We start from the raw sequence: 72089 nt of genomic DNA on the forward strand, positions 1-72089 counted from the left end.
CATTATAAGGCCCTTACATACAGATTGCTGCGAACACGCGCCATGTCCATAGCTCGTCTATGGGCATGTTTGGTGATACGCGTTCAGTGCCGCAATATTGCATGCAAGGTTCTCTTCCTGTATGATTCCTTCTACATGTATCAAGCGTTCAAACTGGAGATTAAAATCGCTAACTATTAGAAAGAGGATGCCAGTGGAATATTCTTAGTAAACGAATAGTATCAATACCAGCAAGCTTTTCTGGTCTGTTCTGTATATAATGCAATATCATTGGTTTCATCGAGTCTCTACTCAAATGTAGTTCTTGTAGGTTGGCACAGCCCTTGTCTGCTGTTGTAATATCCAGGTTCAGGCTAGCGTCGACCCATGGCAAGAGAACCTCACTCGGGCATCCCTTTGGACTTGTTATCCCGGAACTGTGGAAAGCAGCAGACCCTTGAAAGGGCACTTCCGCTATGGCCCAAGTTTCCAGGAAGCACAATGGGGGTCATTACGAGGTTGCCTCCTTACCGGGTACCGGGTCCGGGTTCCTCAAATGAGGACTTCCCGGGCCATTCCAACCTTGGAGGACCCGGTAATTCCTCATTCGAGGAACCCGGACCCGGTACATCCCCATTCCCATTCGAGCCACCATAGGGCTCAATGGGAATGGGGAGGGAGCTAACAACGGGCCCGTTAATAATGGGCCCGTTGTTAGCTCCCTGGTCTGCTAGCGGGATCAGCTAAGGGCACCTGGTTTACCAGGCGCCCTTTGCGGGTCCCGCGAGGAGACTCGTAATAGGGAGGTAAGGGGTTAACGGCACCAGCACCCTTACCGGCACCGTTAACCCCTTACCTCCCACCTCAGAATGAGGCCCAATATCTGATGCTTTCTCATGAATTTGCACCAGTCTGGGGCCTGTATATTTCATACCAAGCCCACGATAGTCCATGTTATTTTCACTAACAATTGCATCTCTTCCCTCTCTCACAATAATACCGGGCTTTGGGGTCCCTATTTTTTCTTCCCCTGCAGTGATATCAGGCAAGGGAGTTGTACTATTGCTGGTTGTAGTCCATCTCCCCCCTCTAGTCCTTCCATACTATGCCTTAGACTCCCTTTGGAATTGGGCAATATGTGTACATTTAAGTCTATGCCACTTTGCCTCTTTCGGCCCACAACGTCTTCACCAGCAACGCTTCTCCCATTGTTTGTGCAGACCTAACGCTCATTGCTGATGATTGCATATTACAATCTCCAGGGGGACTGGTCCCAGTGTGACAGTGGAGCCCATAGGAGGATAGGGTCTTCATTCTATTGACAATCTATGAGCCCCTAGTTCTATACCGACCATATCTTCAGTAGCCCCCTGGGGCGCCACCATCCTGGTGCAATAAACAGTATGCTCCCTGATTATCAAGCGGCAACCTCTCATTTTCCTAATACAATATATGCATTTACTAGTTAGGGCTTTGCTTCCTTCTCTTGCCTCATGAATTGATCTGGGCACGTTATGCATCTATGCCTTATTCTCGTCAGTGGGGCTTCTCGAACTGTCAGTATCTGGTGAGATATATATATATATATATATATCAGCATAAGAATTAAAAACCAACCATCATAATATAGACTGGTTTAGACTAATAATGAAAAGATGTCTGACCAAAATGTTTACAACAACAATCAATCATTGTCGTGAATGCACTCATGCACCACCCACATCTGCTCGTCAAAGAGGGAGAACCCCCAGAATCCAATTCTCCCCCCTCTCCCCTCAAGAGACCTTGTCATATGGGGAAGATGGGCAAATACTTTTAGAATCACTATCATCCAACAGAAATGGACAGTCCTGTGATCTAACAAAAACTTTGGATCTTGTGACTTCCTAAAATCTTCTCAACCCGCTAAATCTATATCTTACCTGGATACAAATCTGATTCAGCGCCACTCCTGCTGATGTGCGTGACTTAGAATTGCACGCTGTCCATATGAACTTAAGTCAAAGTAGTTGGTAAATGAGGAATCTGCCGACAGCTCGAGGGGCCGCCAGACAATTACATCAAACACTGTTTGGAAAATGAGCTACAATTAACTTTTAAGCAGAGAAAGCAAACAACGATACCTAATGTGAGCTGACCAACGACCTGCCTGTGAAAGGCCTCTTAAATGTCTGTTATACCATATAGGACTTTAAAAGAATGTCCTTGTACGTCATGGTGTTCACAATATAAAAAGAGCATCACGTGATGCGTGCCCGTTAGAGCACGAGCGGGCACTGATACCGAAACACACCTGTTTCCAGTGTCTTTTTTGACCACTTGTATTATGACAGGTTCTGGGGGCTGTGAGCCACAGACCCCCAAGCTTATGCAACATTTGCGATGAGAGTTGGCGATGACAGTGAAGACTTCTATCACCTGCTGAGGTACTGAGGCTGAAGAACCCTGCTATGCGCACCCAGACAAAGTGGGGTGACACACACACAATGAGCCCGAAGCCCAGCAGTGTCTGATTCAGATCTGGAGGCATGCCATTACAGCCCTGCATCCTAGACGCTTTGTACAATAAGACTCCTTGTACTGCGCTCAGGTAGGGCAGATCTCTGTGAATGCCCTGAGGTTGCGGCTCCTCACGGGAGGGCTTGTGCGCCTTGCAGGGGTTGTATGAAAGGAAAAAGGAAAGAAAAACTCAGGATGGCCAAGAAATTCCTAAAGGAGAGCCTTGCTGGTCACACACCACAAACTCGCTAGTCTAAGGGACATCACCCTTAATTGGTTAACACTCACTGTATGATGTGCAGCATTACAAGAACATAGTGTATGTAGAGATGAATGACGATGAAGGGGGTGCTACTGTCCAAGCTATGTGTAGAGTAAACGACTTCACGGAAGTCCCACAACAGTCTTGCGATATCCTGAGGTGAGACGGGAAGCGCAAGGATCCCTTTCAGGCATTCTGAGCGTGACGAGCCAGCAAACAACACGTCAGCCCAGCGCTCCTTGTAAAGATCATGAACTGTGTAGTGGATTAAACAACCTATAGAATATACAGGTCATTACAGCATGGACTAGACTAATTAATGCTTGTGATGTCAACATAGCATGGACAAGGCTGATCACTGTAGAGAATAAATATCTGTAACCATACCATCACGACTACGTGTGGGGCTTGCTTAGTCCAACACATAATTGATGACGAGGATCCAAGAGTGACCCACATTCTCCACGAAGCAAGGAGCAATGCCACCTCTGCAGTTCCTACAAGTTTCAGGTGAGCCAGCCATTCCTTGGCTCCAATGGGAACCTCGGTTTCAAACGTACTTGGAGGCGATGGGTAGAACGGGCTACCCAGCAGCATGTAAGAAGGCCATGTTGCTTAGTGCGCAGGGGGTAGAGGCACAAAGAACGTTTTCAGGCCTTAATCCTGAAGCCCCGATGGGAGAGGGTGATGATGCCTAACAGGATGCAAAGCAAAGAATTACCAGGAGGTTTTTCCTGCAAAGAAAACCTTGTTCTACACAGGATCAGGTTGTATGGCAGAAAACAAGAACCTGCGGAATCTGTCGACGATTATGTAGTCAAGTTATGAGAGTTGGCAGCATTGTGTGCCTTTGGGGCAGCGTCAGAAGAAAGAATATGTAACATGCTCATTGTGCACACGAATTACCAAAAAGTACAAGATAAGTTCATCCTGGAGAAGGAGCTACAACTGGACAAAGCCATCCAGATGGCGAGTGCAGTAGAGGAGACATCCTGCAGGCCCAAGGAGTGAGTGGCCAGTTCGCAGTCACCGGAAGTTCAGTGGAACCAGTCCAGAAGCAGAAGAGAAAAGGGCCAACGCGATGCCAAAGATGACACAGCAGGGAGACGTGAACCGTTGGAGTGCCACAGGTGGGCCAGCACTAGTCATTTAGCCAACAGCAGAGAATGTCCTGGAAGAAATAAAGAATGCTCGAAATGTACAAGGTATGGACATTTTGCATCAGTGTGCACCTTGAAAGGGAGAAAGGCTGTGGTGACAATTCAGAGTGAAGAGGGCAGAGATTACCCTACTCTGATGAAGCAGCATGCACCACAGTTCTCATGGTTTTCAGCCCCATGACTCAGAGGGAAAAGCCCCATTACACCAGTAACAGTGAAAGTCATGAAACGAGGGTGATGGGGGTCAGACCTTACATTACTACCCTTGAACCTGTACAAAAGCATGGTGGGAAAAGAGAGAATGGAGGCGTACAAGACAAACCTCAATCCCACGTCTGTGGAGGTGCCTGTTTGAATCTCCTAGGGTACCACAGGGTGACAGTGGAGTTCAAGGGAAGAGTCTCAAAAATCAAAGTGTAATTTGCAGAAAAAAGGTCACTCTTTTAGGCTGGGATGACCTGGCCAAATTGCAAATTAGGTTGGACACCAGCGTGGAGGGACAAGTTTTGCCCATTAATAAAAGCGGGACGTCAATCACCAAAGAAGAGTTTCCGGAAATATTTTCAGGCATGCCCGGCAGAATCAAGAATTATGGACACAAAATAAAGTTAAAACAAGGAGCTGTGCCAGTAAAACACAGGGTGCGACCAGTGCCGGTGACAGTGAGTGTCGCATTGCAGGAGAGACTGAACAAGATGCTAGAAGAAGGAACCATAGAGAGAGTGGGGACGTCAGAATGGCTCAGCCCGGTAGGGCTTATAAAGAAACAGAACACTGGGGATCTACGCATCTGCATCGATCTCCGCGGTCTAAATCTTGAGGTGATGGCGGATAGTTATCCCTTGCCGAGTATAAATGAACTGATCTTGCTGATGAATTAGGCAAAAGTCTTTTTGAAGTAAGATATGAGAGACGCCTACCAACAGGTCATCTTGCACCGAGAGTCCAGACCACTCACCACTTTCATAACCCCATTTGGAACGTATCAGTTCACCAGAATGCCTTTCTGGTTTCTTCAGCGGCTTCCACGTTCCAACGCATGATGGACTCCTTGTTGAAAAATATAGGGAATGTCTCATACTTCCAGGACGGCATTTTAATTTAAGCGGAAGACAAGGGATACATGATATAGTTCTTTGCAAGGTGTTAACAAAGCTACAAGAAGCAGGGGTTTGGCTACGCTATAATAAGTGTGTGTTACAGGCTGCCGAATTAGAGTACCTCGTGTATACCATATCCAAGACAGGCATCAGCCCAAAGAAAGAACTACTGCAAGCCATTGTGAAGGCGCCTCCCCCCAATAGTAAAGAAGAGTTTAGATTGTTTCTGGGATTATCAGAACATTACGCAAAATGTGTGCCAAATTTTCCAGAGACTACTGCCCCCATGAGAGAATTACTCAAGAAAGGTGCGGAGTACCATTGGAACGCAGAACAATCTCTTTTGAAGAAGTCAAAGAGGGCATCATGCACGATCCTTGTCTGCAACCATTCAATCCCCATTGGAAAACCATGATCACCACTGATGCCACTGCGTATGGAATAGGAGCGATGCTCACACAAAAGAAAGGTGATGAAGAGCACATTGTTGCATTTGCATCTAAAGCACTGTAGAAAGCAGAGAAAAATTACTCCATCATAGAAAAAGAAATGGTGGCATGTGCGTGGCCAGTAGATTACTTTCGCACATATGTCTGGGGGACAAAATGTGTACTTGTTACAGATCACAAACCCCTAGTACACCTACTGAGCCTGGGGGGCCCCGAACATCGACCCCACGACTCGCTCGCATTGAAGCAAAGCTCCAAGAATACACATACGAAATACAGCACATAGCAGGGTGGAAGAATGTCAAAGCGGATTGTATGTCCAGACTGCCGGTGCGTAAAGACACAGAGAACAGCTTTCTACAAGATGTGTGGTCGCATCACTCTCCGAACTAAAGAGCCGAGAATTCCTCAAAATGATCGAGGGCCACTGGAAAGAAGAAGCAGCTAAAGATGTCACGGCAACAAAAATCATGGAATGGGTCAGGAAGGGGTGGCCGAATGAGAAATCCATCCCAGAAGGGATGCGTCCTTATTGGAAAGTAGCTGATGAGATCTTCAAATGGGGAGGAATGCTTGTGAGAGGCGGTCAGGTCTTCCCACCTGTAGCAATCAGGAGCACCATCATATGTAGGGCTCACACCAGCCATCTTGGAAACAACATGACGAGAAAGAGAGTGAGGGAATGATTTTGGTGGCCAGGAATGGATTTGGAAATACGGACAATAACAGAGAGATGTCATGAATGTGTAAATAGCGACAAGCGACTAAAGATCAGACAAGCGCCACTACACCCAAAAGAAGTGCCAGTGGGGTGTGGCAAAAACTGGGCATAGACTTCATAGACCCACTTGAGCTAATGGAACATGAACACAAGTATGGCATAGTGCTAGTGGATTATTTATCCAAATGGGTAGAAGTCGAGTTTGTATCCAACATAGCCACAGCTACCGTGATTCAGTTTCTCAAGAATAATTTTCAAAGAGAAGGGTTGTCAAGAGAACTGGTCAGCCACAAGGGAGGAATAGAAAAGTTCATGAAAGAGAATAATATTCATCAGATTAAAACAGCATTATATCATCCACAAGCAAATGGGTTCAGCCGAACGCACCAACAGATTTATCAAGGGGCCCTGCAGTTGGCTACTGTGCCTTGGCTCGAACCGCATAGCACAGTCAAGGAAGAAATGGCTACCCATCGTCTTAACCCTAATGGGTCACAAATGTATCGCTGTTCCACCTGCTCAGAGGCCGCAGAGCAGCGTCCATGCTGGTTCCGCCATGGTTGGCAAATATAAGAGAGGACGAAATGGTCGAAATGGGAGAATTAGTGTGGCTGGTGAAGAAAAGCAAAGAGAACATGAAAAGTTATAGTGACGAGAGAAGAAAGCCCTAACAAAGCACAGTGTGAGAAGGTGACTTGATAAAGATTAAAATGCTACATAGAGACCCAGTGACAGGGTCCAAGTTCATTAGACCAGTGAGAGTGGTGCAGCAAGGGACAAATCATGGGCTCACCCAAAATGGTAAGCGATGAAATCTGGAAAGGGTGGCGCTGTACGAAAAGGGGGAAGGCGAAACACTCAGCCCCGCAATCCCAGAGCAGAGAGCCGAAGGGGAGAGCTCAGCCACGGAGAAGTCGACAACGAGCGAGCAACCTGAACATGGAGCGCAGTAGGATGAATGGACACTATCAGACGGGGAAGCCAGTACAAAGAGGAGTGGCATGAGATAAGAAAGATCCACAGAAAGGAGTGCAACACCAAAAGAAGAGAATGCAGGGAGCAGTCAACCGCAAAGATAAACAAGATGACCAGGAAGATACGCTGACTACCCGATGGAATAACTCAAGCTTTCTAACAAAAGGAGGTATTTAGAGTAAAGGACTTCACAGAAGTCGCACGGCAGTCTCACGAGATCCCGATGAGGGACAGGAAGCATGCAGATCCCACTCAGACATTCTGATCGCGGCGAGCCAGCAAACAACACGGCAGCCCAGCACTCCCTGTAAAGATCATAAACTTTGTAGCGGATTAAACAACCTATAAAATATACAGGTGATTGCAGCATGGACTAGACATATTAATGCTTGTGATGTCAACATAGCATGGACAAGGCTGATCACTGAAGCTGTGTATGTGTGAAGAGAATATCTGTAACCATACCACCACGACTACGTGTGGTCCTTGCTTAGTCCACAACAGTATGGCTCCCAAACAACAGGGGTCTTTGGCCCCTTTCATGGAGTTTGACCTTCTGGGTGCACCATCCAGCCGAGGGCCAAGATGGGCTGTCTGTGTGGAGCGCCTAGTGATGTATTTCTATGCCACGGAAGGGATGAATGATAGCGCTATGCGATCCACCCTTCATATTCAGAATCTCCTGCTGTGCACAGGATCTTCAAGACATTGAACCCCGCGACAACTCATATCAAGCTGCGAAAGTGGGGCCGAGTAACTCATTCAGTCGAATGGTTAATGTGGACTATGAATGTTTTCTCTTGCGAGTTGCCAAGCAGGAATAAGAAGAGATGCTGGATGCGTTGCATGCACACTTGAGACAACTTGCCTTCACTTGTGTTACTCTGAACAAAGAGGATGAAATACGTGCACAAATAATTCAAGGCTGATTCTCAATACAATTATGCAAACAAATATTAAGTGAACCAGCCATCACTCTAATGAGAATACTTGGGATGGGCAGATCCCATGAATTGGAGGGCTGGGGGCTAATTCCAGGAGTGTTCCCTGGTGTTCCAGCCCATTAAAGATGGCATTTAAGGAGAGATGGTAGACACTAGACATGTGCCCAGTATGAGCTCACCAATAGCCAGCCTTTCAATGCAGCATTTAACTGATATCTGACCAATGAGATTACTCTCACTGTTTCTCAAATTGGTTCCTGAGGGGCCACAGGGGGTGGGGTGCTCTAGGAGCCAATTAATATGGGTTTGGCAGCACTTCAGTAGTGACAGTCTCTGCGCATGCTCCGGAGAGTAGTGTACCCTGGGCTTGTGATTAGTGTCTCTTGTGCTTGGTGATTAGTGTCTCTTGTTTTGCGCAGCCTCAGTGCAGTCCTGGGACCCTCCACATCACCCAGGACGCTCCTCTCTTCCTTAGTGCGTTTGCTCCGAATCCCTCATGATCTCTAGGGAGAAATCCACCCAAGATCACTGGGGAGAAATCCACCCAAGATCACTGGAGAGGAATCCACCCAAGATCACTGAAGAGAAATCCACCCAAGTTCACAGGAGAGGAATCCACCCGAGATCACTAAAGAGGCTGCTATCCCAGATCACTGGAGAGGAATCCATCCAAGATCACAGGAGAGAAATCCACCCACGATCACTGGAGAGCAATGGCTGGGCAAGAGCCAGATGAGGTGAGGTGCCCCGTGGGTTCTTTATTTGGGAACAGGAGTCATTGCTGCCAAATGGACCCATGTCATGCCCTCATCTTCAGTCATCCCTGGCGTTTTAGCCAAACATGCGTTGGATTCTGGGAGTTGTAGTTTCACGTGTCCCGTTAAATATGGCCTTTTAAGTGTTAGAATTCCCAGCATGCAACATGCTGTTGTCTAGACAAACAGGACTGGCTAAAGGGGCCCTTTATGGCATGGGGGCTTTTTCCATTTGTACAGCACGTATAATTGTATTTATGGGAGAGAAAGCTGAGTGCTTCTATCATAAACACTGTGCATAAATTATAAGGTTGTTGAGTGGACCAATGGCCTAACAGGGGCCTTAACGATGGTAGTGAATAGTGAGCAGGAAATGATGGAGGTGGCAGAAGAGGATAATACAAGTGGCAAACCTGGGCAAGGGGCAGTATAGATTGCCAGCACACCATGTACATTATTTATACCTATAATCCCCAGTAAAGGAAGGCGGCGTTGGGGATTAATAGGGAGGGATGATGGCACTATGGTCTCCTGCAACTCAGGCGAGTCTCCAGGAAAAGAACGCTGTCTCCCTGCCTCTGCTATTGTCTCTGCTAATGGCTTTAATAATGACAATAAATGCACTGTCTGGAAACCACTGCCTCGGCCATTGTTATGGAGAATTCTCATTTCTGTGCTAATTCCCTTCACCCTTAGAGACCCCCAGCTTTTTTGCTGGACTTTAGTACTTTTTTAATTTTAACCCTGGCGTGAGTGGGACGTTTTTCTCACTCTCTCATGTGTTTTGACCTGATTCATACATGCCAACCCTCCCGATTTAGGTGGGAGACTCCCGATTTTTCAGTGAAAAATCAGGCTATTTTTCACTGTCTCCCGCCTGAAATAGGTATAGCCCCAATGCATTCCTGTGGGGAAATGTTCGTCTCCCGATTTCCCTCTGGAAATCTCCCTCCCAGCTGTGTCTGAATGTTGGCATGTATGCTGATTTGGATTATGTGTTTCCTTTGTTTTTGGAGTCTCACAAACTCCATAGGCATCTACTTTTTGTATGGTGACACACAGCACCTTTAGTGCAGTATAACAGAAAAATCCTTTAGATTTCTCATAAGGTTTACCGTTCCCAAGAATAGTGAAATTGACTTTACTTACCCTTTTCTCTTTGTAGGTCCAGCACACACCATCTTATGTGGCGTGCTGGGGGGTTACTTAGTAGCCCTTATCCTACCTACTCCTGTAACATTTCTTATGTTACCATCACTACATTAAATGGCTGGTGGCAGTGGTTTAACTTTCCTACCGTTTGCTTTCCTACCGCAGGCTGAATCCTCAGCTGCAGTATTGCACCCATGGTTGACCATTTTGTCAAAATGGCCCTGGTCTTCTTTTTTTGCCATTTTCTAATTGTGTGGTCTTTCTTGGGTTTTACTATGCGTGCCAAGCCAGGTTGGAGCCCTTTGTTTGTTTTGCCTTTGGCGGGCTTCCGTCCTGAAACCTGCCTCTGGCTCCAGTGTGTCTGGAAGGGCAGGATGTCAGGGAGGTTCCCGAAACTCCCCTGTCCTTTGACTCCAGTCCTGATTGGCTCACCCTGCTGTTTGAGTGACAGCCTAGGCTGTGCCTGAATGGGAGAAACCTGCTTAAAAGGCGAGGGTTTTGGGACTAGAGGCAGTGTACACCACTGGGAAAAACACCCGACGAAGAAACCGTGAACAATGTTTGCTGCATCCTCCCGGACCTTGGAATTGCCGGGTGAAGCCCTGGCTATGCTTTTCTAATCGACAAGAGAAGCTGCGGAAGGGACAACTTCTACCCTTGGGTTAGTGGGACCAACTAACCCCGAGGCAAACTCCACTGGACCATCTTCCCCGACAGGCTGTACTTCTTTGCTGCTGCAGGAACCGAGTGCCAGGGGTTGAGAAATCCGCAGTGAAGGAAGCCCAACCGGTATCCAAGATCCGCAGTGGTGCTGTTTACTGTGAGCTGAAACCGCAAAGTGCTGCTGATCCGAAAGAGCCCATAGCTGCTGACGACCTCCAAATTTCTGCCGCAGGAGTTCTCCAGGCATCCTCCCTCTTGTCCCCACGACTGAGGCTCAGGAACCCAGGATCTGCACCGCTGCTACAGGGCAGCTGGACCACTCTTCTTCCAACCAGAGGTACTGTTTAGACTTGGGGTCTTTAGCTTTGCTCTTCTCAGTTGAGACTTGCAGTGGCTACTTTTGTTAGAGTTGATTTCAACTCTGCTTTCCACAAGTCTAACAGTTGTGACCCTGTAAAGACTGGACGGTGGTGTCTGTACTTCTGCTCTGTATATGGTAGAGGAGAGGCACAGAGGACCCCAGCCAAGATTCTCTATTATGGTAGCAATGGACGAGCAATCAAGGCCTAGCTTCTCAGGAGGTGATGCAGGCTGGTTCTTAAGTACAGTGTAGTCCCCAAGCACCTACAAAGGAATGTCCGCACACTGTATTACTGAAAACACAGTCTTTATATAATTAAGGTTCAAGGTTATATACACAATCACTATTTAGAAAAAAGAGGGGGTGAGGCGCGCACTCTAGTTCCCAGCTTTGTGTACCTTCTGCAGTTCAGTTGCTCTTCTCCTCCAAGCGCTTTCATGCCTCTTGCAATCTTCAGGGAGGCAGTCTGTTCAGGTATTGCTGATTACTGCCAATTTTGGCCTCAGGGATTTCTGGTAGCTGTAGTCAATGCTGGTAGCCAGTAACCAACTCCCCTCCAATTGCATAGTATAAATCCCATGGTGGAGGGAGGGGTGAAAACCAGCATTATGGCTCTCCTAAGTGGGGCATGGATCACCCTGGTGCTGTGCCTCTGGAGCCCGGGACTCCCGAATCAATATTTAGAAAAAAGAGGGGGTGAGGTGCACACTCTAGTTCACAGCTTTGTGTACCTCCTGCAGTTCAGTTGCTCTTGTCCTCCAAGTGCTTTCCTGCCTCTTGCAATCTTCACAGAGGCAGTCTGCTCTGGTGTTGCAGATTAGTGCCAATTTTGAATAGTACTTTAGCTACTAAGTCAAACCTCTGTGTGGAGAGCCCCCCACCTGGGCAACCTGTAAAATCAAGATATATCACAAGCCCAGTCTACATATTGTTAAATTAGTCTTATTCCCTTCTAAAATTATTCTACCACCCCAATGTACCTGGAATAGCAGAGTTCGATGACGGGTCATCGACGGATCCTTCTTGAGTGGCTCCCTTTAAAGCAGGAGCCACGGATCCTCGAGATGCTTCGAAGAAAGTGAACTCGGCGTTGAGGCGGTAGCGTCGGTCCCACCGGTGCTCGTCGACGACAGAGTAAAGACGTCCTGCAAGGAAGAGGCGTGCAGGGCACCTCGATGTCGATAGTTTGGTGAACCCTTCTGGTCTCCAGCACCTGCCTGCACATGCCATTCTAGCCTACCTGTGAATCTTTGCATTTTGGTGAACTCTCTGGTCTCCAGTACCTGCCTGCACATGCCATTCTAGCCCACCTGTGAATTCTGCATTTAGGTGAACCCATTTGGTCCACTGTACCTGCTTGCACATGCCCTCTGCTTCTGCTCAAGTACCCACCTGCTAGCCTAGCTGAACCTCGGCCTTGAGTCATTGATTGCATTTCCTCACCTTCCTTGCCAGACTAGCTGAACCACTGCCTTCTGATTACCATCTGCACATGCATTCACCTAGCAAACTGCACGTGGATTGCCATTGCCTGGTGGATTCCACCCCTGACCAGTGCAGAACCCCTCCACATACCTCCCAGTGTTCCCTTACTCCATTACACAGTCGGCTACGACACTTGGCTCACGATATGCGGCCACTGTCATTTGCCAGCCACCCAATTCTTGTTACCATAGTAGGGTTCACCATTGCCACATTGCTCTGCCCCCCCACCCACAGTACTGCTAAGTCTAACCACTGTTACGCCAAGCCACTCTCTCTCACTATGCCCCTCAGCAACCCATACCTTAATGACCCTGCCCTATGGCTCCATCACTTTGCCACCAAACCCACACCTAATCAACCGTGCACGCTCCAAGTCAGGAATCTTAGACTGGGATTCAGATTGCCCCGTGCCCCCTGTGCCGCGAGCACCCAGCACACTCACAACACTTCCACTACACAGAATATACCACCACCCCCTTGTACCTTCCCTGCCAAAGAACTCAAGGGCGCCCTCATCAATGCTAGATCTCTTACAGCCCACGCGTTGGACATCTCCGACCTTATCACCACTCAAAACCTCGACTTCTTAGCCATTACGGAAACCTGGCTACATGCTGCCTCTGGCCCACTCCTTACCCTCGCCATTCCCATCGGTTACTCTATCACTAGAGCGGACCGTCAAACTACATCTAAAGGAGGTGGAGTCGCATTTATACACAGAAATAACATCACTCTCAGAACCATCCCCAACCCTGAGCTCAGCTCCGCAGAATCCCTCTCTGTGAAACTCACCCTATCTCCTACCAACACTGCCACCATCCACCTTATCTATAGACCTCCAGGACCACTTGGCTCTTTCATTGATGAGATCACGGCCATTCTGACCGTCAATACCAAACCCAACTCGAAGGTATTGCTACTAGGCGACCTCAACTTGGGCCTTCTCGACACTAAGGATCACTTGGCCTCTGAAGTAGCTACCACATTAGCTAATTTAGGCTTCCAACAACGCATTGACGAACCCACCCATATTAAGGGCAGGACGCTCGATTGGATTACTGACCTTAACTGCAACACAACCATAAACTCCAACCATGCCTGCGCCTGGTCCGACCATCACATTATCACCTTCCACTTACCAGCGACCAACCCCCACACTGCTCCTACCATAGCTCCAGCTATTCCCACTAGGAACAAAAAAGACATCACTAAGGATAAACTCCTCCCTCTCATCCTTCCCATCCTGAACAAATGCGTGTCCCAACATAACGACCCCACAGCCCTAGTAGACATCTTCAAACAAACATTGCTCAAAGCTATTGACAATATAGCACCACTCAAACTACGGAAAGCCAAACAACAGGCCCACCTGAACTCTTGGTTCACACCGCAGCTAAGAATTCTACGCAAAGAAAAACGTAAGGCTGAATCACTTTGGAAGAGTCACCCTTGTGACCTTAACAAAGATCGCCTCATCATTACTACCCATAACTACAAAGAGGCGATCCTACAAGCCAAAAAGGAGACCTATAACCAACGCATCGTTCAAGCGGAATCCAACACTAAGGAATTATTTAAAATCCTTAAAGAATTGGAATCACCATCCCCGGCGCCTGACACCTGCACTAAAGACAGCAAATGGTGCAATAACATCCAAAACGCCCTCCTCACCAAAATTACCACTTTGCAATCTAAAATTAACGCCAAACAAAATACCCTACTCTCCAACCCCCTCACCAAACCCTCCCATATTCCAACGGCCCCATTTACTCACACCCCTTTTAGTTTCACCCCACTCACCATCCTTGAGGTCGAAAACATCATTCGCAATCTAAAACCTTCCAACTGCCAAGGCGACTCCTGTCCAGCACCCATCATCAAGGAAGCAGCACACGACCTTGCTCCCTTTATAACTGCCTTCATTAACTCCTCCTTCCTAACAGGTACGGTACCTAATAACTTAAGGACGCGTGGGTTATCCCCCTCCTAAAAAAAACGACACTAGACCCTGAAATACCAACTAACTATAGACCCATTACCACCGTACCGTTCCTACTTAAAATACTCGACAGAGCATCTTACCTGCAGATTCAGAATTACTTAGAAACTAATAACCTCCTTGGCTCAAGACAATCCGGCTTCAGACCTACGCATGGGACTGAAACAGCTTTACTCGATCTCAAAACTCAAATTGATGACCTTAAAGACAACGGTAAACTGGCCCTTTTACTACTACTGGATCTATCAGCTGCCTTTGATTTGGTCAATCACCAAATACTATGCAGGCATCTGAAGTCAGCGGCCCACTTCTCTGACAATGCATCCAATTGGATCAGGTCATTCCTTGACAATAGGCACATGAGAGTTTTCTCTCCTACCGCATCGGCCGATCCCACACCAGTCCCGTGTGGAGTCCCGCAGGGTTCTTGCGTCTCCCCAACTCTTTACAATGTGTTCACCAAACCTTTATATGACGTGCTTGATTATATGGGTGTCACTTACACTAACTACGCTGATGACACTCAGATACTCATATCCATCACTAGTGACTACATTACTGATTCCAAAGCCCTTAATGACATTTACCTTGTCATACAGGCATGGATGGCCCAGCATGAACTGTGCCTCAACGATGACAAGACTGAGCTTCTCATCCTAGGCACTCAACAGAGACTTAACAAACTAAGTCACCTGTTCGACTGATTAAAGTATCCAAAGACACTAAAACTCTGGGCATACACTTGGACGCTTCCTTGACACTCACTAGACAAACCAATGCAGTGGCCTCCGCGTCTGCTTACACCTGCAAATTGATCTCAGCCTGCCGCCCTTTCCTCACGGCCCAGAATTGCATCACCTTGGCCAGGACCTTGGTCATGTCCAAATTGGACTACTGTAATGCATTGTACCAGGGCACCAACCAGGGTAATCTTAATAAACTCCAGACGACCCAAAATAATGCCATTAGAGCAGCCCTTAACATCCCTCGATCTGCCCACATCTCAGAAACCAGAAAGAACCTCAACTGGCTCTCAGTCGCCCAAAGGATCTCCTTGAAAGCACTGGCCCTCACCTACAAATGCATCAACCACCAAGCTCCCTCATATCTAGCCTCACGCTTCACTCATTATACACCAGCACGAGCACTCAGATCTGTACAAAACCAAGGTCTTGCGATCCCCAGATTTAAGCTTCAATCTGCTGGAGGCACCAGCTTCCCTGTCCTGGCAGCCAAGCTCTGGAACACCGTACCACTTCTGATCAGAACCCTACCTTCATTCAACCAATTCAAACACAAAGCCAAGCTCTGGTTAGTCACTTCCTACTAACAATTGCTCCTCTTTATTGAATGGGCCAGCTGGGACCCTACTTGCACTGATGATCTATGTCTGATCTGTAACACCTACTGTTTACTTGTCGCAATCGGTCGGGACTATTGTGATTATCTGTAATGTACTGTTCCCTTACTTGTAAATATTATGTAACTGTTTGACTAAGATATGCACCCGGTTGCCCTTGGGCCTGGCCTGCGCTATATAAATAAAATAAATACAAATAAATACAAATACAAATAGATAGTTCAGGACCGCAAAGAGTTTGTGAAGAACTGTGGCCCAGCAAGGGCGTCGAGTCATCCTGTGTCTCTACGATCTGTGGGTGGTGGGAAACACACCGGCGGATGTTCCACGGTGACACGACAGCCTGGCCTTGTCTGGCGGGATAAGGCGGTCGGCGGTGCAGACAAGCACGTCCGGGAATCAAGTGTCTTAATCAAGGGAGTGTTGCGGCTCCAGCCGTCGATGGCACGTTGTCAAGCGGTCCCCGCTTCTGGGCAAGACAGCTCTGACAGGCCTCCTCTGGAGCCCGGGACTCCCGAATCAATATTTAGAAAAAATAGGGGGTGAGGTGCACACTCTAGTTCACAGCTTTGTGTACCTTCTGCAGTTCAGTTGCTCTTGTCCTCCAAGTGCGTTCATGCCTCTTGCAATCTTCACAGAGGCAGTCTGCTCAGGTGTTGCAGATTAGTGCCAATTTTGAATAGTACTTTAGCTACTAAGTCAAACCTCTGTGTGGAGAGCCCCCCACCTGGGCAACCTGTAAAATCAAGATATATCACAAGCCCAGTCTACATATTGTTAAATTAGTCTTATTCCCTTCTAAAATTATTCTACCACCCCAATGTACCTGGAATAGCAGAGTTCGATGACAGGTCATCGACGGATCCTTCTTGAGCGGCTCCCTTTAAAGGAGGAGCCACGGATCCTCGAGATCCCTCGAAGAAAGTGAACTCGGCGTTGAGGCGGTAGCGTAGGTCCCAGCGGTGCTCGTCGATGACAGTAAAGACGTCCTGCAAGGAAGAGGCGTGCAGGGCACCTCGATGTCGATAGTTCAGGACCGCAAAGAGTTTGTGAAGAACTGTGGCCCAGCAAGGGCGTTGAGTCATCCTGCGTCTCTACGATCTTTGGGTGGCAGGAAACCCACCGGCGGATGTTCCACGGTGCGATGACGGCCTGTCCTTCTCTGGCCGGGATAAGACGGTCAGCGGTGCAGACAAGCACGTCCGGTAATCAAGTGTCTTAATCAAGGGAGTGTTGCGGCTTCAGCCGTCAATGGCACGTTGTCAAGCGGTCCCCGCTTCTGGGCAAGACAGCTCTGACAGGCCGCCAGCAGTTATAGCAAACCTGAGAACCCTGGTCGACGACGGTGGACGGAATATCCGGTGCTTATGTTCGTTCTCCTCAACGGTCCCCGTTTCCGGTCGGCAGCCTGTCGAGAGTCTGACTTCCAGGGAGCTTCGGCGAAGGTTAGCAGTGCTCGATGGTCCCTCGGAGTTCGGGAAGAGGGCACCTAACCAGGTCCTCTCTTGGATCCATCTCAACGTCACGGCGGCTTTCAGATTGCGGTGAAGGTAACAGCAGTCAACCTTCTTCTTCGGGCTTGGCTTTGAGATCAAGCGTCAGTTTCAACTTCAGCTTCTGAATGATGTCTAGCAGTGAGAGGCCCCCAGATATACTAGTTGATCTTCCATTCATTCTGCTGGGTCACACTCAGGCAACCAATCACTCAGAAGGGCATTCAGCAGTCAGTCAGCCAATTAGTCATACAGTGCATTCAGGCCATTCTCCTCCCTCTCAGACACTCACACCAAAGAATGTGTATTGGGACAAGTACCCAGCCATTCAACACTACACACTGCATTCATACCAGTTTCGGGCAGGGCTGTCTCAGTCATTGTGTTTCATACCAGAAAACAGACATCCACAACAAGAAGTGCATATTGGTCACACACTCCATTCACCCAGGTCCCACTCACAGGGTGTACCCACAACAAACAGTCACTGGGAAGTCTCCAGCCAATCTGGCCTGGACTTCACAAGAATACCATGTATGGGACTTCCACCCTACAGCCAGTCAGGGGGAAGGAACAGAGTGAGGGCTTCCCAGGTCTTTGGGAAAACAAGGTAACAGGCAATAGAAAGCAAGAGGCCACAGGGGCCCATCTTGTTTCCTATCAGGAATCAACTGATCCCACTGGCCGGGCCTGGGTATCCCAAAATGGAGGATACTCTGAGCACCTGTCAACTTCAACATGGAGCTGCCACCAGCCCATACCCTGCTCTGTGGGCCACACACAGGTGCCCAAAAACATACACTAGGGGCACAGGGTTGTACCCCCACCCATGTGTGCCATAAGGTTATCCAATAGGTCTGTACACCAAACCAAAAACAGGAAGAGCTGCACTGCTAGGAGTCCCATATGGACTCCTGGGCAGAAAACAATACAGAACACAAATGAAAAGGGACTACAGGACAAGGACAGGGAGGTCCTGTCCCTCCAATGCATTTACAGCATCACAGGCGTCCCCCCACCCCCAGACTGAGGTTAGGGTGCCTAATATCCCACGAGATAGACATCCTCATCCAGACGGTCAACATACCTTCTGGAAAGGCCATCTGCATTATCGTGACTCTTCACTGGTCTATGCTCTATGGTGAAGTCTATCCCTTGCAGGCTAATGGACCACCTGAGCAGTTTTGGGTGTTCACCCTTAGTTTAGTTTAGTTTATTATTTGTAGGGCGCGCCATGCCCTGGAGCATCAGGGCGCACAAGACAAGAATATGCTCAACTTTGTTACAGGTACATCTACATAATCATAGTACATTCTGCAATAAATAAAATATATACAGGTACATGTGCATGGTCATAATGCAGTATACAATAGGCAAGAATGAGCAGGGCTGGAGCTAGGTCCAGACAAGAGGTGATAAGGGTACAGGAATACTTAACAATGTGGAGGTGATATACAGTAATATACAATGGTGTAAAATAGTGGAATAAGTACAGTAATATACAATGGTGTAAAATACAGACCGAGGTATCAGAGCTGGGGCATGCAGGTGGATCGCCAGTAGGGACAGTCAGGTCAAGCAGGTCGGATTAGTTAGATGTCATTGGCTCTCAGCCACTTGGTCAAATTCTGCCTGAATTTCGCAAAGGGCTGGGGTTCTCTTATGTCATGTGGTAGGGAGTTCCAAAGCTGTGCTGCTTTGACTGCGAAGCTATGTCCTCCAATAGTGGCACGTTTAAAGCCAGGGACATAGAGGCAATTCGCATTGACCGTTCTTGTTGGTCTAGGTAAGGTTCTTAAGTGTAGCCTGTCCATGAGGTAGGGTGGTGCCATGTTATTGAGGCACTTGTGAGTAAGGGAGGCAATTTTGAGTTGGATTTTGTCCTGAATGGATAGCCATTTATATTCTCTTCTTATAGAGGAGATATGCTCTTTCCTGTTGATCTTGAGCGCGGCTCTCAGGGCATTATTCTGTAGGACCTAGATTTTTTGGATAGTCTGTTTGTTAGCCCCAATGTAGAGACCATTACAGTAGTCCAGTTTGGACAGTATAAGGGCTCTGGCAAGCGTGATGCAGCTGTCTGTAGAGAGGAATTGCTTGCTGGCTCTAATGAGTTTGCAAGTGTAGGCTGTAGAAGAGGCTAGGGAGTTGACTTGTTTGCCAAAGTTTAAGGTGGCGTCAAGGTAAAAGCCTAGGGTCTTGACTTTCTTGACTTCATCTTCTTAAGCCACTTCAGGGGCTTATGATCTGTTTCGACCTTGAAGGTAGACCCCGTAAGGTAGGGCGTAAAACTCATAATGCTCCAAACTATGCTAAAACATTCCTTTTCAACAGTAGCCCACCTAAATTCTCTACCCTTGAGTTGTCTACTGATGAATATGATCGGATGTTCCTTGCCTTTGTCATCTAACTGGGACAAGACAGCGCCAATTCCGGTGTTGCAGGCATCCGCCTGGACGATAAAGGGTTTGCTGTAGTCAGGCGCACACAACACTGGTGCCCTACACAGACTTACTTTCAAGCCATCAAAGGCCCTCTGACAGTCCAATTAACCTTCCTAGGTTGTTTGGGTGAAGTTAGAGCTGTCAGAGGTGCAGCTATGGTTCCATAGACTGCCATGAAATTGCGATAATGCCCATTGAGGCCCAAAAAGGCTCTCACCTGGGTTTGAGTAGTGGGAGTCTCCCAGTCATGTACATCCTGTACTTTACTGGGGAGAGGTTGGACTTGACCCCCTCCTACCTCATGACCAAGATACGTGACTTTCCCCTGAGCTATCTCGCACTTGGTGGCTTTGATAGTGAGGTTAGCCCTTTTCAAGGCCTGCAACACCTTATCCAGATGTGTCAAATGCTCTTCCCAGGTGGAACTGTAGACAGCAATGTCGTCTAAGTAGGCGACACCAAAGGCCTCCATCCCACTGAGCGCATGATTGACCAATCTTTGGAAGGTTGCAGGGGAATTCCTCAACCCAAAAGGCATGACCCTAAACTGGTAGAGTCCCTCAGGTGTTGAAAACGCTGTCTTTTCCTTGGCATGGTCCGTCAGAGCTCTTTGCCAATAGCCTGAGGTAAGGTCAAAGGTGCTCACAAATTTGGCAGCTCTTATGGTGTCCAGGAGCTCATCAGCCCTGGGCAATGGGTGCGCGTCAGTTTTGATGACGGCATTGACTCGTCGGTAGTCCACACAGAACCTCCAATCCTTGGTACCTGCCTGGGAACTTGCCTTGGGGACAAGGACCACTGGACTGGACCAGGGACTGGTTGAGGGTTCAATAACACCCAGATCCAACATCTTGGCAACCTCAGCCTGGATGTGGTTCTTAACAGTATCTCCCTCCACTGAGCCATCCTGAGGGTTGCTATGAAGCAAATCAGGAAGGAGCTCACTCTCATCCTCTTCTTGCTCTGGGAGCTAGCAAGAGACATGAGACCTCCGCTCGCCTATGGAAAGGTTTGAGCCTGTTGACATGGAATACCTGAGGGTCTACCCCAGAGACTCCCATGTCAACCCGATAATTGACTTCACCCATTTTGCAGATTTTCCTGAAGGGTCCAGTCCATTTGTCTGCCAAAGCTCGTGGATTGGTAGGCTCCATCACAAGGATCTCCTGACCTGGAGTCCAATCCATTTGCGAGGCTTTAAGGTCATGCCAGTACTTATTCAATTCCTGGCTGGCCTTGAGATTCGCTGTCGCCTGACCCATCATCTGTGTCATCCTCCGTCTGAGTCCCCCACTTGCTTGGCAGGACCTGGAGGGGTAGCTTGCAAACCTTCTCTGATCAAGGCAAGGGGCCCCCTCACGGGATGTCCAAAGAGTAACTCAAAGGGGCTGAAACCAATACCCTCTTGAGGTACCTCTCTGTAAGCGAACAGCAGGCATGGCAGGAGGAGATTCCATGTCTCCCTTAGGAGCTCTTCCAAAGGGCCTAGCATGCCCTTCAGAGTTTTATTAAATCTCTCAACCAGACCATTGGTCTGGCGGTGGTAAGAGGTGGAGAACTTGTAGGTTACCCCGCACTCTTTCCACATGGTTTTCATGTAACTAGACATGAAGTTGGATCCTCTGTCAGAGACAACCTCCTTAGGGAATCCAACACGGGTGAAAATGCCCTGTGGAGCCCTGGCAACCACCTTGGCAGTAACAGTCTAAAGGGGTATAGCCTCAAGGTACCTGGTGGCATGATCAACCAAGACCAAGATGAACCGATGTCCACCTGAAGTGGGAGGATCAAGGAGACTGACAATGTCGATGCCCACCCTCTCAAGCGGTGTGCCAACCACTGGCAATGTTTGCTGTGGGCAATGACACTGCCTCCAGTCTTGCTAGACAACTGACAAGTTGGGCAGGTCTTGCAGTGGGACTCCACTTCTACTCACATCCGAGGCCAGTAGAAATGGGCAGGGAGCCTCTGCTTAGTCTTCTTGGTACCAAGATGACCAGCCATGGGCACCTCATGCGCCAGCTGCAGCAGGAAGGGCCTGTAAACCTGGGGTACCACCAACATCTTGAGGGCACCAGGTTCAGGCTTAGTGGGCTCACTAACAAGGAGCTCACCCTCCCAATAGATCCAAAATGTCCTAGGCACTTCTCCTTGTGCTTGGGACAGGGCATGTTTCCTCAGCAGAGGCACAGGCATGCAGGGGTAGCATGAACAGGAGACCTAGGTGGACACTGTCCTGGCACCTTTGGCGCCAGGCTCATGAAAAAAGTAAACAACAACATCCAATTAACACCAAAAAGCTTTTATTATGGACATAGCACTTCAGAAGCATTAACCTCGAACATTCCATCCATTAAGCAGCCCCAAGTGTATTCTTGGGTTTGGCTGCTAATGGATTGCCTTCGACATGCTCACTCTCTAGGAGTGGCAAGGTGTGGCTGGTAAGCAGGCCCTAATGGGCGTGCCCACGATCTCAGCTATATAAGCTGCCCCGATCCTCAAGACAGACACTTTGCTCACCGTCGCGTGAGGTCAGACTTACCTTTGAAGATCCTGCTTCCTGGACATCCTACTTCCTGCCAACATACTTACCAACTGGGGGAAGCTGTTCTTACCTGTACATCTCTTCAGCAAACCAAGTATTCATCTTTACACTTTCCGGAACGCCAAAATCTTCTTCTTGGCACCGCAGCATGACACGCTCCATCGTCAACAGCATCGCCTGCAAGGAAAAACAGAAGACAAGGTTAGACATCGAATAAACAGTCAGTTTAAGGTTGCGCTTCGCCATACTTTGCGCTTTTCCTTAAACCATCACTTACCTGCTATCGAACATTGTGGTAGCATCCATCTTCCATCCGGCCGCGTCTCGCGTCTCACAGCTGAATTGAGGCCACATTTCCATCTAAGGGAAGAAAACAGAAGAGAGACATTATTGCGGGCATAAATAGGAGCAACATATAAAGACATTAAACAGAATGAACAGCATCACAAGAGCTCAAGAAAGACTTACCAATCATAAGGAGAAGCATAGTCGCAGCTGGACTAGACTAATCCTTATCAGGGATCAGTGAAGGAACTAGATCCCATTTGACGCGCCCCTGCCAGAAGTAGCAGGACGGAGAGCTTATCTTCCATAATTGACAGGTGAGCTTTATGGGTTGGCGTATGCTCACAGAAACCGTACTTTGTGGTGAAGGGTTCGAGAGTTACAACAATCCCAGATTGGCACACTCACACACTGTTATCTCCACTCAGGAGCAGTATCACCACGTATCACCGCTCACAGCTTTTCTACTAATGGAGAGGCCTGAAGGGGGTGATTCAAGTTTAGGGAGGGCTGCAACCATGCCCCAACGCCTCCGCACAGACCAGGTGAGCGTAACAGAACGCAAAGCCTCTAATACTCTCTGCCTGGGCACTATGGAAACTTCAGAAACAGATCAGTTAGCCCTCTTACTAGTGGAATTACGGACTGAAGTACATGCTTCTAGACAGGAAACCAATGCATTACGGACGGATCTTATTGTAACTCGAGAAAGAACTGTCGAATTGGCAAGACAAATGCTAGAAGCATAAGCTGGACATGTTCCACTGCCTGGAGTGACCCATTCTTCTCATTCTTCCACACCACAACAATCAACACCGGTTCAGGTGGTTCTTCCAGGAGCAGTGCCTCTAGACCCTCCTGAATGCTTCATCATTGACCCAAACAAGTTTGCTGTATTTATGAACCAATGTCGCCTTCATTTCTTGTGCAGACCAGGAGCCTTTCCTAATGACCAAGCCAAAGTGGCGTGTGTACTCTCGTATTTAGGAGGTAGTGCGGCAGACTGGTCTATACCTTTGGTAAATCAAGATGATCCTTTACTCTGGAACTTTCCAACATGAGATGGAGAAATTGTTTGCCCGTCATACTCAAAGACAAGCTCTGGACAACGAGTTGTTGTATCTCAGACAAGGGAGTCAAGATCTATTAACCTATATTGCAACCTTGAATCGTCTCATAGCCCAGACCAACTGGCCAGAAGAGAAGAGGACTACACTCTTTTACTGAGGGTTACGTGGAGAACTTAAGGATGTGTTGGCGCAAGTGGTGAATCCCCCTGAGAGGTGTGCGGACTACATAGACCTGAAGGTGCAACTCGTTCATAGGTTGCAGAATTGGAAAATGAATCGAGCTAGATCAGAGGGACGATCACTTTACGTACGACCTCGTGAGAATCAGACTAAACCACATGAACAGTTTGAGCCAATGCAAATTGGTGGATTACGAAGACCCCTTACCAAAGCAGAAAGGGAACAAAGTAGACAACAACAGCTTTGCTTTTATTGTGGACAAGCAGGTCACTTACTCCATGACTGCCCGGTAAAACCACCCAAGAAAATGGTTGGGGCAACAGACAAAACTGATGAAGAAGAAGAACAGAACTCGGGAAACGCCAATGCCCGGCAAGTGTAGGGGTCCACTTGTCGAGCATGAAAAAGGAATCCGTACAGGCCTTACATCTAGTCCTTCCAGTGCTTTTGGTGAATCACAAGCAACCATCAAAAATACATGCCTTGGAGGCATATATTGATTTTGGAGCTGTGGGTAACTACATTGACCAATATTTGGCTCTCCGAATAGGCCTTCCTCTCCGACAGAAGCAGAAATCGGAAAACATCACTGCTCTGGATGGTTCTCAGCTATCATCCTACCCAGTGACACAATACACTGAGAAAGTCAAGCTTCTGTGTCAGGATGGGCATCAAGAGGACATTACTTTCGATCTCATCAGTGCTCCTCAGTTCCAGATGATATTGGTAATGCCCTGGCTGAAGACCCACAATCCTAGGATCGACTAGCGAAAATGAGTTCTGAAATTTCCTCATGATTGTGCCGACACATGGTACAAAAAAGATGACACCATTCTGAAACCGAAGAAAGGAATTGTGTTGGGCCTTATCAGCTCCTTTCCGCTTCAATACCAAGATTACCAGGATATCTTCAAAAAAGGGCAAGCCAACGTTCTGCCCCCACACAGACCCTATGATTGTCAAATAGATCTTGTACCCGGAGCCCAGATCCCTTGCAGCCGAATTTATGCTCTGACAGAACAGGAAAATCAGCATCTTAGAACTTACCTGGATCAGTACCTGGCGGAAGGTTTCAATCGCCCGTCCAAGTCACCTGCCTCCTCGCCCTTATTCTTCATGCTTAAAAAGGAGGGGGATTTAAGAACTTGCATCGCCTATAAAGCCATGAATCAGATCATAGTAAAACATTGATATCCTTTACCACTTATGCCAGGGCTCCTGGACCAAGTGAAACATGCTCAAATCTACACAAAACTGGATTTAAGATCTTGTAAGAGTAAAAGAGGGAGACCACTGGAAAATGGCCTTCCGCACGAATACCAGCTCATGCCCTTCGGACTATGCAATGCCCCCGCGGCGTTCCAATTCTTTATGAATGATGTACTCCGTAAACTACTGGACGTTTTGGCTCTTGTTTACATTGACAACATTCTTATCTACTCAAATTCCATGGAAGAACATGTAGGCCATGTCAGGGCAGTCTTAGAGAAGCTTCGACAACACCAATTGTATGCCGAGTTGGAAAAAACTTTTTTTACATGTAACCGAGGTCGAGTTTCTCGGTTTCATGCTCACACCACAAGGCGTACATATGGATACACGAAAGGTGGATGCAATCCTCCAGGGCCCTCACCAACATCCATGAAAGGAGTGCAAAGCGTGCTCGGATTCGCCAAATTTTACCGTCGGTTTATACCATGGGTTTTCACAAATTGTACATCCAATTACCTCATTGTTAAAGAAGAATCAAAAGTTCTGTTGGTCGACAGAAGCGGAAGAAGCCTTCCAGAAGTTGAAACTACCAACACAGGAAGATTCTGTAATATTATTCCTTCCAAATACTCCCAACACACAGGAGCCTGCTCCCTGCTTCCACCCACACAGATCAGGGTACCAGCAGACCAGCACTGTATGTAAAAATACATCTTTTATCGTCTGTGAGTTACCAGGCACAATCAAGAAATGATTACAGAAAAATATCATTTCTACGGTTAAAATATATATGTTCTTGTCTACAAAAAAGAATCCTTCTGGAATGATTTGATTTGATTTGATTTGTTTTATTTGTATAGCGCAAACCAGGCCCGGAGGCTACCGTCCTGTGACGTCACGGCGCATGACTCACGTTAATACACGCGGCAGGACGCTTTTGAAACACACCCATCAGGAAGCACTGTCTATCATCACTGTGTCCCCTGCCCCGGATCGAGGTAAGAAGCTGTTATCGTTCCATATATGATGCTAACACTTAACGCACTGAGATATCAAACCGTGCCTGTACTTGGTGACTCTTGCACATGTCCCACAGTGACAGTTTTTCTGCAACAACGCTCAGTCACAGCAGGCCCTCAGGATTTACATGCGCGCCAGACACCTCCAAAACCAGTAACCAGACCGAATTTAAGGTCGCCATCATCTTTCCTGTGACACCTTAAAATTGAAATGGAATTGCTCGGTATGGGCAGAGGTTGAGGGAATCTGGTTTCAGTACCTTGTTCTTGCATCATGGGAGGTTCCCTGGCACCTGTCAGGCTTTAGCGACCCTCTCTGCTGACTGGTTCAAAGAAGCTCGCTTGAGGGACCCTCACTGCTCTGGAGGTGAGGTGCATGATTTTAGGGGTCACCGAGGATGTGCAAAGGACCCACTACACTCCCTGTCAAATGGATGCTGGAGGCCTCCGTCTACCCGCTGCCAAAGTAATGGTGCTGCCACTGTGCTCTGTCAGCCAGTGTGGGCCATCAGTGTCTGGCCAGCAAGTGGACTGGTGCTAATGCCTAGACTGGAGTGCCAAGGTTTGTCAATTTAGGCAACGTTCTACATGATAAGATTTTGAAGCACAAGTTTGCAATAATGTCCATCAAACATGCACCAAAATAGCAACAAAAAAATAACTGCAAATTGATGCCACATACTGTGCTTCTGAATGATATGATAGGTTATTTATAACGCGCTTCATACCCAGAAGTTTCTAAGCACGGACCCGGGGAACCAACCTGTGTTGCTCTGTCTCATCTTGCTTCCAAGGCGAGAACGTTGCCGCTGAGCTATCCTCCCGAGACCCTTAGCAGGGGATTAAATGCATACAGAGACATACAGGCAAAGCATGTCCCATGTCCTACATAATCATGGACATATGATAGATAGTGATGCATGCAACGCTTCCCACACATTCGATCAACAGATTGCGGTGTCCTCTATATGCATGGATGGGAGAGTAGGTTTCAACATTAGTGTCATGTTTTTCTGTGAACACGCGAAATAAAATGAATTCCATCCACCTGTGTTGCAAAGGCACAGGACATCCACTGGTCCCGTACTTGCTGTTTGCTGCAGAAATGTTTGATTTGCATTGACCAATATCTGCACAGGTAGTAGGCAGTGGCAGTGCATAATGGGTCTTGGGAGCAGCACCACCTATTATGCACAGGCCATCACTCCTGCTGTCATTCACAGCCCTCCAATTCAGAAATGATTACCTATTGCCTGGAAGGACAGAAATCCTGCAAACCCTCATTCTGCAGGGGACCATAAGCACGCCCTATAGGAATCTGTGTGCTTTTGAATTCTAGGTAAAGAACGTTAGAACTCGGGCACTGCGGGCAATGTCACACTTGACTTTCCCAGGGTCACACAATGAAATGGTTGCTGAAGAAGTGGTCAGCCAGGAGTTAAAGGCTCCCGAGGTGAAGCAACAATTTAGTCATGGTGGCTTTTTTCTTCGGCACCAACCAGTCTTGTACATCCCATGATTTCTCTAGAGGCCAGTCTGACTCCACACAATCGATTCCAGCATTAGGCATGGGCAGCGACAGGGACTCTCACTCCCACGTGGACGGCCGCCGTTGTATGTCTGTGAACTCTTAAAAGAACCTCATCTTTTAACAGTGTTTGGATAACATCAGTTTCTCCAAGCAGTATAGTAGTGTTTCAGGAAGAAAGGAAGGTCAAAGCACTTTGCGGCTGTCACTTGCTAATACCACTGTTAAATGTAGACAGAAACATGTTATCGTAATTATTGATGATGATACTGAATGGCCGGATTAAACAAAACATGTTTTTAAAAAGGCTACAGGGATTTGCACACCTTGTAGATTTATTTCCATCAAACACAACGTCTCTGCTCCATGATTTAAATGTCCTCCAACAAGGCAAATGGCGCTTTGGGTGAGGTGGAGGACAGGGAGTTCTGTATTAGGCCACATTTTGGGTTCAGTCTAAGTTTTATCATGTCCATAAATGTTTTTTTTTAAAAAAAAGAACAAAGAGAGAAAGCACACCCTTTCTTATTTATATTTTCCGTGTATAAGGTCAATAAATATGTTACTAAATTCACAGATCCACTGGCTTTTATACTGATCAGTTTTTCTAGGGTGCCGGGGAGAAAAAGAACTGACTCTGGTATCAATAAGTCAACTAAAAAAAAACTATCGGTAATAGGAACTCCCGTCCCCTGCACACCATCCAATAGTGGAAAGCTAACTTTCCAAACAAAACTTAATATTTTCACTGTTTCAATATGATTGTTATATCTGGATATCAAAAAAATACTTTTTTCACTGCAGTCAGAATTCACAAAAACCAGTTGCAGCAATTCAGTCAATATATTCAAATTGTTTTACTAGTGGTGATTTTCACACGCGAGTTTGCTGTCAGAGCGGGGTACCTGTATCCAGTGTGGTGCGCGGGGAGTCCAACACGTGAATTGGCAGTGTGGTTCCTCCCAGGTGTCCCCTCCACCCCCTCCACGGCCCCTGCAGGCAGCACACACCACAGGGGATTACCCTGCACCCCTGGTCATGTCCCGCAGGCAGCCCATCCAGCATGGGCATGCCACCCAGCCAGGCCAAATGTCACCTTGCAATATGATCACCAACTCACCTGCCAGCAGGCCCCCACTCATGTCCCCCTGCACCCCCATCCCCCAAGCAGTGCAGGGCACCTGCCAGCAGGCCCCCACTCATGTCCCCCTGAACCCCCACCGCTCAGCAGTGCAGGGCACCTGCCAGCAGGCCCCCACTCATGTCCCCCAACACCCCACCCCTCAGCAGTGCAGGGCACCTTCCAGCAGGCCCCCACTCATGTCCCCCTCCACCCCCACCCCTCAGCAGTGCAGGGCACCTGCCAGAAGGCCCCCACTCATGTCCCCCTGCACCCCCACCCCTCAGCAGTGCAGGGCACCTGCCAGCAGGCCCCCACTCATGTCCCACTCATGTCCCCCTGCACCCCCACCCCTCAGCAGTGCAGGGCACCTGCCAGCAGACCCCCACTCATGTCCCCCTGTACCCCCACCCCTCAGCAGTGCAGGGTACCGGCCAGCAGGCCCCCACTCATGTCCCACTCATGTCCCCCTGCACCCCCACCCCCCAGCAGTGCAGGGCACCTGCCAGCAGGCCTCCACTCATGTCCCCCAGCACCCCCACCCCCCAAGCAGTGCAGGGCACCTGCCAGCAGGCCCCCACTCATGTCCCCCTGCACCCCCACCCCCCAAGCAGTGCATGGCACCTGCCAGCAGGCCCATACTCATGTCCCCCTGCACCTCCACCCCCCAAGCAGTGCAGGGCACCTGCCAGCAAGCCCCCACTCATGTCCCCCTGCAACCCCACCCCCCAAGCAGTGCAGGGCACCAGCCAGCAGGCCCCACTCATGTCCCCCTGCACCCCCACCCCTCAGCAGTGCAGGGCACCGACCAGCAGGCCCCCACTCATGTCCCACTCATGTCCCCCTGCACCCCCACCCCCCAAGCAGTGCAGGGCACCTGCCAGCAGGCCTCCACTCATGTCCCCCTGTACCCCCACCCCCAAGCAGTGAAGGGCACCTGCCAGCAGGCCCCCACTCATGTCCCCCTGCAACCCCACCACCCAAGCAGTGCAGGGCACCTGCCAGCAGGCCCCCACTCATGTCCCCCAGCCAACACGTCATCACAATCTAGATCCCTGGCCCTTATGGCCAGCCTCCACAGGCCAAAGACCCACCCAAGTATTGCATCCACCCACATAGAAATGCCAATTACATGATAGAACCCCAAATGCAAGTATGTAAATGAACACATGTCCGTCACACACACGCAATGGGTGCAAGTGAATGTCAAAACCCATATCATGACATGCATGAAACCAATGAGATAATACCAGAAATGGAAGTATGAAAATAATATATTAAAGATAACATGAACGTAAATCAAATTAAACATACAACAATGGGAATAACAAAAGAAATGGTCCTTGTCCGATGAATAATGAAAAACAAGAAATCATAAGCCAAAGAAATCCAAAAATAAATGGTGTCCAAAGTCACCGTCCAAAAAATCCAATCCAAGGTAATAAACAAAGTAAAAACCATTGCTCCATGGTGAAAATTAAAAAAAAAATAGAAGAATCCAATGGTGAACTATATACAGATGAACAATCCAGGGTCCATGAGCCCAACTCAATAAATGAAACCTACCAAAAACTACTACCTAATAAAAAACTATATACAAAAATGTGGTCCATTGTCCAAGCAGTCCAAAATAATGAAAAAACGAAAGGAAACCTAATACCAACTAACTAAATAACTATTTACAAGGGCAGCGGGCAAGTCCAATGGCTCACATGTTGATGTCCCGGGCCAGGGCATCATCGAACTCCTGCTCGATGTCCCGGAGGCGGTCCTCTGCCATGGCCACGAGGGTTCGCAGGGACGATAATATCTGGATCTCCAGGTCCCTGCGAATGGCCTCTAGGCACTCGGCCTGCCTCAGGGCCCTATGCATGGAGTTCTCCGCCCTGACCATTGTGAGCCGCGCCTCTTCCGCCCGCTGCCGCTCCGCATCTATCGTATGGCCCAACCGCTGCCACACGGAAGGCACTTCCCGTCCAGGGTCCTCCTGCCCTTCGGCCAATGCCTGCCCCTCCGATGATGAAGGCCCCGAGCCATCATGGCTCCCACCTTATTGCTGCTGCTGCTGTGACCCTGCCTGGGCCCTGGCTCCGGCTGCCTGCACATCCTCCTCCAGCTGGGGTGCAGTTGTTGAGGTGGCCACTCCTGCTGGACGTCCGACTCCCGACTGTGGCAAGGATCTGTTGTCCACCAGCCTGGCCGCAGGGTCAGAGGCAGCTCCACAGGGCACCCAGGTGATACATGGGTGGGAAGATGGCATGGAGGGGCATAGGGGGTTCAGTTGAGGAGGGGGTCGGAACAAGGTCCAGGAAACAGAGGAATCCGGCCCTGGTGAGCTGTCCCAGTGGGTCAACGCGGTCAACGAGCCATGCAAGAAGACGTGCAGTCTCCTCATGAAAAGACTGCAGGTCAGCTCGCATGGCCCGTTGACGCAACGCCACCCCACCCAGGACAGGCTCAACCCGGTGCCGGATAGCCACATCCGCAGGGAGAGGAAGGCCAGTTGGTGTAAGCCAATCCCCTCCCTGAGAACGGGTCTGGACGTAGGCATCCCTGCTGGTGCAAGATGATGCAGTGACAGGATCAGGGACATGATTGCACACAGGCACCTCCGCGATGGCCTGTGCTGCCTCCTGTCCCTGGTCCTGCACTGCACCACTAGCACCAGTGGAATCCCCACCTCCAGACCCCGTCTCTGTCCCTTGCACGGCCTCCTCCTCCACCAAAGCCCCCACCAACCTGGATGACTCCATGCCATCTTCCTCCGTTGGGACCTGTGGGGTCTCAGCTGACCCTTCTGCTGCCGAGGAGTCCAACTCTGACCTCCGCCTCTTGGACCTACCCTCGGCAGCTGCGGCCTGTGATGCGGCACCGGACTCCTCACTCCCCGACGAGATGACAACCTGGGAGGGGAGCCGGGCCTTGCGTCTCCGGCTGGCAGTGCGATCCCTGCCGCTGGGCTCCACAGCACCTTCTCCGCCCTCTTCATCAGTTGACGCTGCAGACAGGGAGAAATAAAACACAGGCATCAGGGCACTGTACAATGGACTCATACACACATGACAGTTGTACATGAGTGGCATTGTCAAACTTCAGACATGGCATCACAATCCCCAACACACATGTCATTTCAACTCACACACATGAGCTATTCCACAGCCATATCGCAACAATCAGCACCATCCATACACATACAACAGCATGAGCAGCCAAAGGTGAGGCAGACATCACATGAAACACAGGGAGTGCACTACACATGCACACACGCCACCACACTTACATGCATGTGTACACCTCCGCCAACTGTCGCAGTGTTGAGATCGGCATCCATGTCACATCTGCCAATCAGTCTTCGACATATCAGTGTCACATGCATCCATGTTGCATCACTGTTGCACCCTTGTCAAATACACACACATGCACATGTACACGGTGCAGATACATGCAGCTGGAACCAACATCCATGTGTGACACCACAACCATGCCAACTGACATACACAGTTATCCAAACATGTGTGCTCACACATCTGCATTTGGCCTGCATGCTTGCCCACACATACACCATCCATGTATCTCACACATGAAAGGACTTGCATATGTCAGCCTCACAGCCCTGTACATACACATCCATACATGGCCCTAGAAAACCACATGTGCAACCTGCACACTACTGGCACACCACCACACGCACAGCTTCCAATCAGTATGCATGTACACTTACCGCTCAACTCCAGATGGGTCTGCCTCTCAAGGACCTGGACGTGGAGTGCTGGGCATATGCGTTCCAGGACCCTCATCTGATGTTCCGACAGGTGGCCCCGGCGCCCCTTAGCATCCGCTGTCTTCAAGAGGTGCCGGGCCTTGTTGAGGGTCCTGGACCTGAAGTCCTCCCAGCGCTTCTTGACATGTTGGAAGTCGCGGACTGCCACCCCCTCCGCGTTGATGGCAGTCACGATGTCTGTCCAGATCCGAATCCGTCCTTCCTTGTTGGCGCGCGTACTTCCGAAGAGGGCATCATACTGCCCTAGGACTTGCTCCACCAGGACACCAACTTCGGTGGGAATGAAGCTGGTGCCCCTCTGCCTCTCTGGCTGGGGGTTGCCAGTGGTGCCAGATGGTGTAGTGCCCGACATGGCAACCCCAGACAGAGGCAGGTGTGGGTGGGCAACTGGGTCCTGGGGCTGGGCTGTGGAGCGATGGTATCCCAGTCGGGAGTCTTCAGTTCCAGCAGGGGTGGTCACAGCAACTGCACCCCTGGCTGATGTGCAGGCAGCAAATAGCAGGGCACGTGGGCAGCAGGCAGTCAGGCAGCAGCAGATGGCAGGTGGGAGCATACTCGGGGCTCTGAGGGGCAGTAATTCGGCCTTCTGGGCAGGAGCGTGGTCTTCCATGTGTTTTTCGCGTGGCCAGCTTGATACTGAGTGATTTGGCACGTGAAATAATTGGACGTCAGCGTGTAATTTGAGGAAAGGCCCTTAGCGTGTAAGCGCGTCAGCACATGTATGCGATTTCATTGGACCAAAGTGCCTTCGCGGGCATGCACGGGCGTTTCCCCCGTGAGATGGGCATAGTGGATTAGCACGCGCGCGAAAACAATGCACAGGCGTTTTCCTCAGCACAGGTTAAAGGTGAGCGGGGCCAGCAGTTCGCTGTACGTGCCTTTCGTGGAGACCGACGTGTGTTGCTGCTTCTTGTTGTTTCGCGCGACATCACAACTTCACAGCTATCAAGGACGTATCTCTTCTTTTGGCAGGGGTATTGGCTACGCGTGTTTTTCTGCATCGCGCTAGTCAGACGGTGAGTCGCGCACGCTATTTTTCCCACTGCGGGTGCCCCGGTGTATCGCCCCGTTTTTGATGTCATAGTAGCCTGCGTGTCCCACGCGTACGCATTTTACGTGTTACTGGGTGCCACCGCGTACTGCGGGAGGTTGATTCCACGCACGTAGGCTGCAGGGTTGCGTGCACGGTTCTACTGCAGTTTTGGGGTGCCTGAGCGTTGCGTGACCCGTCACTACATCACTGGGGTCACATACAGCCTTGCAGGTGCAGGGGGGCTGTTAACATCTTGCTTCCCACCCCCTTCACCCCAATTGCCCAGGTCAATTGTGGTGTACACCTCCCATTGGCACTACTCCATCTGTGCCAGGACTACTCCATCTGTGCCATGGTTGGGAGGCCACCAAAGGTGAGGCGCGCCTCAGCTGGGCGTACTCCTCGTGGCGGGTGTGGTCGGGGACGTGGCCGGGGTGACCAGGGAGTAGGGGGACTCCAGGGTGTCCATGGCAGCCGCAGAGGGAGAAGAGGCAGGGGTGCGCCACTTGAGCAGGATGTTGTGCCATGTGTCGGTGCAGTCATGCCACCACCCCTGTGGTTCTCGGAGATGCAGCTTCTGCATCTGGCACTGGTGCCTGTGTGACCCGGCAGTCCGTTCCATCGACTGCCACGGGCCCAAGGGTAGTGGTAGCTGCAGGTGCAGCTGCGGACACCACCACCCAGGCTCAGGGTCTGCCAGCGCAGGCTGCGTTGGCACTTGAGGAGCCCTTGGAAGATTTCCAACAGGCCAGGAGGGAAACCTTAGGGGCACGCAGGGCTGCCCTGACTAAGACACGTGTCCCTGGGGCAGTTATGTCAACTGCTGCCCCGAACAGCCGGGTGTTGGCAAGTGCAGGGGCAGATGCACCCAACAACACCCCGGTTGTGAGTCTGCCAACCAGGACAGTTGCGGTCAATGACCCTGCCACAGCGGCTGTTGCTTTGCAGGGTCCATTAGAGGGCACCCAGCTGCCACTGACAGAAGTCAGGCCTTTGGTCATCCCTCCACCTGCCACTCCCTTGGCTCAATCCACCGAACCCACTGGCCATACTGGTCAGGGCGGCATTAGCCAGCAAGGGTCTGAGCCACAGTCCAAGAGGAGGAAGGTTGCACCTGCAGCACAGGCTGGGACCCCACACACAGCCACGACCTCCTGCACGTCGAGGAAGAAGCCTTTCTGCAACCAGGAACTGGACTTCCTCGTGGGCTACGTGCGGGGCCACAGCCGTGACATGATAGTGGGTGCCAATAGTCAGACTACGGCTGCCCAACGTGATACCCACTGGAAGCATGTTGCGGAACATGTCAGTTGATTCGGCCATGAGGTGCGCAAGAGTGCAAAAAGCGTTGGAATGACATCAAACGCAGCGCTAAGGCTAAGCGTGCCTCAAATTACAACTTGACTCTGGTGACTGGCGGTGGGCCTGCACCAGAGGAGGAAGTCCTCACTCCGCATGAGTCACTCGTTGCGGAGTTCATACCATCTGAATCGGTCGAAGGTGTGGGAGAGATGCCGGACTTTGATGCCCAGTCCAGTGAGTGTTGATGCATGTTTGTTGAGGACGTGTGTGTTTTACTTGTGGGATGTGTTGTGCATGATTGCCTCTACATATGACGTGTACATGGTTCTGATGTGCAAGTAATGCAATGTTTCCGGGATGCATGTCTGCTCTGCTGGATGGTGGACATGTGGAGCAGAAGGGGAATGTCCGCATCACCACTATTGCACCCTACTCACATGCTGGTTACCAGTATGCCCCTCCGGTCCATGTTCCAGCTCACTGGCCCTTCTGCATGTAGCGTGGGGTGACCTTCCTCTCAGCCCAGGCACGATGTCATAGCATGACTGACGTGCATGTGTCCTCTGCCAGCATGCAGGTACTCCATGTAGGCATGCTCCCTTGCTCCTCCACCCCCCGCTCTGCACCCCAATTCCACCTTTGCACTGGTCTGTTTCAATGTTGCCGTTGGGTACTTCCCTGCTCATGCGTCCTGTGTACATGCTAACTTCCAGCGACCAATCTGCCAGACATATGCTGTGTGGTACAGCCTTGGTACTTGATGCAGGGTATCTCACTTGTACTGTGCAGAGGTCAGATGCCCCACAGGGACATGAGTGCCCATTCATGCTCCATGTGCATTGCACGCATGCCCCTATGTGTCCTTGACTGGATGATCACTGTAATACAAGTCCTGGGTGACATACATTGCATGGCATTTCATCAGCCTTCCCATGTCAACTGTGGCTCAGTACTGCGTTGCACACATGTTTAGGGTCTGACAATCTGTCTGGGTCACAGGCCTCAGCCTGTTTAATGGCCAATGACTCTGTCCAACTGGTGTAGTGTCTTCTTCACACGTGGGGGGCCTCCAGACGTTTCATCATGTGTCCTGCTTACTGTCCCATCATCATTTGCAGTGTTGTCAATTGACTCACATGAAGCTGTTGATGCTAGTCAACACTGCCTGTCAATACACAGGTCTATGGTCAGCCTTTTGATGCCATGCTAGGCATCCCTGCTTTTGCACTTGGGTGGAGGGGCGCTTTGCTTGTAGATATGCTACCCAGCACATTGCACGTGATGCCTGAAGTTGACCTTGCACTGCCCACACATTTTCTGACACACACCATGAAGTCCTTGTACATGTAGGTAGTGAGTGACATACACATTTGCTGCACTGCATAGACCCACTTAGCGGAGTGTGGCGAGTGTTTCCTGTGTGGAGAGTCTTGGCATTTCATTTTTTGCCTTTTTTTCTGTGCCGCGTTGAAGGAAGAGGAGGAGCCTTTAAAACGGCCACCTACGCGAAGCGGAGCGTAGCGGAGTGTGGCAAGTGTTTCCTGTGTTCCCTGGTGGTCCGTGGGGGGCCTGTGAGGGCCGGAGGGCCGGAGTGCTGTCCGACAGATGCTGACTGAAGCTGGCAAAGGCAAAGTAAGGCACAAGAGGTCCCGGTAAGAGCTGCCGAGTACTCTTTCACCTCCCCCCTCCCTTTATCAGTTATCAGTTCCACCTGGCCAGCCGCCGTGAGTTGTGCGATAGACACTGTGGGGAAACAAAAAAACGCGGCTTACGTTCTGTTGAACTGCAGAGAGTCTGTGGGGGGTTTGAGGCCCCTTAGAAAGCCGCAAAGATGAGGTCCAGCGCTCCGCCTAATACGCGAGCGTACGCCAAGCGGGGGCTAGTAGTTCCAAACACCCGAACATTTAATTCAAACACCCCCCCCCCAGTACGAGGAGGAATGCCACCGGCGGGGGTGGGAGGGGAAAATGATGTGAGAACTGTGCCCCAATGTGGGATGACCGCGGCCACGCCGCCCCAATGCGGGGCCCATAACAACTTAAAACAAGCGTGGAATGACCGTGTGGCGCCAAACCAAGGCGCAGACAACACTAATGCAGCCAGCGATGAGCTGGACACTGACAGGGAATATGTGAGATCAAGCGATTCAGAGCTTGAGGATGATGAAGATGAAGATGAATTGCCTGTAAGGGATACTGAAAAGTCAGCGGAGTGGGTGTCACGGAGAGTGCGAAGTGAGAGTGAGAGTGGATCAAAACGAAATAACAGTCCCTCGCCCACCTCGGCAAGAATCATGGAAACTATAGACTTGGTAAGGGCAGAAAAAGATGACCCACACGCAACAAGGGGGGGCGAAGTGGGTTGTGAGTCAAAGGATGGTGTATTTTCTTCTAGAGTCATCATGTCAAGTAGACTCTTTTCCTTGGTCATTTGGCATTCAGTTTGTGGGGATGGCTTTCCACAGCAATTTGTTGATGAGTTTTTTCATTGTTTTGACAAGTTGGAATTCAATTCCACTAGGTCTCTCAGGAGTTGATCTGCGAGTCCTACTGAGTCTCTTCTACGAGGGGGCTTGGCCGTTCCAACTTTAGATGTTCTTTCCTTCCATCGCGCACCACACACCCACTCCTCACTGGGGGCCTCTTCTATCACCACGATGTTCACTTTTCTGATTGACTCTACATCAGGGGGTTTTATAACTGAAGATCTTATCTTGTTGATCACTAAGTCATCTTTTTTCTTCTTTTGGGCCTGGTACTTTAAGATTTTTCCGTTCCCCTTATGCATTGAGGTCACTCTTGTCCATGCTAGGATCTTTAGCGATGAACCCTTGTGGGGTGGTTTAGGAGACTCATCTACGTGATCTACTGAGAGCCTACGTAAACGTCTCTCATGGATAGGGGATGTCACAACTGGGGTGACTGGCGTCGTTAGAGCGGTCTCCTCATTTGGCACACCGCATTTATTATTCGGTTGTTTCCTTGATTTTTTGTCGATCCTTTCGTCATTGTGGCCTCCTCCTCTCGTGTGACATCAGAATGATTTCTGGGCTCACCCAGGACTTCTGGAGGGTCACAATTTGAATTCCCACTTGCCGACCTCCTCCTACCAGAGACATGTTCGCACTCTTCACTCCTAACATGCAGTGGTAGGTAGTTGCCATTTGTTGTTGGCTCGGCATGGGCATGGGCACAATGTACCATGGCGGTGCATACTTCCAGCCTCACACATAAGGCCGTTCCCGACTAAATGTGTGTCTGCCATTGGCCGGTAGAAATTTGAAATCTTTAATGTAATTTCTCCTTTTGGCAGGTGCAGAAATGTCTGTTAAAACAACTGGAGAGTGTGCATTATATTCTCCAGTGGGTTCCTCTTTTGCATCTAAGCATTAGGGGAGTCTGTGGGATCCTTGATATTAGTTTTTCAGGGTCCTAAGAAGGGGGGAAGCCCCTGCCTGTGCTATTTGCTAGAGCGCTAGGGCAGGTCTCCCAGTAGCTGACCGGTTTCTGTGGTATGATAGTGGTTACACCACATTCCTCAGGGCTTGTGGAGGCGCGCTGTTGGGTTCCTCCTGTTTTGTATTGGCAGCATTGTCTGCATTATTCGTGATCCTCTCCCTGTAGGGATGACAGGAGGGGGGAGGGAAGAGAAAGAGGAGGGGGCAGGTTAACTGAATCTGTGCCTTGCCACCTAATTTGTCTTGTATATGACTAAATTACAACATACTGCACATGTTCAATATTAAGGGAAGGGAAATCTTACCCTTTCCATGTGGTAAATGACTCTGAGCACGGAGGGGTGAGGCAGCCTGGGACCTAGGAGCCAAGACAGTAGCAAATAGCAAATTAGGGTACGTACTGTCACGTGTGTGAGTCAGAACATGGAATGTACTAGCATCGTGCGCATTGGTTTCAAACTTATTCATTAACCAAAACTGCATACAATTGTGTGCGTATGGCCGCGCGATGGCGTGCCATGTCCCATTTCAGATATACACATTATGCTCGAGGCCGGGCATGTGTCGGGTCTGTCCGCTAATTAGAAGCGAGCATCTAGTGCTCATTGTACAAGTAAAGGGCTTACCTGCTGCTTTCGTCTGTACCGAGGTCTGGCGGGCTGCGCGCGGATGATTCTCTACGCCGCCGCCCGCCAGACCTCCTCATATTTGTTGTTTTAACAGACATTTCTGCACCTGCCAAAAGGAGAAATTACATTAAAGATTTCAAATTTCTACCGGCCAATGGCAGACACACATTTAGTCGGGAACAGCCTTATGTGTGCTTTTAGCACGACAAAGTGTACCTACTTGCAACTGCGAGTCCAATGAGAGCGATTTCTCCAACCTTACCTATTTCAACAGAAACTGTGAGTTTCTAGTGTGATCATACTATTGGGCAACCCACAGGCGTAATACCCAAAACAATCCCTTGTGTTTTACATACGTCTCTGACATGGTCCATTGATGAGATGCCTGAAGAGACGCCCACAGATTAATCAAAAGCATTAATCATGTGTTTCATGCCCTTTCTGCAGGGAGATGAGCCTCCAGTACACCTTTGCCAGCAGACATGGGCCATTGGACGTCTAGAATCTGGACACGTTTGGTGGTGCCCACATGTGTGCGCAAGCAGAGGCACAGGGATTGCAATCTTACATCCGAAAACTGCTGACGTGTTTCAAGGGACTCCAGGCAAGGTGAGCAGCACAGGGGGGCCACAACACAGCAAACCTTCCACCAGGCCAGTTGCACATGCATGCTTAGTGGCAGCACTGAGGGTGAGCTTGGACGAATATTTGTGTTGAAGCGCACAATACAGCTCAGATGTGTTGGTGGACTGATGGCTAGTTGATTGTAAGGTTGTCTGGGGCACCTGCAGGGGCAGTGGCACATTCCCTCCGGTCCACCATGGTCCATTGAGGCACTTGTATCAGCCATGTAGCGTTCCGAGACATGGAAAGAAGCAGCTCACAGGGACAGACAGCAAGGGACAGACTCGGGTGCAGTGCATTTCATTTCCATGTAGAATTTGAAACATGCACTGCCTACTTTATTTGGGTCATGGTGGAACAGGACTTGTTCTGAAGTCATACCTTGCTGTATGCGTCTGTCTGCTTGCCCAGGGAACATTGCATGGTGTGTTATTCGTGACACATTGGTGTTCCATTTGCCACGCACCCACCGGCAGCTGACTTACTGCATTGACTGTATATGACCCGTCACAGGGGTAAAGTTATATATGGGTACGAAGCATCTACACCAGATTGTCTGTTTGTAGAGTAGTTTGTTACTTTGGGGCATATTTGATGGTGTATTTGTGTGTTATGGGAACACACAGATTATTAACTGTGGCTCTCTTTGCAGCATTGAAGTGCTCCTGTTACCGGACCTGAGAGTGCGCAGGCAGGAGGCCAGCACTCACCCCAGAGATAGGTTTCTCTTTGACTTCCATTTGAGTAATTTGCTGCTATGTGCATGATGACCAAGTTTGGTCTAATTGTGTATTTGTTGATGTGAGTACTCCATTTCTGTGCATTCCCTGCTTTCCCGTGTCAATCCTACTCCCCTCTCCTGCCCCTCATTCCGGTTATCCAGTATGCCAATGCCTGTCCCGACTGCATATCCCTGACCCTCCTTCCCTACCAGCGTCTCAGAGGCCTGTGTGAGTTTGACCTTGCAGGCACCCAGACCACGGTGGGGGTGGTTGGTTCGTGCCACTCCTGCGCCTGTACACGGGTGCTGTGACAGTACACATCCGTTCGTGGTGCATCATTCTGTGTTATGTACCACACATGTTACACATCCTGTTGTGACATTGTTTTACTGTGCTACCTTGGTTGTTACATCATTGTGGTAGTACTTGGCCTTTGTGATGTGCTGCTACTTCAAGTCATCTACTGGAGGATGTTCTGGTTAGTTTTTCTGCCTGCAGGCTTTTTGCTTGGCTTCTGTGTTGGCCTGCTTTGAGTTCTCTTGGATGTAGTGTTTTTGCAAATCAAGGTGGACTCTGAGGGTGCAGGCAACTTTTTACACACAAGGTGGGAGATGGTGACAAATGGGAAGGGTGATCCTGTGTCCAGGTGAAATTCAAGGATGAAGGCTCCATATCCCCGGTGCAGTTGTTCAGTGGTTCATGGTGATTTGGGAGGGGGGGTGCTTTGTTGGTGACAGTTGCCTTGCCCTGCATTGTGATGGGCACCCTGACATTGTACTTGTGGTATCCTATGTACATGATGTGTTCTGCTGATCAATGCCTGTTCATGTGTTGTGTTTACCTTTCAGGTGTGAGGGGATAGTTGTGGTTTGACATGCTGGGGTGTACACATGGTGAATGTTCACATGTGATGTGTAGAGGACACTGATGGTCACTTGATTGCACATGCATATGTTGAGTGCATGTCCCTACTGACCCACACACTCGCACTATAATGCACTACATGTACAACCACCCTTCCATGTCCACGTGTACACTCTGTTTTCCTTCTGGTGCCCACTGTGTCCCTGTAGCACATGTCCTATGACCAATTGTGCATCCTGTTCATGCCTAATTTTCTTTTTGATGTGGTTTGTCGCTTAGATGTGATGCTCAGGGTGTGCATCACACGCAATGGCTTTTAACTGTGCTGTGCACTGAGCAGTGTGTTGCAGGAGGTGGACACGGCACACAGAAGCTGCATTGTTGATGTTGCAATGCACAATGTGCATGTAGACAGGCATTCATTGTTATGTTACAACTACGACTTTTGGAATGCATTTGGGTATGACTTATTTTGGGTGGGAGGTTGTTGGTCAGTCATTTCATCTGATTCCATGTCAGGCATCATTGTCTGATGCCAATTTACATCTTTCACATTGCAATGTGTACCTTATTGGTACTGTGTTGGTGTATGGCTATTGCTTGCCATGTCATGTTGTGGTTTGGGAGGGTTTGAGTGACATAGCAGTGATAGTCATGGCCTGTTTTGAAGGTGTGTGTGATTCACACCTTGCATGTGTGCCTTTTGGTCGCACAGGATTGGTTGTGTTTAAGTAGCTAGGGATGCACACAATGTAGCACTTCCATGGCAACAATCTCAGGGTGGTAGGGTTGTGACAGTTGACTGTCTCTTTGTCATCATCAATTGTCACCTGGTATGTGCCAGGCCTGTGTGCACTCCGCAGGGGTGGGAGTTTAGGTGAAAAATGTGTCCACAAGCTGGGTCCGGGCTTCCTCGCCACGTGCCCTATCCCCACCCATGGGCAGCACCTGTGCCTGTGTTTGGGGATGTGGGGGCACCACCATGTCCACCGGTACACCCTGCCGTGTTGCAACATTGTGCAGGACACATGCTGCCACAATGATCCTGCACACTACTGGGGGTGCATAGAGTAGCTGCCCGCTGGAGCGGTCAAGGGAGCGGAAGCGTGACTTAAGCACTCCGAATGTGCGCTCCACTATGGCCCTGGTTGCAATATGGGCCGCGTTATATCTTACCTGGGGTGGTGTGGTGGGGTTCCGGATTGGCGTCATCATGTGGTTGCTCAGAGGGTAGGCACTGTCCCCTGGATAGGTGATAATGGTTGTGATTATTGGGGTTTGTGTATTTGTGTGTGTGTGTGACATGCATGCATGTGCAGGGGCATTTGTACTCACCTAGGAGCCATGTGTTGCCATGCTGCCCAGCTTCCAGAGCCCGGGTCAGGGCAGACATTCTGTATATGAAACTGTCATGGGTGGAGCCAGGGTAGTTTGCATAGTCAGAGGTGATGATTCCCTTTGCATCGCATACCACCTATACGTTGATGGAATGCCAGTGCTTGCGGTTTCGGTAGAGGTGCTCAGTGGCCCTAGGTGGACGTAGGGCCACATGGGTGCAATCTATGCCACCAAGCACTTTGGGGAAGTGTGCCACCCTGTAAAAGTCCAGGACAACGGCCTGCCTTTCTGCGGGTGTTCTGGGAATGTATATTTGCCTGCGGACTGAGGGGCGCGGTGTCATGATTGCCAAGACCTGGTGTAGGCATCGTGACTACGAGGCCTGTGAGACCCCCCCCCCACTATGGCAGTAGTCCGCTGAAATGACCCAGTGGCCAAAAAATGCAGGACATTGAGCACCTTCTCCAAGGGGCTCAATGCTTGGGAGCAAAGGGTGGGGGATGTAAGGTCATCTTCCCACTCCCTGACCAGGTCTAGGATCATACGGGGTGGAAACCTATACCTGCCGTAGACCTGGTCATCAGGGGCTCCCAAAAAGGCTTGTCCGTGGCAAAAAAATGCGTGCCCTGGCTGTTCTCCTCCTCCTGCGGTGTCCCACGATCAGCGCTGCGACAAATGGGGCATTCATCGTAGCTGTATATACGTGTTTGTTGTTTGCGCACACTTTTATACTGTGCACTGGGACGCTTCCGCCTGCCTTCATGTGGCGGATGCGTTGACGCCTGTGCGCGTCTTTTGGCGTGCGCGGGTTTCCCGTATTCGAATCCATGAATACGGGTTGTTCGCGTGCGTGTGGGCGTTCTGTGTAGTTCCCTGCAGTACTTCCCCAGTTACGCCTTCTTTTTCACGCGTTATTCCCCATTCCGCGTGTTCCGCCCACTGTTCCGTCCACTTTTGTTGTGTGCGCTGCGCCATTGTTCGCTTTTGCGGTGCGCATAGCGCACGCCGTTTGATGACGTGTGTGCCCGCGTGCGACATGCACCAATTTGGCGCACAACCAGTGGGAAACAAGCGCAGCGCCTTCCTTGAATCGCACGCATGTGCTTGCTTTCTCACGCTTTCGCCACCTTGCGCCTGCTTGCGCTGGGATTTTCGGCACACGTTTGTTCCATGAATCGACCCCTTAGAGTGGCTTACGTGGGTTGAGCAAGTATGTTATCAGTATAAGTAGTAGTGCAGCCAAAGGCTATGAATCATGCCCTACTTACTACTTTAAAAGTACAGTAGTGGCCCAAATCCAGGCTGAAATCCCAACTATATACCACTTAATAGAAACTTCTAAAAAGCAAAGGATGTAATATGTTCTTTTCCACTTCAATTTTATTCATCTTTCTATATCTTTTAAGGTAATTAGGGCTGAAGGGGATGTAGTCTATTAAATGGGGCGGAGTAAAGCAGGGGCGCAAGCACTTTGTTGGGCCTATTGCAGCTGAAATCCTAAATACACCTCTGCATAGATGACATAACAATATGATTGGGCAGCTGTCAGTCTTGGGGTATATTCCATCTCCCGGTACCTAATGGCATCATAAACTCGAGCTCTGCTTTCATTGTCTATCAGCTTCCCCTCAGAACCTCTGGATGGAATATAGTCCCATAGTCAATAGCTACTCACTGATAATTCTATTGTTCCCCTGTGAATATCTTCTTTTAGAAAAATACTGCATCAAACAGTGAAAGTGAAATTCATGCCCAGGTCTCATCTGTTCATGTATGGGGGGAAAATATGACTAGATTTGTACTCAATATTGTACCTGTAAGTCTGTGATGGATTCTCCCAACAAGTACATTTCCCCATGTCTCTCTCCTGATTGGTGAGGGCTCACAAGGGTGGCTTCTCACAGGATCACCCAGTGAGTTTGTGAGCGGGGGGTAAAATGAGGATTAACAGCTCTGTGATAGAACTATTGTTCTTTAGGCTGTACAATGACATACAATGATAACGTGTACCTCTGCTTCTTTCAACAGAGAATAAGCAGCCATCAACAAATGCATGCTGGGAAGAAGTCCTACGAGTGCACTGAATGTCATATGCACTTTAATTGGGCGTCACTCCTGAGAAGACATCGGAGAACCCACACAGGGGAAAGACCTTACAAGTGCTCAGAGTGCCTGCAAAGCTTCACTCAAAGAGCACATCTGCACCTGCATCAAAGGATCCATACAGGAGAGAAGCCCTATGAATGCACAGAATGCAAGAAAAGCTTCAGTGACCCCTCAGCCCTGAGCAGTCATCAAAGGATCCATACTGGAGAGAAGCCCTATGGGTGCACAGAATGTGGTAAGCACTTTAATCGTGTATCAAACCTGATGGCTCATAAGAGATCCCACACTGGAGAGAAACCCTACCAGTGCACAGAGTGTGATAAAAGCTTCACTCAGAGATCACATCTGCAGGTCCATCTAAGGATCCATACTGGGGAGAAGCCCTATCAATGCGCAAAATGCAATAAAAGCTTCAGTCACCCCTCAGCTTTGAGCAGTCATCAGAGGATCCATACTGGGGGGCGGCTGTACCAGTGTTCAGAGTGTGTGAAAAGCTTCACTCAAAGCTCACATCTGCAGCAGCATCAGAGGATCCATACTGGGGTGCAACCATACCAGTGCACAGAGTGTGATAAAAGCTTCACTCAGAGATCACATTTGCACGTACATCAAAGGGTCCATACAGGAGAGAAGCCCTATCAATGCACAAAATGCAAGACAAGCTTCAGTGACCCCTCAGCCCTGCGCAGTCATCAAAGGATCCATACAGGAGAGAAGCCCTACCAGTGCTCAACGTGTGTGAAAAGCTTCACTCATAGCTCAGATCTGGTCAAGCATCAAAGGAACCATACAGCAGAGAAGCCCTATGGGTGTACAGAATGTGGTAAGCACTTTAATCGTGCATCAAGCCTGATGACTCATATGAGATCCCACACTGGAGAGAAACCCTACCAGTGTACAGAGTGTGATAAAAGCTTCACTCAGAGATCACATCTGCAGCAGCATCAGAGGATCCATACTGGGGAGCGACCATACCAGTGTACAGAGTGTGATAAAAGCTTCACTCAGAGATCACGTCTGCACGTGCATCAAAGGGTCCATACGGGAGAGAAGCCCTATCAATGCACAGAGTGCAAGAAAAGCTTCAGTGACCCCTCAGCCTTGAGCAGTCATCAGAGGATCCATACTGGAGCGCGTCCCACCAGTGCTCAACGTGTGTGAAAAGCTTCACTCATAGCTCAGATATGGTCAAGCATCAGAGCATTCATACTAAATGAGATTGAGGGCCTCTTAGACAATATTAATGTTCCAGCTGGAGCACCTGTATCAGACCTCCCTGTTTTAGATAAGCCGCGAGAAGCACCGAAGAGGACAACATGGAAGAACTCTGTGAAAACCCACCAAACACAATGATTTTTTCCTAAATCTAAACCATGTAAAGATACCACCAAATTACATAATTCTAAGACTGCAATCCTATTGTGACCCGAACACTGTCTAACCAAATGGGGAGGTGTAATGATGTCCTTCCAGTTGAGATGCATTGCACTCGGAAGGGTCCAGAGATTGTCCAGAAATCAACCATCTACTGGCCAATCAGAGACGGAAGACTCCTTGCAGGTCCCTTTTGTTATCTCTGAATGAATCAAAATGTCCAATCGCTTTGATGCAATAACTAATTTGGTCAAGACGCAGTGAACTGGCATAGCATACCCTAATCCAGATAATACTGTTGCCACCCCCATATTGAAACATGATGAACAAAATGGAAATCGAGTCCCAGACCCCTTGCGTTTAACACACAGTGGGGGGCTTCTTCCAGTTGCTTTATGTTAATGGCTGAAATTAGAAGTTTGCAACAATCTATTGGTTATTTAAATAAAGAGTTTGGTAAATTCAAGCAAAATCTTAAAAACCTAACTACTTTGATGAATGCACCTGTGGGTCGGCCACCACCTAGGTTTGCTGTGTCTACCCATTTATGGCTAACTAATCAAATGCCTGCTGCAAACGGAATCTGTTTTTCCAGGTGATTAAAAATCATATTAAAACCCATTCATCCCCAAACATGGGCCATGTGCCACCTAGTAATGATGTGGTAAAAGGCCCCAAAACCTCAGATGATGCACCTCATACCAATGTGGGGAATGGCTATCGGCCCTGGGGAGATTTGGGGAGATTGTATACCAAGTTTAGAGAAGACACACACCACTATTAACACCTCCTGATTATATGCATAGAGGAGGAGTATTATACATGACTAATGTACCAAAATTAATATCAGGATAACAGGAGGGGAGAGACAGTCTTATCAAAAAATGTATCTATTGGATACGCCATCAGAAACACTGCTTATCAACCATGTGAGAAGTAACCATTGAAGCTAGGAGTTTCAGGGGATAGTGGCTAAGATGACATCACAATTACCTTCTGTAATGAGGAACTTGTATAGGGGCTTCTATCAATTGACCTCCACACTATTCCTCCAGCAGGTCTTCACATTGAGAGGAGAGATTGATCCCCAGTTGATTTAATCCACCCAGAACCAATTCCCTTCAACATTGTATGAGTCTGTGTTTGGCATCCACCTCCCCGCTTGCCCAACCAAGATCTGATACCCTTCAACATCGCATGAACCAGTGTTTGGCATCCTCCTCCCCACTTGCCCAACCCAGACTTGATACTCTTCAACATCGCATGAATCAGTGTTTGGCATCCGCCTCCCCGCTTGCCCAACCCAGATCTGATACTCTTCAACATCGCATGAATCAGTGTTTGGCATCTGCCTCCCATTTGCCCAACCCAGATCGGATACCCTTCAACATCGCATGAATCAGTGTTTGGCATCCGCCTCCCCACTTGCCCAACCCAGACTTGATACTCCTCAACATCGCATGAATCAGTGTTTGGCATCCGCCTCCCCACTTGCCCAACCCAGACTTGATACTCTTCAACATCGCATGAAGCAGTGTTTGGCATCCACCTCCCCACTTGCCCAACCCAGATCTGATACCCTTCAACATCGCATGAATCAGTGCTTGACATTCCCTTCCCCGCTTGCCCAAACCAGACTTGATACTCTTCAACATCGCATGAATCCGTGTTTGGCATCCACCTCCCCACTTGCCCAACCCAGATCTGATACCCTTCAACATCGCATGAATCAGTGCTTGACATTCCCTTCCCCGCTTGCCCAAACCAGATCTGATACTCTTCAACATCGCATGAATCCGTGTTTGGCATCCACCTCCCCACTTGCCCAACCCAGATCTTATTCTCTTCAACATCGCATGAATCAGTGTTTGGCATCCACCTCCCCACTTGCCCAACCCAGACTTGATACTCTTCAACATCGCATGAATCAGTGTTTGGCATCCACCTCCCCACTTGCCCAACCCAGATCTGATACCCTTCAACATCGCATGAATCAGTGCTTGACATTCCCTTCCCCGCTTGCCCAACCCAGATCTGATACTCTTCAACATCGCATGAATCCGTGTTTGGCATCCACCTCCCCACTTGCCCAACCCAGATCTGATACCCTTCAACATCGCATGAATCAGTGCTTGACATTCCCTTCCACGCTTGCCCAACCCAGACTTGATACTCTTCAACATCGCATGAATCAGTGTTTGGCATCCACCTCCCCACTTGCCCAACCCAGATCTGATTCTCTTCAACATCGCATGAATCAGTGTTTGGCATCCGCCTAGCCGCTTGCCCAACCCAGATCTGATACCCTTCAACAACGCATGAATCAGTGCTTGACATTCCCTTCCCCACTTGCCCAACCCAGATCTGATACCCTTCAACATTGCATGAATCAGTGTTTGGCATCCACCTCCCCACTTGCCCAACCCAGATCTGATACTCTTCAACATTGCATGAATCAGTGTTTGGCATTTCCTTCCCCATTTGCCAATTCTTTGTAATACTATTGAATGAACACAAGAGAGGGATCTTATGAAGGAGTTGAATGTGGTGTCTTGGAACACAACTGGCCGGCGCAAACATCGGTGCGACCTTGATTGGATTGAATTTATATTGTTTGAGATGGCCCATGTGTTACGTCCCTCAATGAATAATAGGTGTTTGAGATTGGAAGACTGACCTCAAGAATATTATTCTGTTAATTTATCATAAAATCCATGTTATTTAAATTGTTTCTAACGCTCAACATCCTGATCTTAGTGTCATATGGTGTTCATATGAAAGGGTCACTTCTAGTGTTGCTCCCTTTTTTACCAAAAATCATAAAGCAGTGACCTCAATCCAACTGAAGAGGGAGTCCTGGTTTGACAAGGATTGCATGAAGAAAGAAAATGAACTAGTTGCTGCACTAGAAATCTGTAGTCCAATGGATACTGACGCAGTACCCCTTTTCTGTTGGGACGGGTGTTAGACAAGGGTGTATTCTAGCCTCCACCTTGTTTAATGTGTTATTTAATTGAGTGCATGATATACCCTGTCACACACACTTCTGACATTCCCAGCATAGGTTGAAAAGATTCCATTGCAAATGTTTGAGGGTGATGGGGTCCTCATTTCCTGCACTCCAAGTGGCCTAATTGAACTTAAAGAGCATTTTGTCAAGTAACACAATTAACACAGATGAGACCAAATTGTGTAGGTGTGGGGAAAAGTCTAGATCCCGTTCCTGCATGAAAATATGTATAAGGGAAACGAGAATCGAGGATGTCCCTTTCTTTGATTACCTCAGAATCAGGTTTGGGTGAAACATGAATTATGAAAACCATATTGCTAAAGCCAACCTGATCCTAAGGAAAAGGAGCAGTGCAATCTTTACCTTTTGCAAATCTTATAGTAAAAATATTCTCCTCTCGGCTTTGATAATCTATCAAATGTAGACCCTATCAGCGCCGATACTCGGTGCAGAATTGTTGGGGCACTGAAACATCTCTAGACTGAGCGTGATTGAAAACTCTTTTATAATAAAGCTGTTCACAGTCGTTGTTAGGCAGAAACCTGTGCAGTTCCCTTGGGGAACACTGCAAAAGATTTAAGACTACAGGTATAGCAGTAAACCCACTTGGTAGCAGTCCGCACCACCCAGATTTACCTGGTAGCTGTGGCTGAGCAGTCAGACTTCCCTCAAGAAGAGTTAGGCAGTATGTAAAGTATACACAATAGGTACTCCAATACAATAGCACAAGCAAACACTGACCAGAGCTTGGTTTCAAAAGTATATAGTTATTTATTTATTAAACACACATAAGTTGAAATCACTCTAGCAAAATATAGTAAAAACACTCCAAACACAGTTATAATGAAAGCAGTTTCAACCCTTACTCCTATCTAGACAACTCTAAGTTAACACCACATAATTAAAACAGAGGTGAGCGCTTAACGTTAGATGACACTCTAGTAGGTTCAAGAAAGGGATAAAAAGAAACAGAAATGGGTTAAACACACCACTCTAAGATCCAGAACACTGGCAATAGGCTCAAGGAAGCACAAAGTCACAGGTGAGCAAAAGTCACTAGGCAGGGCCCACTCTTAGAGTAGCCGGAGCGAAAAATGTGCCCAAGATCACACTGTTATTAGGGATTCAAAGTCTTGCAAAGAGTTAGAAGGAGTTTAGAGTGGCTTAGAAAGTTTAGCCAGGGTGTCCCAGGCACTCCCAGGTTCGAAAGCCGGGGGCTAAATCTACCCCGTACAGTCGGTGGCAAGGGAAGCCAGGCGGAACACGGTACCTTAAGCGGAAAGGATCCTCCAGCGGTGGCAGTTGTTCCAGGCAGTGGCAGCAAGGCTCGACGTCGGTCAGGGGAGAAGAAGTTCTCGCTGAAGAGCAGAAGAAGAAGGTCGTTGCACTGCCCGGGAAGAAACCAGCCGCGGAGTCTTCCGGTTAAAGGGTTGTACCGACTTTCGCGGTTAGGGGTAAAAGTGTGGTAGTCCGGTTGCCGGGGTGCTTGGCACGGGCAAGGCGGCCACGAGATACCTCGAGAAGCGAAAAGAAGGCGAAAACTGGTTGTCCCCACCAGTCAAGGGAAGGAGCCACTCCGTTAAGAGTTCTCCTCGGTCGTCGGGAAAAGTGGTGAGACGGTTCAGCAGGGCTCCACCGGGTGGTGTCGTCGAAGCAGGTCGGCTCAGCTCTTCCCTCGTCGGATTCTTGGTCCTGTGGCGACTTCTGAAGTTCCAGTCCCCAAAGCCCTGCTTTTATGCAGCAAACCCCCATTCACCCAGCCTAGCTGTCACTCAAACATGCTAAGTGGTGAGCCGGCCGGCTCACCACTTGGGCCAAACAGGACGGAGTGCGACTTGGGTTACCAAGGTAACTCAGTCCAGGGTGCCTAAATCCCCCTCCACCCCTCCTAAGTACCCCAGACAGAGTGGCACCACTTTGGAGGGCTTCTGTGGAGAAGCCCGCCAAAAAGTGGAACAAAGGGCTCCACTTTGGGTCAGAGTTACAGAGGCGAACGCCAACGCCATTTTAGAATCAAGTTTTGGCAAAAAGTCCCAACCGGAGTTATAATAATAAATATATAAACCGGCGGTATGTTTAAGGCTACCGTAAATAAATAATTAAATGTGTTAGCCTAAAACAATGGGAAATCCCATAGGGAAATATTCGCGGTCGAATATAAAAAGTAGTTTCCACTGCCACCAGCCAAAACTCGATCAGGGGGGACGGAGACGTGCCCCCTCGACTAACAGACCCTGGGGCAATCGAATTGCCCCAGCCAGTACGTCCACAATATGATGGTTTGTACTGGTTCTGTTCAGGATTCAAGACTAGCAAAGTCTTTGGTGACTTTACATGCCCTGGGAGACAGTAGTCAGACCCAGGGTATGGAGTCTATGTTGGGGAGTCCCTAGGACACCCCTGGGTCACGGCACAGAGGGTGCTGTGTAACCCATATCACAAAAATACATGAGGCCCTATGGAGTAAAAGACCCCATAGCCCATTCAACACAAGGTTTAACCAAGAAAACACACTTCAACAGGTCCAAGAGTGAGGGTAAAAGAGTCTCACTCTTGGCAGGAGAAAAAAAAGAAACCCCAGAAATCCAGCAAAGCTCCTGGGGGACTCACTAGGTAGGGAAATGCAGCCTAAACAGAGAATTCTCCCTAACAGTCGTCGTCCCCCAGCATGCTAAATATCCCACTACATCTAGAACATGGCTACCATCTATTGGCGTTCATATCCAATTGAAACCAGTGCTCTATTGGCTTCGCGTTTGATCCACCAATCTACGTATGATTAAATATAGGTAAGCCCTGTTTGATCTGCTGGGGCAGCAACATGCAAGTTCCCTCCCATGGGGTGAACACCTAAGGGATCACGTACACAGGGTTCATCTGGGGGAGCTCTGGTTAAATCCCTCTGAGGTCACCCTGAAAAGTAGACAAACTGTCATCCAAGCACATGTAGAGTGGCCCATGGGCAAGAACGTCAACAAGTGTATGGCTCTGGCAACAGACTATTCTCACTTAAATATCACACAAGCGCATCTGTGCTTCATTAACGATCCATTCAAAAGGTCCTTATACAGAAAATTGCGACTGAGCACTTTGCCGAAAGTCTTATTTAAGTCTTTTTGAAATAAGGACCAGTCAGATCGATGTCCAGCTTCTTCTGAAGCGGTCGAAAACTTACAACAGTTTCTCTTTCTGTGCCGTAGGGATAAAGGCGGGAGCAACAAAAATGTAAACGTATATTTAAGTAATAGAGGAATACAGTCTCCCAATGAGGCAGACGCTCTGTGCAAGAAATTGAAAGACATAGATGGAATCTTTGCCTATTTGGCCCAGGCCTGGTGGATAAGATGTAGGATCTTGGCATTGTCATGAGCCATTATGGACCGAGAAAGAATGAATTATAGTGCCTAGTTGCAACTCGATAGCAGACTATTATGCGGTTAGGTTTTCCTCTCCACTGCTGTACCTAATCCTTTTTCTTCTAATTAAATTGAACCTTGAATACCGCAATCTGATATTACTCTGCAGTTTTCTAGTAATGACATATAATAATTGGTGTGATTGATTGTGTATTACACATGGAAAATAGTTCAACTAGGTCATTAGTTTTATTGTTGGTTTAATTATTCATCTATTTACATGTATTTTGATTACTAGAATTTGATGTCGTTTCGCTTTATAGCCACTTATGAATTATGATACCTAGTCTGATTACCCATTCTATTAGCCATATGGGCCTCATTATGAGTTTGGCGGTACGGTGGAGGAAATACCTCCAGCTAAATGTTGGTGGAATTTGCACTGGTACGATTAGCGTCAGCAGTAATTCCGCCGAAATCCCCATGGAGTCATATGGACTCCATAAATGAGGACTAACACCGCCATACCACCACTTGTAATCCAACGGTAATTATGCCAGGCCAAGTGGTGGCTATGGTAAATATGTTTGATTTACCACCAAGATACCACCAAACTCATAATGAGGCCCATGTCTTATGACTTTTCTTCTGTCTTTTTATCGGTATGTGTTAGGATTTTAAAATCTTTTATTCAATGCCTTTTATTTCTATTCTGTACTTTTATTGTTACTTAAAACCAAAATAAAGTTTAAAGAAGAAGATCTATGTTTTCCATCAGGAGAAACGGGCTGTAGCCACCAGAGGCGCTATCCAACATCTCCTATAGCGCTTGCCCAGGTGATGCTCCTTTACCTTTGAAATTGAATCACAATTTGAATGTGATTTTGCTTAACAGACATCAGTCACTGGCCACTAATTATGAGCCACTTTTTACATGCTATTACTATTGTGTTAATTGGCGCCGGCAGGGGCTTTACATGTCTGGTAATGTCATACTAGTCTGCGCTATCAGTTTGGTAATGATAGCTCCATCAATATAAGTCCCCACCTGTTTCTGGAAACCTGCTTGATATTTTGTAGTGATGTTATTACTCTTAGCCCAGGTAGTTGGGTCCTTTAGTATGAGTGATGCAAGATCTTGCATCTAGAAAGGCTATTGGCATTTAGCTGCTAGCCTGTAGCCATTGGCCTGTGGCCATTGGCCTGTTGCTGCTAGCCTGTAGCCATTGGCCTGTTGCTGTTAGCCTGTAGCCATTAGCTTGTAGAGTCTTGGATCCCCCTGGTTTGCCTTTTTGAAAATCATGACCAGCAAAGATACAGTCCAGGTCCGGCTAGAATTAAGGAAGATATAATCTTACAGAACATAATTGCAAGGCTCTCGTCCCATTCCATAGCATATCTTCTCATGATAATGTTTGCCGTTCATTGGGTCCTGGTGCTCTGGAGTCCTTTAACTTCTCAATCACCTCTGCTATATGGCAGGATGAGAAGAAGCCCTCCCACTTGGTTAGCTTTCAACATGGGTATTGCTGTTTAACCCTTTTCAAAATAAAGGAATGATTTTTGATGTAATTTACCCATGTCCCTTTCATATGAGGTTTACTTGCGAAAAGCAAAGTTCAATATTATTAGTCCATTTTGAAGAATTTCAAGCATGCACCTCCAAATGTCCCAATGCTAATCTGTTTATATCATGTATCCCAGTTTCTCTAGGTCTGCTCTTGCCTTACATTGCAGGGAGCAAAGCAAGGATTTGTTGAGCAGGAGCTAAAAACAGCTCTTGGGGATCGGCATCACTGAGTAAACAGGAGCTACCTATGTATTAACTCCAGGGAACAAGGAGTTAATACATAGCACACCACTGATCTAATTTCCACTTCAGAGACAAACTATAACCTTTTGTCCATTAAATATCACCCAGTACGGTTAAAGGTTCTTCTAGATGTTTCCCAAAGTCCCCCTAGGCACATCCCTAAAGACACAGAGTTAATGTCCCATAGGGCACTTGTTCCGGGAAGCAAAGGTAGCCCATGGCAGCTGTTGCTGTCAAGCTTCTGGCAGTTTCAAACCCTGCATTGTCCCACTTCTTCCAATTTGTTCTCAGTAGAGTTACCTACAGTCCTTAAAGTTGTATAAGTTCATCCACCTTCCTTGACTCACAGCAAGTCTCATGTCAGTCTTGGATGATCCCAGGTGTATTATTGATGGGTTGTTGCGGTGCTGCTGTTAGATCTTTTGGCAGCCTTCGACACATCAACCATGGTATCAGGGATGCTGACTGCAGGAGGCAGAAATTGGTGGCAAAGCACTGACTTGTATTATGTTTCTCGCTAACCAACAGAAGTCAGTAATGTTGAGCCCTTGCACCTCTAGCCCCACTGTGCTTAACTGCGGTGTTCCTCAGGGCTTATCTCTTATCACCCATTTATTTGTTTCTAACCCTATAAGGAGCTGTGTGCCAGTGGTCCTACTCTATATGGACACCTACCCGGGCCTCGAATGAGACATTGCAGCACAATTTACAGGCAATGAGCAAACAATGGATTAAACTCAACTCTCAGAAGACGGATATGGATCATAGGTGGCCCTCGAAGATTAATGGAACCAGTCTTTCTGGCCAATCTCCACAGGGAAATCCCTTCTCCAGCCTCTTGTGTAAATAATTTAGACTATAAAGTTGAAAAGTCTTTGGGCCTCATCACGAGTTGGGCAGTTGCCCTTAAATGCGGCAGTAACGCTATTACCAACCCATTTAAGGGCTAGCCCTATTATAAGTTGGGCGGTAAGTGGGAGTTTTACTGCCAGCTTTTTGCTGGAGGTAAAAATATCCCCTTACCGCCCGTTTTGGGTGCTTGTAGAGCAGCGCTAATTGCGCCGGCTCTAATAGCACCATTAAAACCCACATTGGGTCCAATTGACCCAATGGGTAATGGGGCATAACCGCTCAAACGCTAGTCGTGATCCGGCGCAAATGACGAGTAGCGGTAATGCTACTTGCGTTGGCGGTATCCCAGCGGTATTATCACCGGCATAATGCCAACCTTGTGATGAGTCCCCTTATCTTTGCCTCAAGTCCTGCAGAAGGGTTCAGATATCCCCTGTAATTAGACAGCTCTACTTACTTGACTGTAAAGCTGTATTGACACTGGGAGTATACCTAGACTCCTCACTATATATGACCAGGCAAGTAAGCGCAATCACATCAGCAAAAAACCTAAACAGACTTGAAGTCACTCAGAACAATGCTCTCCGGGCCGCTCTCAGCATCCCAAGAAGAGAGCACATCTGCCATGCCAGACACTCAGCCCAATGGCTCCCGGTCAAAGAGCGGATCACGCTCAAAATCCTCACACACAAATGCCTCTCTCTCTCCGCCCTGTCCTATCTATCAGAGACCATCTCCAAACCCTCCTCCTCCTGTCCCACCAGAACGCAATACACCAACTTACTCTACATCCCACGCATCAAAAAAGCCAAAGCCAGTGGCCTAAACTTCCCCTACATTGTCGCCAAGACCTGGAATGCCCTTCCTGCAGACATTAGAGCGGAAATCTCACTCCCGAGATTTCGTAGGAAACTGAAGACCTCTTTCCTTGCCCAATAAGATATGTCAATCGCCAATCTATGTAAATACACTGCATCGCAAATTTGTACAAATATCATATCTACCACTGTAAATAATTTATTGTATGTGAACTATGTATTCTATGTAACTAACATATGTCTGTAACAAGCGCCACGATGCCCCCGGACTGACGTGCGCTCTACACATCTGAATAAATAAATAAATACTTCTAGTAGTGATTATCTTCAAGGCGCTTTGTATCAATCACAGAGGGTTTTTTGGAAAGGATCCCGCATTTATCATTGAGAAATTGAAGAACTACATTCCCTCCACTCTCTATTTTCCAGAACATTCCTTATGCTCCAGATTTCCAGCTTTGCCAGGGAGGGAATGAGTGGAATCACTTACTCTGTGAAGCCCACTTTCCTTTTCAGAAGGCCTTCAGGACTTGGCTTTTCCCTCTTAATGGACATATTGACATGCTTTTCCTTCAGTCTCCGGTGCAGAGAGACGTGTGGGTATTAGAACCATCTATAAAACCCCTCTCAAGTGACAAATTACTGCTCCTCCTACTAGGCACTAATTGCAAGCATACCTAACAGCAGCTGGCCAGATGTGTATCCCAAAAGTAAGGACGGCTGCCAAGAGCTGACTCCAGGTACAGACCATGGTTCAGAAACTGAATATACATATAGTAGAACATCTTGATTGCCAAGAAAATACTGATAATAATGTGTTGTCTTTACCAAAAATGGAAACCTGGAGAGAGTAGAGACAGAGATGGATGAACAGAAAGAAGGTGAAAAAAGGACTGTGAGTTAGAATGAGTAAAAGAGAAGAGCAGAGTGAAAGAGGAGTGAAAGAGGAGTGAAAGGGGAGTGTAAGAGGAGTGAAAGAGGAGTGAAAGAGGAGTGAAAGAGGAGTGAAAGGGAAGTGGGAGGGCCCAGTGAAAGGAATGAGCGGAACATTAGCCCCACATGAGACACAACAGAACATTCCCTCTTAAATTGACATTCCGTCATCACATTTCTTCTGCTTTTTAGCATTTTTATAAGCCGGGACCCTCCCCCTCTAAACATGGCGATACTTCTACCTCTCAGATTTAGCCCCAAAATCTCCTGGGACATCCATTCAGTTTTTTCAACACCTATTGATAACTTAGCAGTTAACATGTTATGGTCACTGTACTGAGTCTCCTGAATTTTAATTTCAGCTCAGCGATCAAACATGTCCCTGGAGAGGGCAAGGGCATCCGTGATTGAACTGGAGGTTCCACTTTTCCATGTGGCTGCTGGATACAGATCCCCTTAATTCAAACTCCAGTCCTCGGAATAGGCAAAGGCATCAATGATTGAACTGGAGGTTCCACTTTTCCATGTGGCTTCTGGAGGCAGATCCCCCTTAATTCAAACTCCAGAATAGTTCAACCATTTTAACACATTATCAAAGGCCACAGAATGTTCATACATAGAGGCACAAGGAAGTAAACAATACGAATTTAGATCACCTGCCATCACCAGCCCCTGCAAGCCCTGCACGGGCATACCCTTCAACACTCTGTCCAACAAACATGCAAGGAAGTCATCCAAGTTAGGACACGGAGGGTTCCAGTATGGATTAACTAGTGTGGGAAATTGCCCAATCTCATCTACCTGCAAAAATAGTCAGGTTGCTAGGATACCTTGGTAGGTAGATGGTATGACTTCTAACTGCTTTATTATTGAATTTCTGGTGGCAATAAGTAAGCCCCCGGACAGCATGGGAGGCCATTTGCTGTAGTATTGAAATTCTGTCTATTTTAATACCAGCAGTCAGTCAGGTCTCCTGCAACATACCCAGGACAAAATCGCCAAATATATGGGCCCTGGTCACATTATTCCTAAAACTTTTGAAACCCTTTTGTGTTCCAACTTATCAATGACACATAATGTTTAGTTAAAGTGTCAGATTTCCCACAATTTCTTAAAGACTTGGGTCAGCATATCAGGGAGCAGGGACCACATATCATTCTTAGAACCTTGCTGAACGGGCGTTAGTTTTGACCCTCCCTCCACATTTACTCTTGCCATTACATAAATGTTCTATGGTTCCAAACGAGCCTCCAAAGGGTCATCCCACCCCTCCCGATACTTCTATTTCCATTTGAGACCCCCCATTTTATTTGGAGCAGAATGAGAGATTTCATAACCCAGTCTTTGAAACTGTTCAGATACTTGTTATAGGGTATCTGCCCCAATTTTACATTTGAGACCAATTTCTAAAACATTTGTGCAAGTTTCATGGGGGGAAATGTACATAATCAATATCGTATGTCGAAAGAAGATGAAGCTCAGGAATCTCCTTCGTCAATCGTAAGATTGCACTTCTATTGAACACCATTTGCTCCTGAGACAGAAACACACGCTCAAGCCATACCCTAGGTAAAACTCAGCGTAGCCAACTATTCCAGCTGGCCTTTGCTCTTTTGATTGACCAACTGACGTACCCCGGGTTTGTGCTGGTTATGTAGTGGGAATCTCAGATATGCCCGCCATAGAAGAGGATTGACTTACTCTGTTCTCTGTGCATTCCTCCAAATGTAAGGGCATTTCTAAATTAAAGCCCTCAGTTTGTGAACATGCAGAGGTCATTATCTTCTTCTTGAGATTAGGCTTAAGACCCCTTTTCCCAAAATAGAAAATTGTCTCCCAACTTTCAGGAATTGACGTTTTGCCATTTTGAGGACAATTTGTGCAAACGTTTACTAACAGTAGCCTCTGACCTTGGGGGCAAAGAATTTCGCCCTTGAACCGATCCACTATTCAGAGGAATCTCAATAAAAGAATTTCTTTACCCCCTACTTTCACGCAGATCCTCGCAAGACGTTAGAGGGTTGAGATGGAGCGACTTTCTGGAGGACTGGAACTTAAGCAACCTGAATGAGAAAGAGGCACGGGGGAACTTTTGCAAAAACATGGAGTAGCGGTCAGAAATCCTCTTTGATTGACTTTGTTTTTGCCTCTGAAGAAATACACAAAAATGAATATAAATTAAAGGTGGAAAATGGCTTCCCTAGCGATCATGCGAGACTGATAGCGTCTCTCTATCTGCTAAATCCCTCAGGTTCAAAGACACATATGGGAAGGGTTAAGTATCAAGTGAGAAAAATAGACTAACCTGGGCCTCCTGCGACATTAGGGACTTCAACAATAAATTGGAGGACGTCTCAGGAGGTCGCTTTGGGGAAATCAATAGCGATATATGCTCTGTCTATCATTTCCCGATATTTATTAAGAATGCCCTGATCCCAAGAAAACCTAGAATGCCACAAAAGAGACTAAATTACAGCCCAGGAATCCAACTAATTAAAAGAGAATAGAGGAAAGAATTCAGAAGGTTGGTGCGGAAAGTGGGGTGAATGCACAAGACTGTCTGAAGAAACTGAAGCAGAGTTAGAGGAACAGGCTGAAAGGAATCAAAGCGAAGGCTACCAAAGAGATCGTGAAAACATGCTGAGCTCCCTCCTAACAAAAAATGATGGAAACTACTGGAAATGAATCCAACAAAAAGAGAATTTCCAAAACAAAGCTCAATCCAATCCCATCTCTGCACAGATGTGGACTTTACATTTCTCAAAACTGTACAATAAGCCAGTGGACCCTACAGTTAGTTAAAAGAAACAGAAATCAGAAAACTGTGTTCTGCGACCTTCTGCCGAACCAATCAAGAGCATTATTCTCAACAGAAGCAACTCAAGAACTCCAGGGCCAAATGGCCTATGTAATTAGGTCATGAAAGCAAAGCCGGACCTATGGTCCTTGACTCTTCATAGTTACTTCAGTTCAATTATCCAAGCAAGGGTTACCCCGAAACTTGGAAGGAGGCTCATATAGTGCCCATTTTAAAAAAAGGTCAGAGAGATCTTCCAGAGAGAATGGAAGAATGGATAAGAGCAAATAACATTCTCCAGCCTAATCAGCTTGGATTCCATCCTCACGTAGGTACAAGCCTAGCAGGCTGGATGCTGATCTATGCTCAGTGCCTGGCTTGGGAGGGCCACTATCAGGAAATCTATGTGGCATTGGCCGACCTATCCCTGGCCTTTGACCGTGTGGACAGAAACAAGTTGTGGGAGAAACTGGAAGACTGGGGACTTCTATCTGGCTTGCTGGCCCCGTTTGTCCATTTACATGAGCACTCAGTAGTCCGGACTCGTCTGGACCAAGAGGGGCTATTGCCAGATGAAATTGAAACAAATTACGGTCTCTGACAAGGTTACATTCTAGCGCTTTTCCTCTTTAACGCCTATGTTGGAGATTTGGGTGAACATTTAGAACAGGCTTCCTTCATTGCAACCACAATTCTGGGCACCATAGTTTTGTGGATAACCTATGCAGATGATATCATATTATTAGACTGCACTAAAGTGGGCATCCAAAAGGTACTGGACAGCCTTTCTGCATACTGCAGAGTAAATTACCTAGTTACAAACATTTGTTAAACGTTCGTGATAACACTGACTGCAGGCAAACGAGGGACAAAAAGACCGGTTTGGCTTGAAGGAATGAGGGTGACGGAGGTCGATCGCATGAAATATTTGGGCTTTGACATTTCGAACACCTGATGTAAAAAATAATTAATGGAAGGCTTTTACACAAAGGCTACCAAAGCAATAGCGCACATTAGGAATTTTAACTACAAATGTGTTAAATGTTCTATAATTCCTCTCCTCAAATTGTATAAATCCACAATCGTGCATATGGTGATTTATGGGGCTGGGATCCACCACAGCCTACTGCAGGAAGATTTAGGTCAGCTGGGAGGAAGTATATGGAAGAAAGTTTTAAGGTTGCCATCGGCGATACCCATTAGTGTTATTCGATATGAGCTGGGCCTGCTATCACTAGAGACCCCTATAGTATGGAAGAGACTCTTGCTATACCATTAATTCAAGTCCAAGCCTGAAAAAGAAGTAGCCCTCAGTAATAGCCTCATAGAAACAACCAACCAGACTTTGAAAGAGTTGAGAGTAGCGACGTGGAGCAGGTGTCCACATTTGAAAGACTTCTGGGGAGAGGTACATGCTTGAGGTGCACCCAGTGGCAGAGGGGACCGGGAGTGGGCGGAGGTGGAGGAGAGAGGTGGCAGAAGAGCCTTCAAGACTGGGGCTTGGAGGAGTTTTTCCATTTTTAGGCCAATCAGTGCAACCTTTACTAAGAGTAGGGTCTGACCGTGGGGGCAAAGAATTTCACCCTTGAACTGATCCACTATTCAGAGGAATCGCAACAACAGAATTTCTGCACCCCCCAATTTCTGTTTGTTTAATTTATTCATTCATTTATAGGAGTGCGCATAACCCAGATGCTTCTAGGTGTTAGCTACTGATAAACACACATATATACAGGAACGGTTATACTTATACTTATGGGGAGGATATAAGGGATTGGGAATCCCCAGGTGGTGGAAGAGTCTTTGCCAGGTGATGTATGGCATTAGTTGAACAGGTAAGTCTTTAGCTGTTTCTGGAACAGTCTGTACGAGGGTTCAGCTCTCAGGGTTGGGGGGAGTGAGTGCCAAAGTGTGGCTGCGGTCACAAGTGTTGTTCAGCATTTTCAATCAAATCTTTTCCACGCATGTTATGTTAGCAGAACTTATAGAGCGCTAGGCTCACCTAAAAAGGCATCTTGGCGCTACTTGGAAGAAAGAGGAAAAACAGTGTAGAAAAGATGTGTTTTCAATGCCTGACAGAAAGACCAATGAGTGGAGATTACACGCAGCATATGTGGAAGAGAATTCCGCAAGGATGCTGTTGTGATGAGGAAGGAATGTCCACCAATCCGGCTAGATTTAAACCTCGGAACAGGGATGAGAAGGGCATTTGCAAATCGCAAGGCACGTCCACGAATATATGGATGGAATTTAGTCTGAAGGTATTCAGTACGATGTGCCAGGCAAAATGCCTTGAATTGAAGGCACTGGGCGCCAGAAAGCCAATGAAGCATCCGTAGCACAGACGATAGGTGGAAATAGCCAAGCTGACAGACTACACCAACTTGGGGCTCCATAGAGAGTAAGGGGGATATTTTCACACCCAAATCCTGGACTACAGGCACTGGTTAGGGAAAGGGACCTAAAGTAGAAGGTCAAAAGGCTGGGGTCCAATACGAAGACAGAGAAGAAGAGCCTGCCACCATCACCTCAGTCTTGTCGCCGTTCAACTTAAGCCAGTGACTTCCCATCCATTCCCCCACAGCCTCCAGACAATTTCTAAACCTGGTAGACAAGTCAGAGGAGGACAGGTCAGGAGAGTAAACACACAAAGACTAATAAAAAATAAAAAGCCAAAAATACATTTCATGTCTGATCAAGCCCACCATGATGGCTATAGAGAAAAGAAATGACTTCTCTATATATGATAGGCTATGACACAGAATGGAGGTGATGTTAGTCATCTGTGGGTGACTTGTCAACATGCATTTGCATTTGTTTGAGCTTCATCTATGCATTGGTCACCTTTATAAAAGTCATGACTTTAGATTTTTTTATTAGTCTTTGTGTGTTAACTCTCATAACCAAGCGGTCTGAGTTTTACTATGCCTGTTCAATACATTTCATATTTTTGTATATACCCGACCCTTTTCATCTTTTGATATATGTTTATAAAGATGACATCTCACTTTGTTAAATCACAAGCCCCCAGCTGTTGTAACATCGAAGGGTAGCTATTTGGGACTTGTCTGTGTGTTCAGATTTAGGAGACACGAGGGGAATGCTGACATGAAATGGGATCTTGTGCGCTATCTTACCCCGCGTGAAGAGCAGAATAAGTCCTACCAGATGACATCTGCCCTTGAGGTGACACAGAATGGAAGAATGATCCAAATTCATATCTCTTCATCTGCACCTATTAGAGGAGTATTCCACAGCAGCTTGTCCTTCCGGCTCTGTCACATCATCTAAAATATAAGTAATTATGTCAACATTATCCCTTAGATCAGTGCCCTCTTCTGAGAGGTTTTCTCCCCATGTTTCCCCAGAAATTCACATTATTAGCATCACTAGTAATTAAGGAATACAGTGAATCTTCTCAGACATTTATTGGATCTAAAATGTCAATTTGAGGTATATATTCATCTCCCCCCTGAACAATCATTCTATTATCGAAACAGCAGTGGATCCCTCTTCAATATCTTTGTTGCCAGCACTGGCCAATACGACATCAACATTGATGATTTTGGATGCATCCATGAAGGCCTCCTCTTCCTCAGGAAACATGTCCTCGTTGATCCCTAGGTCCGATGACACATCTGCAGCATCAATCCATAGACCTTGATCTGTGAGAGCATGCTCTTCCTCAGGAAACATGTCCTTGTTGATCCCTAGGTCTGATGACATCTCCAGCATCGGTCCATAGACTTTGATCTGTGAGAGCATGCTCTTCCTCAGGACACATGGACTCATTGATCCCTATTTCCGATGACACATCTCCAGCATCAGTCCATAGACCTTGATCTGTGAGAGCATGCTGTTCCTCAGGACACATGTCCTCATTGATCCCTAGGTCCGATGACACATCTCCAGCATCGGTCCATAGACCTTGATCTGTGAGAGCATGCTCTTCCTCAGGACACATGTCCTCATTGATCCCTAGGTCCGATGACACATCTCCAGCATCGTTCCATAGACCTTGATCTGTGAGAGCATGCTCTTCCTCAGGAAACATGTCCTTGTTGATCACTAGGTCCGATTACACATCTCCAGCATTGGTCCATAGACCTTGATCTGGGAGAGCATGCTCTTCCTCAGAACACATGGACTCATTGATCCCTAGGTCCGATGACACATCTCCAGCATCGTTCCATAGACCTTGATCTGTGAGAGCATGCTCTTCCTCAGGAAACAAGTCCTCATTGATCCCTGGGTCCAATGACACATCTCCAGCATCAGTCCATAGACCTTGATCTGTGAGAGCATGCTCTTCCTCGTTGATCCCTAGATCCGATGACACATCTCCAGCATCAGTCCATAGACCTTGATCTGTGAGAGCATGCTCTTCCTCAGGACACATGTCCTCATTGATTCCTAGGTCCGATGACACATCTCCAGCATCGGTCCATAGACCTTGATCTGTGAGAGCATGTTTTTCCTCAGGAAACATGACCTCGTTGATCCCTAGGTCCGATAACACATCTCCAGCATCGGTCCATAGACCTTGATCTGTGAGAGCATGCTCTTCCTCAGGACACATGTCCTCATTGATCCCTAGATCCGATGACACATCTCCAGCATCGGTCCATAAACCTTGATCTGTGAGAGCATACTCTTCCTCAGGACACATGTCCTCATTGATCCCTAGGTCCGATGACACATCTGCAGCATCAGTCCATAGACCTTGATCTGTGAGAGCATGCTCTTCCTCAGGAAACATGTCCTTGTTGATCCCTAGGTCTGATGACACATCTCCAGCATTGGTCCATAGACTTTGATCTGTGAGAGCATGCTCTTCCTCAGGACACATGGACTCATTGATCCCTATTTCCGATGACACATCTCCAGCATCAGTCCATAGACCTTGATCTGTGAGAGCATGCTGTTCCTCAGGACACATGTCCTCATTGATCCCTAGGTCCGATGACACATCTCCAGCATCGGTCCATAGACCTTGATCTGTGAGAGCATGCTCTTCCTCAGGACACATGTCCTCATTGATCCCTAGGTCCGATGACACATCTCCAGCATTGTTCCATAGACCTTGATCTGTGAGAGCATGCTCTTCCTCAGGAAACATGTTCTTGTTGATCACTAGGTCCGATTACACATCTCCAGCATTGGTCCATAGACCTTGATCTGGGAGAGCATGCTCTTCCTCAGAACACATGGACTCATTGATCCCTAGGTCCGATGACACATCTCCAGCATCAGTCCATAGACCTTGATCTGTGAGAGCATGCTCTTCCTCAGGAAACAAGTCCTCATTGATCCCTGGGTCCAATGACACATCTCCAGCATCAGTCCATAGACCTTGATCTGTGAGAGCATGCTCTTCCTCGTTGATCCCTAGGTCCGATGACACATCTCCAGCATCAGTCCATAGACCTTGATCTGTGAGAGCATGCTCTTCCTCAGGACACATGTCCTCATTGATTCCTAGGTCCGATGACACATCTCCAGCATCGGTCCATAGACCTTGATTTGTGAGAGCATGTTTTTCCTCAGGAAACATGACCTCGTTGATCCCTAGGTCCGATAACACATCTCCAGCATCGGTCCATAGACCTTGATCTGTGAGAGCATGCTCTTCCTCAGGACACATGTCCTCATTGATCCCTAGATCCGATGACACATCTCCAGCATCGGTCCATAAACCTTGATCTGTGAGAGCATGCTCTTCCTCAGGACACATGTCCTCATTGATCCCTAGGTCCGATGACACATCTCCAGCATCGGTTCATAGAACTTGATCTGTGAGAGCATGCTCTTCCTCAGGAAACATGTCCTTGTTGATCCCTAGGTCTGATGACACATCTCCAGCATTGGTACATAGACCTTGATCTGTGAGAGCATGCTCTTCCTCAGGACACATGTCCTCATTAATCCCTAGATCTGATGACACATTTCCAGCATCAGTCCATAGACCTTGATCTGTGAGAATATGCTCTTCCTCAGGACACATGGACTCATTGAACCCTAAGTCCGATGACACATCTCCAGCATCGGTCCATAGACCTTGATCTGTGAGAGCATACTCTTCCTCAGGACACATGTCCTCATTGATCCCTAGGTCCAATGACACATCTCCAGCATCAGTCCATAGACCTTGATCTGTGAGAGCATGCTCTTCCTCGTTGATCCCTAGGTACGATGACACACTCCAGCATCAGTCCATAGACCTTGATCTGTGAGAGCATGCTCTTCCTCAGGACACATGTCCTCATTGATTCCTAGGTCCGATGACACATCTCCAGCATCGGTCCATAGACCATGATCTGTGAGAGCATGTTCTTCCTCTGGAAACATGACCTCATTGATCCCTAGGTCCGATGACACATCTCCAGCATCGGTCCATAGACCTTGATCTGTGAGAGCATGCTCTTCCTCAGGAAACATGACCTCATTGATCCCTAGGTCCGATGACACATCTCCAGCATCAGTCCATAGACCTTGATCTGTGAGAGCATGCTCTTCCTCAGTACACAAGTCCTCATTGATCCCTAGGTCCGATGACACATCTCCAGCATCGGTCCATAGACCTTGATCTGTGAGAGCATGTTCTTCCTCAGGAAACATGACCTCATTGATCCCTAGGTCCGATGACACATCTCCAGCATCGGTCCATAGACCTTGATCTGTGAGAGCATGCTCTTCCTCAGGAAACATGACCTCATTGATCCCTAGGTCCGATGACACATCTCCAGCATCAGTCCATAGACCTTGATCTGTGAGGGCATGCTCTTCCTCAGGAAACATGACCTCATTGATCCCTAGGTCCGATGACACATCTCCAGCATCGGTCCATAGACCTTGATCTGTGAGAGCATGCTCTTCCTTAGTACACAAGTCCTCATTGATCCCTAGGTCCGATGACACATCTCCAGCATCGGTCCATAGACCTTGATCTGTGAGAGCATGCTCTTCCTCAGGAAACATGTCCTCATTGATCCCTAGGGCCAGTGACACATCTCCAGCATCAGTCCATAGACCTTGATCTGTGAGAGCATGCTCTTCCTTAGTACACAAGTCCTCATTGATCCGTAGGTCCGATGACACATCTCCAGCATCGGTCCATAAACCTTGATCTGTGAGAGCATGCTCTTCCTCAGGAAACATGTCCTCATTGATCCCTAGGTCCGATGACACATCTCCAGCATCAGTCCATAGACCTTGATCTGTGAGAGCATGCTCTTCCTTAGTACACAAGTCCTCATTGATCCCTAGGTCCGATGACACATCTCCAGCAACGGTCCATAGACCTTGATCTGTGAGAGCATGCTCTTCCTCAGGAAACATGTCCTCATTGATCCCTAGGTCCAGTGACACATCTCCAGCATCAGTCCATAGACCTTGATCTGTGAGAGCATGCTCTTCCTTAGTACACAAGTCCTCATTGATCCCTAGGTCCGATGACACATCTCCAGCATCGGTCCATAAACCTTGATCTGTGAGAGCATGCTCTTCCTCAGGAAATATGACCTCATTGATCCCTAGGTCCGATGACACATCTCCAGCATCAGTCCATAGACCTTGATCTGTGAGAGCATGCTCTTCCTCAGGAAACATGTCCTCATTGATCCCTAGGTCCAGTGACACATCTCCAGCATCAGTCCATAGACCTTGCTTGCTGTAGGGATAGATGGCAGTGTTTTCAGTAGCAGGCAGTAAAATGGGTGCTCACTTTAAAAAAAAAACACCCAACAAAACGTGTGCAGATACAGCCAGTAAAATGGGTGCAAAACCTTTAGCAGTTTAGTCATATAGAGAAGCATTTTGTGTGGGATTGATCTACATGCAGAGAAGAGATGGGAAATTACATGAGGCAGGTGAAATGCCACATTAGGCTTTACATGACAAAGCAGAATGCAGAAAAAGACAATGGATTCAGTGTGCAACACACACATAAACATTATGAGCATTCCTATCTGTGAAGAACTGCATTGGAAAATAACATATATAACAAATTAACGTCCCTATTAACAAAACCCATTAACTAATTAATTCTCTTGGTTAACTTTGCAATGCAATTTCAGTAAAAACGGATGGAAATGTTGTCTTATTGTTTCTTATTGGAAGAGAAATGTAAAAAAATAAATAAGAAAAGAATAATTGTCTTCTCGTGCATTCTGAAAACTCTTGTTTGCAAAGGAAGAAGTAGATACATGAACGCTATCGTGAAGTGATTGGACAGTGGATTCAGAAGCTTAGGAGGTGTCAACTATATCAAGGGAAAGGCAGGGCTACTCTTGATTGACAACGAGATTGATTAAATAGGAGGTTGAACCGAGAGACTGGGCTTTTTCCTATTTCCCTTTGCTGAGGACGGGGGCTGGGTTCCTGGGCTGCATTCTGCAGAAGAGAGTGCGGAGAGAGGTGACGCCCTGGCATTGAAGTTTGCCAGGATCCCAAGGCTGACCCGGGGGCCGTGCGGGGGTTGTAATACTCCTGCACAGATAAACCACGGCAGAAAGAGATTGTCCAGACGAAGTGCAGAAGCCTCATAAATAATTGTAAGTGAAGTTCAACATGAGGAGAGCGTGGTTTGAATGTGATTCATCATCAGTCAGCAGAGGAGTCTATTTTTAAAACAGAATGCAAAGTTTTCTTCTTACATGTTTAAAAGAACAAATGCCCCGTTAACAAATGTTCTCCATGTGTTGCAATGCTTGTTTTATTTTCTCTCTTAGGGACTGCAGCAGTATTAATGTGGGTAAAATTGGGGAAGGTATTGGTGGTAATTGTATGATGCTTTTATTGTAAATCACATGGTGTTTAACAGATTTATAAAAGGTATGAAGACTGGTTCGGTGTAAGGATTTTTCTTGTATCTCTCCAAAGCTTCATAGTTCAACAGGGTAAAGTAAATAGGAGGTGCTGTGGTGTCCAAACCATAGTGGTAAAAATACCACTCGAGGTACAAAAATCATAGAGCAATGGAAATATATGCAAGATAGAAGACTGGTGGGTTGTATGAATGTGTTCCACCGTGCATGCCAAAAGGGGGAACAGAGCCCTCCAAGGGTGTAGGTCATTGATGTAGATAAGTCATTGACAACTCATATGCAAGTTTTACAAGTGGTGTTCTCTTTTAAATGTGCTAAGTCTGAGTAATTGTTTACAGTCAGCCCAAGGTATACCACAATTATAAAACGGGGAAGGGTTGTCTTATCATAGAGCAGTGTTATAGAAGGTACTCTCACCACTAAATTACCACCAAAATGAGCTACCTAGCGCACGATGACAGTTACTTAAAGATAAAGAGGATTGCAGAGAGTACTGACATGCGTGATATAGTGCTGCATTATGAGAGGCAATGGCCAAAAAAGGGGGAGGTGTCTTTTGCCAAGCATCACATGTTTACATGCCTAGATAAGCACATTCACACAATACCCCTGGGAAGGACCACATCACTGATGCGCATAGAAGGGGCTGTGTTTTTCATAGATGAGTGGGTGGAGGGTTTCATGAGTTACAGGGCAAAGGGACTGGCAGGATTTGAGCCTGAAGTGGCGGCTAATATGAACAAGACATGTGTGGGAGCATAGGGTGATTATGTGCATGCTCTTATGCGGACTGTAAAGACTGGGGGGGGGGTCTCTGTACTCTGGCTCTCTATAAGGCAGAGGAGAGGCACAAGGGACCCCAGCCAAGATTCTCTATTTGGTAAAACATGGGCGAGCAATCAAGGCCTAGCTTCTCAGGAGGTGATGCGGACTGGTTCTTAAGTACAGTGTAGTCCTCAGTCACCCACAAAGGAATGTCCACACACTATTAGTGAAAACACAGTCTTTATATAATTAAGATTCAAAGTTATATACACAATCACAATAACTCACTTTGTACTCCGTTAATCTACAATGGTAAATATATACACAGCTCTACGTGCTACCACAATTACTTTGATTCCTTTAAAGTGTGTTAACTAGACGTAGTTTTAATGTCACATAAATCAATAAATCCAGTGAACCAACGATAGACTTAGGAGGAAAATGGTTGGTTGGAACAACAGTCAGAATACTGGCCCCGTTTACCTCGACACAGTTCTGTGTGGAGATCCTCCCAACTGGGCAACCTGTAAATAAATATATTTCGTACAAGCCCAGTCCATATAGTGTTCACAAGAGCCTTATCTCCTTCTAAACAAGTCTACGACCCCAAAGTACCTGGTTACGTAGAGTTCATCGATGAGTCGTCAACGGGCCCTTCTTGAGTGCACGCTCTTTTACGGGTCGTCGAGATTCGGTGAAGAAAAGGGTGAACACTGTTGTTGTGGCAGCAGCTTCAGTTCTTGCGGTGTTCATTGACAATTGGTCAAAACGTCCTGCAAGCTGAGGCATGGGCACCTCGACGAAGAGTGTTAGTATCTGCAAAGAGTTATTGAAGAACTTTGGCCCAGCAAGGGCGCCGTGTCGTCTGGCGTCTCTGTGGTCTTTGGGTGGTGGGAAACCCACCAGCAGATTCCCCTCGGTCATCGGCAGCCTTGACTTTCTCCAGCAGGATGAAAGCGGTCGACGGTGATGAACAAGGGAGTCCTTGGATCAACTGCTCTTAGGCAAAGGAAGCACTGCGGTGACAGTCGGTGACAGCGGTCGTCGACGGTGGACGGCTGTCCGGTGCTTCTCTTCATTCTCCTCAACGGTCCCCTACTCCGGTCGACAGCCTTTCGTAGGTCTGGCTAACAGGGAGCTTTGGCAAAGATCAGCTGGTGCACGATGGTCCCTCGTTGCTCGGGTAGAGGTCTACTAGCCAGGGCCTCTCTTGGATCAGTTCCTTGAAGTCACAGCAGCTTTCAGATTAGTGAAGGGCAGCAGCAGCAGTTCTTCTTCTTCCAGTGGGCTTCAAAGTTAAGTGTCAGTTTCAAGGTCATTTTCTACTTCAGCTTCTGAATGATTTCTCGCAGTGAGAGGCCCCCAGATATACTGTTGATCTCCCATTCACTCTGCTGGGTCACACTCAGGCAACCAATCACTCAGAAGGGCATTCAGGCAGTCAGGCAGCCAATGAGACTCACAGTGCATTCAGGCCATTCTTCTCCATCCAGACACTTACAACACAGGATATGGATTGTGACAAGTACCCAGCCATTCAGCACTACACACTGCATGCATACCAGTTTCGGGCAGGGCTGTCTCAGTCATTGTGTCAACCACCAGATACTTGACACCCATAAACCGGAATGTGTATTTGTCACACACTCCATTCACCCAGATCCCACCCCACGGTTGTACCCACAACATACAGTCACTGGGAAGGCTCCAGCCAGTCTGGCCTGTACTTCCCCACAACACCATATATGTAACTTCCACCTAACAGCCAGTCAGGGGGAACAGACAGAATTGGGCTTCCCGGGACTTCGGGAAATGTAAGGTAACAGGCGATAGAAAGCAAAAGGCCACAGGGGCCATCTTGTTTCCTATCAGGAATCAACTGATTCCAATGGCAGGGCCAGGGTATCCCAAAATGGAGGATACTTAGAGCACCAGTCAAAATCAGCATGGAGCTGCCACCAGCCCATACCTCTCTGTGGGCCACACACAGGTGCCCAAAAAACATACACTAGGAGTACAGCGTCATACTCCCACCCATGGGTTCCATAAGGGTATCCCAAGGGTCTGTTCACCAAACCAAAAAGAGGAAGAGCTGCACCGCCAAGAGTCCCACATGAACCCCTGCACAGAAAATGAGTCAGAACATACATGATAAAGCAATGAAGGACAAGGATATGGAGGCCCTGCCCCCCCCCCCCCAGACTGAGGTTATGGCATCTAATCTCCCATGAGATTGATGCTCTCATCCAGACGGTCAACATACCTTCTGGAAAGGCCATCTGCATTATCATGACTCTTCCCTGGTCTATGGTGAAGTCTAGCCCTTGCAGGCTAATGGACCACCTGAGCTGTTTTGGGTTTTCACCCTTTATCTGCATAAGCCACTTCAGGGGTTATGGTCTGTTTGCACCTTGAAGGTAGACCCGGTAAGGTAGGGCCTGAAATGCCTATGGTTCCAAACTATACTGAAACATTCCTTTTCAACAGTAGCCCACCTAAGTTCTCTACCCCTGAGTTGTCTACTGATGAATATGATCAGATGTTCCCTCCCTTTGTCATTTAACTGGGACAAGACAGCTCCAATTCCGGTGTTGCAGGCATCCGTTTGGACGATAATGTGCTTGCTGTAATCAGGCGCACACAACACAGGTGCCCTAAACAGACTTTCTTTCAAGCCAACAAAGGCCCTCTGACAGTCTTCTGTCCAATTAACCTTCCTTGGTTGTTTGGGCAAAGTCAAAGCTCTCAGAGGTGCAGCTATGGTTCCATAGTCTGCCGTGAAGTTGTGATAATACCCAGTGAGGCTCAAAAAGGCTCTCACCTGGGTTTGAGTAGTAGGTGTCTCCCAGTCATGTACATCTTGTACCTTACTGGGGAGAGGTTAGATTTGACCCCCTCCTGCCTCATGACCAAGATAAGTGACTTTCCCC

At 47.9% G+C, this 72089-nt stretch overlaps 1 pseudogene; it reads left to right on the forward strand.

Moving 5' to 3' along the window:
* Positions 1-8530: 8530 nt before the first annotated feature.
* LOC138489396 (zinc finger protein 271-like) lies at positions 8531-46462 on the forward strand (annotated as a pseudogene).
* Positions 46463-72089: the final 25627 nt, after the last annotated feature.

The sequence above is a fragment of the Ambystoma mexicanum genome, chromosome 9 (genome assembly GCF_040938575.1).
Source record: "Ambystoma mexicanum isolate Mex_15411 chromosome 9, UKY_AmexF1_1, whole genome shotgun sequence".
In the NCBI taxonomy this organism is placed as follows: Eukaryota; Metazoa; Chordata; class Amphibia; order Caudata; family Ambystomatidae; genus Ambystoma; species Ambystoma mexicanum.